General features: G+C 45.4%; 6 protein-coding genes across 21 annotated transcripts in view; 1 reads left to right on the top strand and 5 right to left on the bottom strand.

Moving 5' to 3' along the window:
* Positions 1-2,360: 2,360 nt before the first annotated feature.
* CNPY2 (canopy FGF signaling regulator 2) lies at positions 2,361-6,538 on the bottom strand. The gene is made up of 6 exons (XM_069079651.1): positions 6,383-6,538; positions 6,180-6,299; positions 3,958-4,073; positions 3,202-3,405; positions 2,939-3,035; positions 2,361-2,549 (listed from the first exon to the last, which is right to left on the bottom strand). The coding sequence occupies exons 2-6, from the start codon at positions 6,265-6,267 to the stop codon at positions 2,506-2,508; spliced, it is 549 nt and encodes a 182-aa protein (XP_068935752.1). The 5' UTR covers positions 6,268-6,299; positions 6,383-6,538; the 3' UTR covers positions 2,361-2,505.
* Positions 6,539-7,372: 834 nt separating this feature from the next.
* On the bottom strand, positions 7,373-22,915 carry PAN2 (poly(A) specific ribonuclease subunit PAN2). Of its 5 annotated transcripts, none has more exons than XM_069079314.1 (26): positions 22,751-22,915; positions 22,103-22,289; positions 17,400-17,569; positions 17,129-17,249; positions 16,853-16,930; positions 15,590-15,857; positions 14,865-15,207; positions 14,563-14,659; positions 13,732-13,851; positions 13,361-13,480; positions 12,838-12,966; positions 12,535-12,734; positions 12,296-12,441; positions 12,031-12,137; positions 11,709-11,807; positions 11,517-11,590; positions 11,268-11,409; positions 10,957-11,094; positions 10,782-10,841; positions 10,512-10,602; positions 9,686-9,843; positions 9,441-9,584; positions 9,151-9,330; positions 8,736-8,829; positions 7,909-8,106; positions 7,373-7,662 (listed from the first exon to the last, which is right to left on the bottom strand). In XM_069079314.1, exons 1-26 carry the CDS (start codon positions 22,861-22,863, stop codon positions 7,628-7,630), a joined length of 3,612 nt encoding a protein of 1,203 aa, XP_068935415.1. In that variant the 5' UTR covers positions 22,864-22,915; the 3' UTR covers positions 7,373-7,627. The 5 variants fall into 5 exon arrangements, with proteins under 5 accessions (XP_068935415.1, XP_068935404.1, XP_068935442.1 ...); XM_069079303.1 differs by having other exon boundaries at positions 10,957-11,097; XM_069079341.1 differs by having other exon boundaries at positions 10,957-11,097; positions 22,103-22,279; positions 22,751-22,880.
* Positions 22,916-28,996: 6,081 nt separating this feature from the next.
* Positions 28,997-31,477, top strand: IL23A (interleukin 23 subunit alpha). Its single transcript, XM_069079642.1, has 4 exons — positions 28,997-29,420; positions 30,326-30,427; positions 30,526-30,672; positions 30,799-31,477. Exons 1-4 carry the CDS (start codon positions 29,256-29,258, stop codon positions 30,952-30,954), a joined length of 570 nt encoding a protein of 189 aa, XP_068935743.1. The 5' UTR covers positions 28,997-29,255; the 3' UTR covers positions 30,955-31,477.
* A 400-nt stretch (positions 31,478-31,877) lies between these two features.
* STAT2 (signal transducer and activator of transcription 2) lies at positions 31,878-53,711 on the bottom strand. Of its 2 annotated transcripts, none has more exons than XM_069079461.1 (25): positions 53,542-53,711; positions 45,084-45,238; positions 42,590-42,879; positions 42,281-42,431; positions 41,998-42,096; positions 41,713-41,805; positions 41,536-41,614; positions 41,071-41,156; positions 40,719-40,867; positions 39,752-39,904; positions 39,516-39,608; positions 38,643-38,702; positions 38,468-38,488; positions 38,051-38,144; positions 37,655-37,702; positions 37,487-37,570; positions 37,239-37,337; positions 36,969-37,104; positions 36,360-36,415; positions 36,173-36,264; positions 35,683-35,822; positions 35,267-35,449; positions 34,952-35,009; positions 32,964-33,124; positions 31,878-32,692 (listed from the first exon to the last, which is right to left on the bottom strand). In XM_069079461.1, exons 3-25 carry the CDS (start codon positions 42,718-42,720, stop codon positions 32,544-32,546), a joined length of 2,415 nt encoding a protein of 804 aa, XP_068935562.1. In that variant the 5' UTR covers positions 42,721-42,879; positions 45,084-45,238; positions 53,542-53,711; the 3' UTR covers positions 31,878-32,543. The 2 variants fall into 2 exon arrangements, with proteins under 2 accessions (XP_068935562.1, XP_068935556.1); XM_069079455.1 differs by having other exon boundaries at positions 36,173-36,267; positions 53,542-53,710.
* A 292-nt stretch (positions 53,712-54,003) lies between these two features.
* On the bottom strand, positions 54,004-55,177 carry APOF (apolipoprotein F). Its single transcript, XM_069079581.1, has one exon. It carries the CDS (start codon positions 55,175-55,177, stop codon positions 54,260-54,262), a length of 918 nt encoding a protein of 305 aa, XP_068935682.1. The 3' UTR covers positions 54,004-54,259.
* A 3,672-nt stretch (positions 55,178-58,849) lies between these two features.
* The window catches only part of TIMELESS (timeless circadian regulator), a 28,923-nt gene continuing 19,744 nt past the window's right edge, over positions 58,850-68,028 (bottom strand). For all 11 annotated transcript variants that reach the window (XM_069079369.1, XM_069079378.1, XM_069079388.1 and 8 more), the window contains 15 exons: positions 67,207-67,347; positions 66,977-67,128; positions 66,553-66,650; positions 66,301-66,427; positions 65,999-66,200; positions 65,573-65,718; positions 64,950-65,035; positions 64,101-64,224; positions 63,934-64,016; positions 60,620-60,762; positions 60,281-60,455; positions 60,126-60,194; positions 59,885-60,003; positions 59,610-59,784; positions 58,850-59,213 (listed from right to left, as the gene is read on the bottom strand). In XM_069079369.1, coding sequence (XP_068935470.1) covers positions 59,128-59,213; positions 59,610-59,784; positions 59,885-60,003; positions 60,126-60,194; positions 60,281-60,455; positions 60,620-60,762; positions 63,934-64,016; positions 64,101-64,224; positions 64,950-65,035; positions 65,573-65,718; positions 65,999-66,200; positions 66,301-66,427; positions 66,553-66,650; positions 66,977-67,128; positions 67,207-67,347 — 1,926 coding nt within the window. In that variant the 3' untranslated portion in view covers positions 58,850-59,127. The remainder of the gene's footprint in view (positions 59,214-59,609; positions 59,785-59,884; positions 60,004-60,125; positions 60,195-60,280; positions 60,456-60,619; positions 60,763-63,933; positions 64,017-64,100; positions 64,225-64,949; positions 65,036-65,572; positions 65,719-65,998; positions 66,201-66,300; positions 66,428-66,552; positions 66,651-66,976; positions 67,129-67,206; positions 67,348-68,028) is intronic.

The raw sequence follows: 68,028 nt of genomic DNA on the forward strand, positions 1-68,028 counted from the left end.
CAGAAAGCCTTCCTAACCCTACCCCACACCAAGCAGTATCTTTTGTTTCTGTACAATTTGCACACTTGCCACGCTCTTTCTGTTCCCTGGCTGGAGTGTGGTGACGGAGGTCATGATATTGCAGATGCCATCCATTACTACAAGCCTACTACATCCATTATAGCTTTAGCTGGAGTCTCACGTCTTTTCAGCCACCCTTCTAGGTACTGCTTACCAACTCCCTTCTCTGCTCCCATTCTCCAACTGCCAACCTCCACCTCATCTTCATCTCCCTCTCTGACAGCTCCTCCACCATTTGTTCATACTCAAGCAAGGCTCCTGAGGGAAACACATCCTCCCCTCCAGCCAAGCCTAACCCCTCCACTGTAGCACTGTCTCCACACATTATCTTACAGTTTCACAAATTTTGCTTCTCTGCATATGATGCTCAGGTCTCACCTACTCGAAAAAGCAAAAAAAACTCCTTTACTACCCCCATGAACCACTGTACGGTGTGTGTCTGTGTACTGTCTCTTATCTTTTCGTGTACAATTCAACCCTTTACCTCTACTTCTCGATTCCTCATGCACCATGGTTCCCATCTTCACTGAACTGAAACTGGACTCTCAAAGAATCCTGATGATCTCCTCTAAAACACACCAGCTTCTTCTCAGTCCACATCTTCCTTGATCTGGCCCCATCTTTGACACGTCTGGCCACTTGGTTTATGAAGATACTCCTGTTTGGTTCTTACCTCATTTTCTCACTCCTATAATGTAACCATGTGCCAAAGGCTGAACTTGGCCTTCTCATTTGGTGATCTCATCCACGGCCCCTGCCTCAGCTGTCGTCCGAGAAGACAACATTCCTGGGCCTGACCTCTCCACATTGCAGACTGCCGCACCTGACCCTCAATCTCAGCAGCTCTAATGTCCCATTCCTGCTCTTTACTTTGCTACTGCTTTAATCAACTGAACCATTGTTCTCCCAAAGCTTCACTTTCCTTCCAACCAGTCCAGTGCCATTCTTACCATTCTCACTGGCCCCAACTAGGGGACCTAGGCTAACAGGTTCCTATTGCGTTTCCATGCCTTTCCTCTTTTCCACCTCCCATCTACGCACCAATGCCTACCAAGGTCCACAGTCCTTATATGTTGATTTTCAAGGCACTCCTCAATCTGGTTCCAACCTACCTTTCCAGTGCTATTTCTCACCACCCCCTCAAACACATCCTTACATGCTTCATCCACACCTGATTATCTGCCACCTCACAAACACATTCCATGTTTTTTTACCTTGAAGTCTTTACCGAACCTGTTCTTTATGCCTGGAATGTCCTCCCATCGACTATTCATCTTTATTTACCAATATCCTCTCCATCTTTTATAGCTTAATGCCACATATCCATGTAGCCTCCCCTGATCCCTCTCATAACAAATTCCTAAATTGAGTTCACATATCACTCATGTGCTTACATTTAAACTGTGTGTAACAGTGGTTTATCTTGCCCACTCGATTGGTAGGGCAGAAACCCTCTCTTAAGTGTGTCCATCTCTCTGTGATGCTTCATAGAGTACGCTGCAGATAACGTTTGCGAACTGAAGGAACTTGTGCTAGAGTCTAGTTCTTTCCCATATATTTGTTTTTTACCCTCAATTAGTGTCATAATGGGGCTGAGTGCACTGTACCCAGCTCCATCATGGAGTAAGCATTCAATAAATGACTGAATGAATAAAACCAGTCCCTCACAAGAGGTAGATGGTTCAGAATTCACTGCCATGTTCTGATGGGAGCCAAAACATCTGATCCAGGAATCAGGTTGGTCCTAGATAAGTTAGCTCTGGGTTTTCCAGTGATGTGACCAGTCCGAACTGTCAAGTCCTGCTTTTCCCATGAAAAGCGGCTGTAAATCAGAGCCCACCTGATATCTGAGATCCGGGATTCCAGCCAGAAATAGTTGCCTTTCATGATTATTTACATTTTTAGATATTATTCTTTGGGTACTGGAATCAGCAAGGACATGATAATCATCAAGGCCTACTTGACATTATCGTCTGGCATCTTGAAACTGAACAAAGCTATATTAGAAAACTTAAGTGACCTATAATTACCTTCTTTGTTTCATTACTCTATAAAAAACTTGTTTATGCTGTCAATAAATGGATTACATTAATTAATCTCACCTTGCCCTTGATTATTTTCCACACTTCCAGGGTCTTGCATGTCATTTGAGAGCTGGCATAAGAAACCACTTAGAGTTGGCCCTACGATGTTCATTCTACCCCAACTCCCAAATTCTTTCCCTGTCCCACTTCTGTAGACCCTCCCCCCCCAAGCCCCAGACCTAATACAAGGGAGTAAGACTGGTGGGAAGACACAACTTCATTTGCACCATGGTTTCTTTTTTTTTTTCTCCTTTTTTGGGGTTCATTTTAGTAAAAACATCATATAAAAGGCATTGCAGCCCCTTTCCCCTCCTGGGGGTGATCCATCAGGTCTGTCTGGGTTGAGGGATGCTTCAGTGGGTCACAGCTCATCATGAGATATATGCAGGGCGTGGTCACACAAATCTGCAGGCACAATACACAAAATCTTGCAGACAAATACTACCATTGTGCTGATATACCCCAATGAATACATACTTATGTATATGTATGAATACACACATGTATAAAAATAGAGTAGTTACTAGCATCATGCTGTCGTACGAACCCCCAAACATTCTCTGGAGTACATGTTTATATATTAAGCCTTCCCAAAACCTCACCCCACTCCCACTCTCCATCTCTTTATGCCTCATGGGGACAGGCTACTGAGACCTGGGGGAAACAAATAAGAGGTGGTAGTTGGGAATGGTGGGGAGAGAAGGGTAGAGAGGCAGTTATGAAGCCCAGCTCTCCAAGGGAAGAAGGAAAAAGTGCAGGCTGCAGTCAAGAGTATGGAGGCAGGGAAAGCTTACCTGTACGTTTGCTACAGAGCCGGTCCTTGACATTGTCAGTTTCTCGGGAAAAGAACTCAATGAGCTCATCCTCATATTCTTCTACAATGCTCTCACACTGTAAGCCCAAAGCACATGTCAAAGTGAAGGAAGCTGGCACGGAGGCCTTGGCCCCAACCTCCACAGGAGAAACCAAGGCAACACTCTTAACTCTTTGCCTCAGGCCCTCTGGCAACCCCAGAACACTTGAAACCCCACTGTCCCCTTGGCTTCTCAGCCCTCACCGCAAATTTGAGGCTGGCTCTGATGTCTCCATCAATTCGAATGCCCTCCACATCTGGTTCATCAGCTCTCTTGTCCCGGCTCACTACCCGTATGTAATTCTTCCGATGAGTGGTGGGGTCAGCCTGTTCCCCATATTCCTTCATTTGCTCACAAACCCGTTCCAGTAGTTCTGTCAAGTGGGCTTCTGAGCGGGCATAGGGTACCTAGGAGGGCAATACACAAGAATCCTCAGCCTGCCTCATTTCCCATCACCTCTCATCTCTGTGCATTTATAGAAGTCATTTCCCCAAATTTACGTCCTTCCTTTCCTTCTGGACATAATTTGAAACTAAAACTCATGTGCTCCAGAAAACTTTCCCTGATTAACTAACTGTTTTGTTACCTATATGCCCGAAGTATTGATAGACCAAGTTTACACAATGTTCATTTTTGTTTATTGCTCTAATAAATGGAGATAATTCAGCAAACACCTATTAATCTTCTAGAGTATGTATAATACATTCTTCTGCTCACAGTGGATCCTGATTATCTGCTGGTAGCAAAGACACAGGGTGATCAAGGTCCCCAACCTGGCCATTGGAGATCAACCCTTATCCATCTTCTCCCTTATTAGATATAGCCCAATCTTTCCTGTTACTCTCTGAGTCAGTGTGTCATTACTCCTAATAAGATCAAAGCCCCTTCTGCCAGGCTAGATACCCAGGCCTTGCCCAGAGACGATGGGGCTATTTAATTTTAGAGAAAGTAGGAATTACCTCCACAAATGACTGGCTACCATCAGGGTTGATACGAAAGGAACCCATCTGGATGGTCTTCTTGGGGTCTACTTGGGCAATTTCCCACTCCAATTCATCCACAAGAGCCCTGCAGGCTGGAGGAATGGGAGCAGAGGAGCATAAAGAATTAGCAGTCTTAAAGATCATTTACATCAGGGGTTTTTAACCTGGACTTCATAGACTCCCAAAGGGCCTGTGGAGAGATTTCAGGAGGTCTCTGAACTTGGATGGGAAAAAATATTTTGATAACTGTATTTTGATATGATTGGTTTCCTGTATAATTCTACGTATTAAAAAATATGGTTAACTATATGAACACAACTATAAAACACTTTTCATACAAATAAAGTCAGATTTAAACAACTGGGAAAATATTAATTCCTCATGGGCAGGCCAAGCCAATATAAAATCAGTACCATGTCAATGAAACTATCAAAAAATTATTTTATAGAACTAGAAAAAGTCATAACAGAATTCACCTGGAAGAACAAAAGCTCAAGGATATCAAGGAAATCAATGAAAAAGATATGAAAGAAGGTGATCTAGCCATACCAGATCTCAAACCGTGTATTATAAAGTGGTAATTATCAAAGCAATCAAGTACTGGCTAAGAAAAAGAATGGTGGATCAGTGGAACAGATTAGATACAAATCACATTATAGTAAATGATCATAGTACTCTAGTAAATGATAGACCCAAAGATGCAACTTTTTTGAACAAAAACTCATTATGGGACAAAAAATGTTGGGAAAACTGGAAAGCAGTGACAGAAACTAGGTATAGACCAACTGTATACGAAGATACGGGCAAAATGGGCACGTGGTTTACACAGAAACAAATTAAGAGAGCATAGAATAGTTTATCTGTCAGATTTATGAATAAGGGAAGAATTTAGGATCAAAGAAGAATTGGAAAACATTACAAAATGTAAATGAGATAATCTTGATTACATAAAATTAAAAAGGTTTCGCACAAACAAAACCAATGCAACCAAAATTATAAGGAAAGCAGAAGACCGGAGGAAAATATTTTAATAAGTATCTCTGACAAAGGCCTCATTTCTCAAATATGTAGAGAACTGAGTCAAATTTATAAAAATACAATTCATTCCCCAATTGACAAATGGTCAAAGGAAATGAACAAGCAGTTTTCAGACAAAGAAATCAAAGCTATCTATAGTCATATGAAAAATGACTTGATCACTATTATCACTATTGATCAAATGCAAATTAATATTAAAAACAATATTGATCAAATGCAAATTAAAACAACTCTGAGGTGCCACCTCACACCTATTGGAGTGGTTAATATGAAAAAAAAAAAAAAGGAAAACGGTGGATGTTGAAGGGGATATGATAAAACTAGAACAGTAATGCACTGTTGATGGAGTAGTGAACTGATCCAACCATTCTGGAGAGCAATTTGGAACTATGCTCAAAGGGCTGTTCATACCTTTGATGCAGCAATACCACTGCTAGGCCTATATGGCAAAGACATCAGAAAAAACGAGAAAGGGACCTATTTGTACAAAAATATTTCTAGCAGCTCTTTTTATTTGGTAGCTAAGAACTAGAAATCAAAGGGATGCCCGTCAGTTGGGAAATGGCTAAACATGCTTTGGTATATGATTGTAACGAAATGCTATTGTGGTGTAAGAAATGACAAGCAGGATGATTTCAGAAAAGACTCGAAAGACTTACATGAACTGATGCACAGTGAAGCGAACAGAACCAGGAGAACTTTGTGGACAGTACAATAACACTGTATGATTAAGAACTGTGAATGACTTAGCCATTCTCAGCCCATTCAGTGATTTAAGACAATCCCCAGGGACTAATGACGAAACATATTATCAACCTCCAGATATTGACCGAACACAGAGTGAAGTGATATTTTTCACTTTCTCTCGTTTTTTTCTTTTGAGTCTTCTCGATTAATGTGGAAATGTTTTGCATAATTGCACATGTACAATATCTGACTGCTTACCGTCTTAAGGAGGGGTGAGGGGAGAAAGAAGGGGCAGAATTTGGAACTCAAAACTTTAAATAAAAAATTCTTTAAATCTTTGCAAAAGAAAGAGAACGTGATTCTGATGACGAGGGGGTTGGAAGGCTTCCCCAGCTTGCCAGACGGGTCCGGGCCCCCTGCCCCAGGTCGCCCCCTCCCCTGCCCCTAGGGGTCCCGGCCGCCTGGGCCTTTACCTCCACAGTGCAGGTCCTGGCTCCTCCTTGCCCACGCGCTGCCCAGCAGGGCGGCCAGAAGTAGGGCCAGCCCCCTGCAGCCAGCCATGGTCCGCGCGGCGCCGGGGCAGCTCCGCCGGCCTGCGTGGAAGAAAAGCAGGAGGGCTGAGCAGCGGCCCCGGGCCCCCGCCGCCCGCCCCCCGCCCGGCCCGCGCCGTTCCCACCTCTGCCCCGGGCCCCCACGACAGCCCAGCACCCAGGCGCCGAGCGCTGCAGATCGGGCAGTTCCGGGGCTCTTCGGCGCCGCCGGATTCCGCGCCCGTAGCTTCGCGGCCCGTCCGCCCGCCCGGCGGGGCCCAGCCTCCCGGCGCAAACGGACGCCGCAGCCCCGCGGCTCGCTGCTCAAGCTCGTCGGGTCCAGCGGCGGCAGCGGCAGAAACTAGGACCCCGGCGCCTGGTGGCAGGACCTGCGTGGCAAGGGAAGGAGGCGTGGCCCGGGGGCGGGCGGGGCGGGGCCGAGCAGGTGAAGGGAGGGTCCTAGGTGCAGCGGGAGCGGAGAACTACAACTCCCGACAAGCTTTGCGCCAAAAATGGGAGCTGCCGCCATCTGGTAATCTGCTTCCTGTACACCCCCCTCCCCTCCCCCCAAAAAGGAAGACAGCAAAGGGCCGGGGGCTAGACCAGGTGCTAGCTCTGCCCAGCTCTCTAATCTACATCCGACCGGTCCTGGCAACCCCCACTCCACTCCCAAATTTCAAGACACCAACAATCCGATGAAAGGAGTAAAGAGGGGGCAAGAATAAAGAATTCGCTGCCATTGCCCCATAAAGATGGGCCAGTTACACTCCATCGCTGAGATTTTTGCTTTTATTTTATAAAACATTCCATTGCAGACAAAGCTTAGGAAGAGGGTGCCAGCAGAAGTAACCCCTGCTGAGCTTTATAGCCAAATGGTCACAGGCCTGGGACCCGGAGGCCCTTTGGCAATGCCCTTGTGTTGTTTTGCTCTGGCCCTGAAGCTGTACCTTCTGGCTCCTCCATACCTCCATCACTTGAGTCCAGAGCTACTGACCTGTCTTGTCATTGCCTGGCACTACTGTCCCTAGCCAGCTAGGGACTGAGTGTTCTGTGTTAAGGAATGGTACTGCTGCTTCCTTTCTGGGCCAGTTTCCAGGCTTTGTTCTCCGTGCTGACACAAGGGTAGAAGGGAGCTCAGCTCCTGCATATTTTGTAACATCCTAGCTGCACCAAGGAAATTCCAACAGTTCTAATAATAGCACCATCAGCAGAGTCCCTATAGGTCTGAGTTGGGGCCTGGGGCCTAGGCCCTGTCCCCAGGGCAGTGCTGGAGAGGGGGAGGCAGAAGACTAGCAACTGGAGAAACCACCTCTCCCTGATGCTGCTTCTGTTGTGTAGCCACTGAGCACTCAAGGAGGGGAGACTGGAAGGATGTGGCTGGAAAACCGCAGTCAGAGCGCCAGCACGGTGGAGAAGACAGCTGAATCTGTCAGACACAAAAATGAGAAGATGAACCTTCAAGCAAATGAAGGGGTAGCGCTTGGAATACTTAATGCGGAGAAAATAAGTTTAGAAGGAACAAAGGACATGGTTTGGGCCAGGACAGGGAGGGAAAAACAGGGCTTGTAGGGAATAAACTTTCTGAGGTAGTCGTGAATACATTCACAAGCATACACACAAAAATATACACACCCCAAAACAGAGCCAGCATCTCCCTGATCCCAAATCTTACTCTTGGGGCTTGCCTGGCCATCAGGCTCAGGAACCTTCCAATCCATTTTTCGGCCCTTCTCATAAAGCCCCTTGAGCACTTTGTGGAAGGACTCTGGTTCGCTGCCATTTTTGCTTAACTCCAGATACTTCCGGTAAAGTTGAAGAGCTGTTCGGGCATCCTCAATGCTGTCATGGGTCTCCCCTTGGATCTTGAGATCTAAGGCAGGTAAAGTGGTTTGAGGTCGTAGTAGGAGGGAGAAAGATCACCACTATCAACCCCTCCTTTTCCCTGACATTTCTTTAGAGAAGGAGCAAATCAACACCCCCACAGCAGAGCTGGAGTGGTTCTTGGGCCTCTTCATCATCATTACATGAAGTAGAAGAAAAAACCCTAAGTCAGAGGACCTGGGTTTAAATCCCAACACTGTTATTTATTACCTGTGACTTCAGGCAAATAATTTAACTTTTCTATGCCTGATTCCTTATCTATAAAGTGAGAACTTGATTTTTCTAACATGCTTTTCAGTTTTCAGTCCTCTGCTCCTATTATATGCCACAATTATACTTTATCTTTTTTTTTTTTTTGTCTTTTGGGAGGGGGGAAGGCAGGGCAATTGGGATTAAGTGACTTGCCTAAGGTCACATAGCTAGTAAGTGTTAAGTGCCTGAGGCCCGATTTGAACTCAGGTCCTTCTGAGTCCAGGGCTGGTGCACTTTTCATTTCGCCACCTAGCTGCCCCAACAGTTATACTTTATCACTGCTAACCAAAGTCCTCCTCTCTCCCACCTTCATTCATTTTCCTCCAACAATTTCACCAGGAGGAACAGAGAAACATGGCAACTCACCCAAGAAATACCAAGCAAGGAAGCGCAAGGAGATCATTCGTTTTCGGGGCATGTGGAAGAGGTAGACAGTATCAATGACCTGGTCTTTGGGCACCTAGCAAAGATGAAAGTGGGAAGTTAAGAAACCGAGACACTCAGTTCTCATCTTTAGTACCACAAGGAGGGCCCAAACTCCAGAAACATACCCCATTGTCTCCCCTTGCCTCTATACCCCTCTCTCAGAAACACGTGGGGGCGAGGTGGCACAGTGAGTCAGAGCGCCGGCCCCAGAGTCGGGAGACCCAGGATCGGTCTCAGCCTCAGATACTTAGCGCCCGCACAAAGTAACTGGCTGTGTAACCTTGGGCAAGTTACTTAACCCCAACGGCTTTAAGGAAAAAAAGAAAGAAATGCTCAGGAAAAGTATAGTCCCAACCATGAGATTGATGACCCGGAAGTCCTTCTGCAGTCCATGACCCACAAACTTGACACCGATGTCGATAAGGAAGCGAAGTTTCAAATAGGTAGACTTGAGAGTGGTGAGGTGCTTAGAGGAAATCTTAGCATCAAGGTCTCCAGGCTTTATCCCTGAGTACTGGGTCAAGTAATCCACCACCTAGAAGGGCAAAGAAGAGAAAAGTCATCCCAGGAGAGGAAGGCCCCACAAGATTTTAAGACAGTCAGCACAGATTCCTTCTCTGGCTGAGTTCTCAAGTCTCCCAGTACCTGCTCCTGTGTGGAGATGTAGTCATCAATGAAGGGGACACCTTCGTTTGGCCCTTGGCCCCGGACACAGGTGATTCTAGCCACTGACATCTGGCTTGGTTTGATGGTGGACTTGGTACCATCACTACGCAGCTCTGCCTCCTCCTAGGGAAGTGGGGTAGAGAAGGTGCTTATAGACTTGTCTATCCCTCCTGGATTCCTTAGAGTGCTGCTCCAAGTCCCCATAGATGTGTGGACCCAGTTACCTCATTAAGGGTGACAAATTCCGCATCCAGGCCCACCAGGTCCCCGGCCTGTGGCATCTCACTCAGCATCAGTGGGATGAAGGTAGCATGGGTCTTGCGCTGCTTCCGGGCCAGTGAGGCCTCGGCCAGCAGCACGCTTGCTTCAATAGGGTTCTTGACTGGAGGGCAGAGGGGCAGACAGCCAGGGCAAGGATGGGGAGTGGTGAGGGGAAGGAGGCTCAGGGTGACTGGGGACTCTGAGTCTGCATCGTGGCCCCTCAGTAATCAAAGCACATAAGTAGAGGGAATGAAGCCTGGTGGACAGGCTGATGGAGAGGTCAAGCCAGGGAGTTATCAGGAAATACACAAAGTAGAGGCTGAAGAAGGGGCTGAGGGATGAAATAAGAATTTCAAAGTCAGGGTCCTAGTTCAGTTAGCTCAGGGCCAAAAAGAGAGAAGAAGAAAGCGTATGAGGGTGTTCACAGTTTGTGGACAGATAAGAAGTCAAATACTGAGACTATTCAAAGGAAGTGGAGGTGGTGGGAAAGCAATGGGGCCAAGCAAAAGGAATAGAACAGCTAGATGACTGGTGAAAAGGGAAAATCACTTGGCTCACTGTGGGATAAAGTTATCCGGTAACAATTTGGGCCCAAATTTTTGGATCTACTTCCAAAGTAAAATCTCTGCCCTGGCATTTTTAACCTTAGTTAAGCTGATAAGCAGGAATTTCTACAGTGTCTTCTAACATTAAACACTAATCCCAAAACAAGAAATGTCCTTGATCTCTTAGCTGCCAGAGGGCCCGGTTTAAACTACCCGTATCCTTTGCCCACCCTGTACCACTCACTGCTCAGGTTGTATTTGGTGTTGAGATTCCTCCTGACGTAATATAAGATGGCAGGCACCTTCCAGCTCATGTCAAATTGCACAGCCTCACACTGGAATGGAAGAATCATTTGGTCCAACCCTCTGCCTTTTTCTCAACTCAAGGCATGAATTTTCAGCTTTGCTAAATCTTTGTTGCACAACTAGGAACCCATCCCTCCCTCCTAGGTATGGTTGGGGTTTTTCTAAATGCCTCGAGATGAACACAGGTCGGAGAGATGAGAAGACTAACCTTATCCACAGGTTCAATAAGGAAGTCATTGAAGAGGTACCACTGCTGGTGAGTAACACCCTTTAAAGGAAAAAGGAACAGCACACGTCTGACCACAGTGGGTGCACCCAGGGATGAGGAAAGCTCCACTATGGCCACCATTTAAGGAACCTCCTTCCAATGCCACAGAACTCACCTCTTTGCGCTGGTGGTAGGTCTCCCCAACTTTGATGTGACCCACCAGGCTGCCCCCTGTTCGTGAATCTAGAATGTGGACCACAGTGGCCATAAGGTCATACACATAGACGTTATCTTCCTCTTCCCTGAGTGGGCTCTGCTGTGAAGGGAATGCCCACGTTATTAAGCCAGGCATAAAAGTGGGGATGGAAGGAGAGTTAAGGACAGAGGACATGGTGCAGGAGCTAAGAGAGGTCTCTGAGATGTTGAAGTGTCTCCTTTCCTTTGAGAATCCTTCCCCCTTGCCCCAAGTCTTTCCAGCATAAGTACCTCGTCCCCATCAGTCCAGTTGCTGACATCCAATCCCTTGTTCTTCGTCAGTTTCATCTGAATGGAGTATGGAAGCCAGACATTTTTTAGTTCCTCAATGGAAGTGCACAAAGGCCGCCCTTTTGGACTTCCTAGGTCCTTCCTGCCAGACAAGCAGTCATGGAATGGAGTTAAAATTCTGCCTGAGATAATAAGAGTTATCAATATCTCAGCGTCCCAGTCACCAGTATGTGGTAGGCCGGTACATACCAATCAGCCAGAGCACTCTCTTTGCTTTTAGGGATCTCCCCACCCGCTTTCTTTACTGCCATCTTGAAGGCAAACTAGACAGAAAACAGAAAAGCAGATTCCTCAAAAAGGTGCAGGAATAGGTCCCAGTGTTAGGAAGAAACCAGAAAGTGCCTTGGCATCCCTGATTCCTAGCCCAGCTCCAGATCTCACCTCTGCCTGCAGCTTCCAGAAATCGGCCTCTTTAGAGCTATTGACCTCACAGTTGATAACTAGAACATCTGGGAGACGGCGAATGTTGCGAGTCTGGACCTAGGGAAGGAAACTGGGAGATGAGGCAATCTAAAAGGAGAAAGTTTGGGCCAGGGTAAAACATCAGGGTCTGAACCCCTGCCCTGAGACCTGAGGACAGTACCAAAAAGTGCTACCCTACTTGGTCCTAGAGTGGATGCAATCACCAATGGTGGTGAGGGGGAGGACGTAGTCCAGTCCTGGACAAGACAGGAAGCTAGTCTAAAATCCACGTGCTACTCACTGTAGGCTGGTACTTCTCACAGTTCTCACACCAAGCCTGTGTGTTCTGCTCCAGGCAGATGCTTCTCTTTAACACCTGAGCAAAGTCATAGTTCTTCATACTCTTATCTGAAGAAAAACGAGGCCAGTCACTCTACTTGTTTCCCCAATTCTACAGTCCTCTGGCAATGATTACCAATTGTCTCTCCTACGGTATGCCCTCCCCTGCCCACCAGGTCTGTGAAGTCAGGAAGCAGTCTCCCCAAGCCCCTCGTCCAGGGCTGTACCGTTACTATGGCTCTCGGGATACGAGAGTGTGAAGAGCAGGGTAGAGGACACGCGCACTGTTTCTTTGCCACATCGGCACAGGCTACAGTTCTCCACCTCACAACTGAAGAGCTGCCCAATGACTGAGTCTCCTGATGAACAAAAGCTGTTCGAGGCAAAGAGGAAGCACAAAGCTGTCAGAGAAAGGCAATCCTGTACATCCAGGGGCTGAGGGGAACCCCGTGCTCCTGTCCTGTACCTGCCTCCTGCACCCCTGTAAGCCTGAGGGCCTTCCTGTTCCTGCATGTCTTGATGCAGCTGTGTCAGAATAAAGCGATTCCACCTCTGGATGAGTCTGGCCAGATTGCCCTTGCCAGAAACCTCGTCTGAATCAGCCAGGATTAAGCCTAGGGCTGAGGCCTCAGGGATCGTACGGAATGCCCTCAGGAAGTTACTGCCCTGCAAGAAAAGGAAGAGAATAAGAGGTAATGAAGATGGTTTCTTAATCCTAAGACTGTGCCACAGAGAAGCCTTACGTCTCCACTAGTGGGTGGCCTCTAACCTGGCACGGATCGCCACGAGACAGGTCCAACATGTGGAACAAGAAGCCCAGCTCACAGCCGAGGCAGAACTCCTTCTGGCACAGGTGGTTCTGGATTAGACAGCGGACGGGCTCAAGGAAGTACAAGACCTAGAAGGAAGGGCGGAGTGAGGAAAGGCCAATGAGGAGTACAGAGCAAAACAAGAATCATAGAAGGAGCACACGCAACAGACATCCTAAGGCAGGGGTTCTTAACCTTTCTGTGTGTCCTGGACCTCTATGTCAGTCTGGTGAAGCCTCTGGACTCCTTTTCAGGAACATAATTGAAGGAAATGCTAAATTTCAGTTAGAGGTTAATGAACATAAAGATAAAACTTTTTCCCATCTAAGCTGAGATACTCCCTGAAATCTATCCATGGGCCTCAGGTTAAGAACTCTTGTCTTAGGAAAAGGGGTGGTAAAAGCCAGGGGGAAATGAGTACAGTTGACAGAGCTTCAGAATACAGTAGGAGGCATATTCAGTCAGTGGGTCCTCAGCCCTTACCTGGATCATGCAGTTACAATAGGCATTGGGAATGTGGGGTTCCAGCCCAGCAAACAATGTCTTATTGTAGTGCTTAAAGTCAAAATCCTCTAGCCCTAGCTTTGAGTATTTGATGGTCACCTGAAATGAAGAATAACCTAGGTGAGAGGTGGGGATAAGTAGGCAGTTCTCCTACCCCCAAATAACCTTTACATTTCTTGGAACATCTTCCCTACATTCAGGGGTGGGGGAATCCTACCACTTCTGCCCAGTTAACTAATAAAACAGGTTAACTACTTTGGCCTCTCCCATCCTTTCCTATTATAATACTTCTCTCTGCTTCCCAAGGGATACCAGCACAGGTATCCCTCCCTTTCCCTGACCTTCACTACCTTTCGGTATTTTTTGGAGACCATATAGAGATGTGGCTCCTCTTCCCGTCCTATAGGTGACTCAGGAACCTGGTTGAAGTTGTCAAACTCACTATCCAGCTCCTTGAGGCGGTAAGGGATCTAAAGGAAAGGAAAAGCATGAAGGCAGAAAATCTCTTATCTCTGATCCTGAAATCACCTTCCTCACCCCATATGACCACTTAACCAAATCTTGTCAATCATCCCTAATAACATCTTGTGACTCAGACCCTTCCTTTCTATTTCTACAGTCCTGATTCAGCTCCCAATTGGATTATTCAGTAATTGCCCAACTGGTCCCTTAATGCCAGTTCATCCTCTATCCTGACATCTAAATTAGACCCATCTCCCTAAAACATTGCTTTTAGGGGTGGCTAGGTGGCATAGTGAATAGAGTACTGACTCTGGAGTCCGGAGGACTTGAGTTCAAATCCAGCCTCAGACACTTAACACTTACTAGCTCTGTGACCTTGGGCAAGTCAACCCCAATTGCCCTGCCTTCCCCCGCCAAAAAAAAAAAAAAAAAAAAAGAAACATTGCTTTCATAGTGACTTCCTTACTCTACAGCTGCCTACTACTTAGATGATAAAGTCTAAAACCCCCACCCTGGCACTCAAGGTCTTCCAATTCAATTTTGATAATCTTTGTACACATACATAGTAAGCATTCAAAAAATATGCGGCTTTACTGAAAACAGCAGCTACACGGTTGTTAGAGAAGCAGAACCGAAGGGGAATGAGGCAGCCCAAAGTAAAGAGCTAAAGGAAGCTGGACCAGTTGAGGCCTCCCCCTTTCACCTCCTCTCATACACACCTGGTTACGAAGCCTGGTTCGGGGATTGGGTGCATAGCCAATGAAGCCCACCTTCTTCATGGTGCGCAGAATCTCTGCATCCACTGGTGGTGCCCGCCTACAATGCAGCATGGCTCTGGGGCTTAAGGGGTCATGGGGCCCACAACTGCCCAATTCCCAAGTTCCAGAGGAAGGGGAAAACTGAGGCCAAAGGAAAGGGGGACACTAGCTAATAGATGGGACAGTGACAGAGAAAGAAAGAGAAAATACCAGTGTCTTGGTCCCTCCTTCCACCTGGGCCAGAGGTAAGGGTAAGCAATTACCTGGGAGCAGGAGCAGAATTGGCAGCTGGCCAGTCAGAGAGAAGAGTGTCAGTGGTGAGCGGAACTGGGATGAGAGAGAGAGGCAGTAGGTCCTGGTTCCAGTCCAGGGGTGGCAGTGAGTCAACAAGGCAAGGTAGGGCAAATTCAGTTTCACGGGAGTAGGGGTTAAAAGATGCCTCAGGAGAATCAGCCCAGAGGTGTACACAGCCCTCTGAGTCCCCAAAGGCGAGGGCTTGCTTGCTAGCTGACACATCAAATGTCATCAGCAAAGGCCCCACCGGATTCACATGGAAGATGTCTGCTGGGTTGGCCAGGCCTGTGGGCTCACAAAACTGGCACTGCCCTAGAAAGAGAAAGTGAAGACACTGAGCCCACGTGGAAAATATTGAAGTACCACCCACACCTAGCCATGGACAAAATTTAAAAGGGCTATGTCCTCACTTTAGTAAAGGGGCAGAAATTTCCCCATCTATAGAGAGCTATCCATTAGCAAGCAGCAGCCCGATCTGATCTGCTGGGAGAAACAATACCATCTTTTCCCTCTTCCTGTGTTCTTGGGGAAAGGGGATTATAGCTTCAAGTTAGATCCTACAACCCTGCAGAGAGGTTCCCTCCTTTGTCCCAGGGCCAGGTTTAACTCTGCTATACCCTGTCCTCTCCCCTCTCTACGGCGGCCATCCGGTTCATCCCTCGACAGAAATACCCCTTCCCCTGTCACTGTGCACCTGTCTGGGAGATGATGGCAAGGCGGGAGGTGTAAGTGGGGATGAAGCGCAGGAAGGCAGGATCAACGTGCACTTGTAGTGGTGTAATGGCTCGCATCATTCGCAAATCATAGACCTTGAGGAATCGGTCACAGGCCAAACCACTCAAGCGGCTAGAGAAGCCACAGGCTGCCAGCAGGTTGCCATGCACATCAAAGTCTGACAAACTCCCTGAGAAGGCATCAAATTCATGCTCCACCTTGAAAGTACGAAGATCCCGAAGAGATACCTATGTGAGGAATAATGCAATCACCTGAGTCAGAAAGAACTAGAATGACTAAGGCAGACCTCAAGATCTGGGGAACCAGCTTGAGAAAAGAATAAAAGGAAAAGCTGAGAAAAGAGAGGGACTCAAAGAGACTATTTGACTACTCCTTTGACTCTATGGCACCTGGCATACTAAAAAAAAAAGCAGCCAAAATCTGGGAGAAAATGATCCAGTAAGGCAGTACTAAACAGGAAGAGAGCTGGGCGATCACATGGTTAGATAAAAGCCAGGACTAGAGAGGCTGGGGGAAAACAAACACACTAATGCCTTGCTGAAGTTTGAACTGGTCTAGCCATTCAGGAAACCAATTTGGAATTATGTTCCCAAAGTTACTAAATTGTGCTTTACACCTTTGCTATACCCCAAGGAGACAGAGAAAAGGACCCACAGGTATAAAAATATTGATACATTTCCTTTTATGATGGCAAAGAACATTTCATGAAGGGGGTGCCCATCATCTCAGGAATGGCTGAACAAAATGGCTGGAAAAAATTCCACAAAATGTGGAATTGTGAATATAATGGAATACTATTGTGCCACAGAAATTATGACAGAGATGGTGTCAGAGAAACCAGGAGAAAACTTCTAAGAACTGATACAGAGTGAAGTAAACAGAGTAAGGAGAACAATTTATGTAACCACAACACCGTAAAGACAAACAACCCTGAAAGACTTAAGAACTCTGAACAATGCAACAATCAACCGCAAAGACTGATGATAAGTGATGCTGCCCCACTTGCTGACAGAGTGACAGATTCAGGAAGCAGAATGAGACATACGTCCTTAAATATGGATGACGTGGTAATTTTTTTTTGCCTATGCATGCTGGTCAAAAGAGTTTTGTTTTTCGTTGTTCTTTTTAAATGAGAAGTGGGTGAGGGAAAGAAAAAAACAACCAGAAGTTAGGAGTCAGGCTAGGGGGTGGCCTGGGCACCAAAAAGACAGAGAGCAGGCACCTTGCCGGACGTGTGACCACAGAAGAAGCAGCGACTCGACTGTCTCATGATGGTGATGCCTGGTACCTCCACAGCATACTGGGGAAGGAAGCAGAAGGCAATGTCTAGGGAACAGAATGAGCCCTCCCATCATCCACTCTCTCCCCCAGCAGAGGAGCAGAACCCCCATTTTAGGCAAGGTCCCAGACCAGAAGTTTTTTTCCCTTCCAGGTCTCTGAGTTTGGGAAGAGGAGATCCCAGGTTTCCCCCACAGCTCCTTCTTGCCCAGGCCTGCACCTTCTGTGTTTCCTGGACAGTGTTGAGGTCAATTTCCAGCACATGGTTTTGTAGTCCAGCTACAAGCAGGGTGCTGCTCTCAGTCAGGAGGAGGCTGTGCATGTCCTCACTCTCATCCAGGCTGTGGAGGCAGGGAAAGGGTGAGGGCCTGACACCTTGGATTTCTAGCCCAAAGTCCCCAACCTTGGCCCTGAGCCATTTCACAGTAAATGATGACTAGGGAAAAAGCTTCAGGTTTTCTTTATAGGTTCAGGGCTAGGGAGCCACTTACAGGTAATCAAAGATAATGAGTCCCCCACGGGCCATGTACTTTAAGTTGTTCTTAGTAAGAAAAAGAACACCATTCTCCAGGCTCTGGATCTGCCGAATGTCATCACTGCCATTGACTTGGAAGGATGAATAGCGCTCCAGGGCTGGACCAAAGAATGAAGTGGCATGGCCCTACAAGAAGGAAAAAGGCAAAGAGAGAGACATACATTGAGTCAAAATACAAGACCATTAACAGTCAGCTCCTCCTTCTTCCCTTCACCATAAAGAATACTGCAGCAGAAAAAGGGCCTGGACAGAAAAGCAATAGGTTGCAAACAATTAACAATCATTTATTAAAAGCCCACCTCCAAAAAAGCCCATTCACGAACTAGGCACTGGGGAGACAAAGACAAAAATGAAAGCCTCTGCCCTCAAGGACCTATATGCTGAGTCCACAGCAAGTACAAGCCCAGTTGTCACCCTTCCCGAACACGTCCCTGTGGACTCTGACGGCGTTGACTCTGCAGACTCTGAGTCTGATATCTTGTTGGGCATTCTGGACAACCTGGACCCAGACGTACTCTTCAGGTATGGCAATATGTATACAAACACAATGTCAATTTTTGATAGGGAGAGGACTAGCAGCTTGGGGTAAGTTTTCATATTGAAGGTGATACCTGCGTTGGGTTTTGAAGAAAATGGGGTATTATTCTAAAAGGCAGAGGTGAGGTAGGAGTACAGAGTAAAGAGATGGAGTGATAATGTGGAGAGTAGAGCAAGAAGGCTAGTTTAGCTGACCCATTCTGTGTATGTAAGGGAGGAGAAGGTTATATAACAAGATTGGGAGGGTGGGCTGGGCCACAGGGTGAAGAGCTTTAAAAGTTAAACAGAGTGGCTTATATTTTATTCTAGAGGCAACAAGGAGCCACTGGAGTTTACTGAGTAGGACAGTGACATGATCAAACCTGCACTTTAGGAAAATTACTGTGACAGCTGCTGAGAAGACAGACTGAAAACAGACACCTGAAGCAGAGAAACCAATGAGAAGGCTTTTGCAGTAGTTCAGGTGAAAGGTGATAGAAGCCTAAACTTGGGTGGTGGTGGTCATTTAAATAGAGAACAGAGGGAAAGGAAATATACTATGAAGACAGAAATATGGAAGTAAGAGAGAATGAGGAGTTAAAAGTGATGAGGTGTGAACCTGGGTGATTAGAAGGACAGTGGTACTTTCAACAGACATAGAGAATTTCAGGAGGGGGATGAGTTTTAAGGAAAGATCACAAGTTCTATTTGGGACATGTTGGATTTGAGATGCTTAAAGGACTGCTAGTTAGAAATCACTATTGGTGATTCATGAATGGAGCTCAGAGAGAGAGACTGGATTAGACATACAGATTTGGGAGTCTTCTGAACTGGGATGATAATTAAACCTATGGGAGCTGAGGTCACTAAGTGAGGGTGTACAGACAGAAAAGAGATGAGGGTCTGGTCTAGACAGTGAACCAAAAAAGGATGCTACAGGGATGTCAGATAGGTAGGAGGAAAACTAAGAAAGCAGCAACATGAAAATCCAGAAGTGGGTAGTCAGTAGTGCCAAATGGTGCTCTGATCAAGAAGGATGAGGACTGAGCAAAGGTGAAAAGATTTGGCAATTATGAGATCATTGGTAACAAGAAGGGGGATGGAATAGGGGAAGGAGAAGGGGGAAAGAGAGGGGATAAAGTGGGGGAGGAGAGGGGAAGAGAGAGGGAGGCAAAGAGGAAGAAGGAGAAAACATGGTTTCAGTTAAATGATTAGTTCTTTAGTCAGAGGAGAACCACTACAAAGGACTGAGAAGTGAGTTTGGCCATGAAGGAGGGGAGAGATCTAGGTCTCCGGCTATAGGGTCTCGCACTTGTTTTTTCAAGAAGGGAGAGACAGGGATGTTTTAGGCAATAGGGAAGGAATCAACAGATAACAGTGATGATTCAGAAGCTGTGTGGGGGTAGGGAATTACAAGGGCAATCTGTTAGAGAAAACAGGAAAGACTGGGATCAAGGGCAGATGTAGAGATGCTGGCCTTGAGAAGAACCACTTCTTAATCAGAGACTGGAATAAAGGAAGAGCTTGGGGAATGTCCAAGGGTTTTGAGATGTAGAGAAGAAAACAAGGAGTTCACAACAAGTCTTCTCCCTCCTCCCCCCAGTAAAAGTATGAAATGAGGTCCGCTGCTAAGGGTAAAGCTTGAAAAGAGAAGAGATTTAGATAGTCTCTGTGGGGATGAGCCAGAGAATTAAGAAGCAGCAAAAGGATAGTTTTGTTGAGGCAAGGGCCCAGCTCAGATAACATCAATCTGTAATGGACCTAGTGGGTTCAGGATCATGATTTCTTCCAACTCTGTTTAACAGCAGTTGAAGAGGAGCAAAAGAGGTGGATGGCGGTAGTCATCCAAGACTGAGCTTTGGCCAGGCATGAGCACTAATGATGGTAGGGATCAAGGAATTGTCGAGGGGAAAATTTATAGTTAAACTGGTTAACTGTAGGTTCACTACTGGGAAGAGAGGAAAAGTGTAGCCGAATCAAGGTGACAGCTTGGGAGAGTACTAAGGAATGAAGAAATTAGAGGTACTTGTGCGGAAACAGAGCAAGCTTAAGAAAGTACAGCACAGGGACAATGATGTAATAATAGGAAGTCAGAAAAAGGGAGTAGAGAGTTTTTAATCACTGAAGTGAACCACTTTTGGGTAGTGCCAGATTCAGTGTCATTCTTTCCCTGTATATATGTAACACAAACATATAGGGTGGAGGAAAGGACTTGGTCATAGCAGGCAGTAGACTGCCAGAATCATAAAACATCCTTTCACCTAATAATCCATTATTGGCAATATGACCAAAGAAATTTTTTTTTAAATCTTTTTGCTCAAAGATATTTATGGCAGTATCATTTCTTATTGATAAGAAAAAAAAGGACAAAAACAAAAACTGAAACTAAAGCCTAAAGATTAGGGAATGGAAGAACAAACTGTAATATTAATGTAATGAAACATCACATTAAGAATGACAAGTATTGGGGGCGGCTAGGAGGCGCAGTGAATAGAACACTGGCCCTGAAGTCAGGATGATGTGAGTTCAAATTTGACCTCAAACATTTGAAACATCAGCTGTGTGCCCTTGGGCAAGTCATTTAACTCCTATATAAAAGTTTAAATAAAAATTTAACTGGTTTTGTTATGATTTGGAGCAAATAGCAAACTACTTATTCAAAAAAGAAAGAGCTCTGAACTAGAAAATCAAAAGACATGGGTTCCAGTTCCAACTCTACCACTTACTTATTGGCTGTGTGACCTTAGGCAAAATCACAATTTCTCTGAGTCTCAGTTTCTTCATCTTTAAAATAAGATGACTGAACTAAATCAGGAGTGGGGAAACTGTGGCCCTCTAGGTCCTCAAGTGCAGTCCTCTGATTGAATCCAAACTTCACAGAGCAATTCTCCTTAAAAGTATTTTTTCTGTAAAACTTGGGGCCAAACCCAAGGACCTAGAAAGCCACATGTGGCCTTTAAACTGCAGAGTCCCCTCCCTTGGACTAGATGGTCACTACAGATCCTTCTCCTTCTAAATTCTATGAGTCTACTGGCAATTAGGGTACAAGACCATGTATCAATCAATCAGTCTACTAGCATTTACTATCTTTAGCTAATTATATGAATTGGTTAGAAAAGTGACAAGGAGACTTAAGTCATGGGTTTTATCCAATATTGGCTAGAGTTTTTGTTCTATCCCCTGAAACTCCCATCTTGGAAATTTTTCATCAGTCATAGGGCGATTGGGCAAGAAAGTGGATAGATCAGCATAAATATATTTTTGGAAAAACAAAGTCCAAAGCTCCATTGGTGGCTCAGTAGTTTTATTTTCATATACAAGATCAACACATCATTATTTACTGAGCTTTAAGAATAATATAGAAGTATACTGGGCACTGAAGATACATAAAAATTTTAATTCAACAAATAATTACTATATGGAGGGTACTGTGCTAGGAACTTGGGGAGTTTCAGAAGGTTAGAGTCCCTATCCTAGCCAAATTATCTGATCTCAGAGAGGTTAGAATCTAAAATGATCAAAATGATAAATACACAACATATAGAAATATGTACAAAAGACAGCTTAGACGGCACAGTGGATAGAGCACCCGGCCAAGAGTCAGGAAGACCTGAATTCAAATCTGGCCTGGGACAATTAGAGTCCCAGGGCAAGTCGTTTCCCTGTTTGCCTTAGTTTCCTCATCTGCAAAATGAGCTGGAGAAGGAGATGGCAGACCACTCCAGTATCTCTGCCAAGAAAACCCCAAATAGGATCACAAAGAGACGTGATCGAACAGCAAAAAATACGTATAAAAATCCTATAATTACATAAGTACATATGCTAGAGAGAGAGAAAATAAAAGAAATAAAATTTAAATGGCTGTAAAACTAAACTGGTGGAGTTAGTTGGGGAGTCTGACCAGAATCTGCAGTAGATCTTGGCAGAAAGAAAAAGACCAACTGGAAAAGAATACCAGGTCATTTCCAAACGCTCTGACATCAACTGTCCCCTTTCTGGCTCAAAAGAATTAGTATTCTTTGCCATATTCTCCAACTCTTCGCCCCACCCCCCATGCCCCCATCAATTATAGCTCTCCGAAAGTTCCTGGAACCTCAGATCAGCTAGTGCACTTCAGCGCCCCCGAAGCGGTCGGTGTCTTACCCCATGACTCCCCACCCACAGCATCTCCTCGTGGAGGTCGAAGTGGGAGACGGACACCGGCACGCCCACCTCGGCTACCACACTGTGCAGCTCGGAGTAGACGCCTTCCATGATGTGTACGGACTCGGGGACAGACAGGGCCTCCAGGGCCACTCCCTCGGGGTCCAGCTCCACATTCTGCAGCAGACTAGGGTTCAGGTGGGCATCAAGCACAGGGTCCAGGGTGGGATGCAGGGCTGGCGCATACTCCGTCAGTCCAGGATCCAGGCCCTCAAAGTTCATGACGACAGTCGAAGCAGGCAAGCCCCCCCCCCCTCCCGCCCCGACCCCTTCCACTGGCCTGGTCCCGAACCTTTAGTAGGGCGGCCCCTGAGGGGCCATCCTAGTCTGCGGGGGGAGAGGAAGACGCTGTACGTGGCGGGGAGGAAAGGGGGAGGCAGGTCCGGTTACGGACGCCTGGCCAGAGCCCCCCGTGGGCTTTCCTGGGCACCTGAGTCAGGTAACCCGGGAAATCAGGCAACCTCCATTGCCAAGGGGGTCTTCCACCCTCTCTCTACAGACCCTCACCTCCTACCGTCCCATTTCTTCCCTGTACCTCTGCCCCACACACCGTCTTGCCTTGCCGCCCACACCATCCCACCCCCTTACCTGCCTGGCTTAGCCCTGATGCACCTGGGGTAGGGGGAGGACGTGGGAAAGCGGGGGGGCGGGGGAGGAAAAGCTACCCAGAATCCTCTGGGAGAAAGGGGTACAAGGGACATAAAATTTTCCCAGAGTCTGGGGCCTACTTGTTACCCAGAATCCTCTAGGTGGAAAAACAGGAAGAGGCGGAGATAGAAAAGGCCATACCCATAATTCTCTGGGAAGGGAGTGGGCGGGGGCAAATGATTAGCTCCCGAGAAACCACTAGGGAATACGAAGGGCGGTTTCCCAGAATGCCCTGGGGGCGGGGGAGGGGAGGGGTGGAGCGTCAGGAGCCCGGGAGCTGCGTGGGTTCCCGAGATCCTTGACGCGCTGTCGTCCCCAAGTCTTGAGTGTCAGATGCTTTCGGTCGAGGGGACGAACTAAGATTAGGACAGGGAAAAAGCCAGTTCAAAGAAAATGCCTCCACGGGAAACCCCAAACCTTCCCGGCGCTTCTTGGCCTGCCTAAATAGAAATTCTTCGGACTCGCCCAGGGCCAATCAACGAGTGGCGTTTGGGGACTCGAGCCAATCAGGCCGGACCGGAAGCGCCAGGCTCGGTGAGGGCGGCAGTTGGCGCTACCCAGAGCGTCCCTACAGGGCGCTGCTGGGGACCTCTCGGGTCGTCCTCAAGGGCTGACCATAAATTTGAGCCTTAATTCCCACCCTGGCAGGCAGGAGTGCAAGGGGTGCCGAGGGTTGGGCCTTAGGAAAGCGTGTGGGGGGAAGAGCCCCGAATTTGGTATCAGAAGTTCCGAACCGACCTTTTTGAGCAAATCACATCATCTTTTGCCCTCTCCGTTTATCATCCGCCAGATAGAGGTTGGACTAGATCAAGAGTTCTTAATTCAGGGTCCCGCAAACAACATTTTAAAAAATAACTTTTAATATAATTGGTTTCCTCGTGTGTTAGTCATTTAAAAACATGATTTTGAGAAGTTTCATAGCTTGTCATTCTCACCCCTCAGTTGTGACTCCTAGAATCCAACCTTCCACTGGAGATGTATCCCGACCCTTCTTAATTACAGTGCCTTTTCTCTGTGTACAGCTTATCTGGTATATTTGTTTCCATGTCGTTGGATTGTAAGCACCTGGAGGGCAGGGACCATCTTTTGCCTCTGTATCCTCCGAGCCTAGCATAATATCTGGCACTTTGTAGGCGCCTAATAAATGTTTATTGAATTGTCAATATCAATTGGCATAGAAAGCTAAGAACCTCTGAACTCTGGACTAGATTTTCCCCCGGGCTCCTTTCAGCCCCACATTTAACGATCCTGTGGTTAATGAGCCCTCGTCCACACTGCATCCTACACATCCTGCAGACCTGCACAGTCCATGGCCAGCAGGCGATACGTTATGGAGGACGGAATCCTGTCTTTCCTGCTCCCCCTATTCTCCAGGGCACTCTGTGACCTACTGTTCTTGGATCCCCTGGCCCCAAAACTTCATTAGCATTTCCTGTGGTGTCCAGATACAGGAGAGAAAAAAGGAAGTGGGAGCCAAACCACTGCCCCAGCCCAAGTGACTGCATCCTCCGCATCTCCCTCCCAAGGGACCTCTTTCCTGGAACTCCTGTCTGGCTAATTGCTCCTTCCTCAAAGGCCCTGGAAACATTCCCAGGGGACAGGGTTATGCAGCTGGGAAAATTCCCTCAGCCCCAGAAGCTAAATAACATCTCCTAGAAGATATGGATAGAATAGGGCTTCCTCCCTTTAGGACACCGACTGAGATGTTCCCCAGTTACCCCCACTAAAATAATCCAGTAGATTGAAAGGGAATAGAGAACACCATTTAGAAAAAGGTTCCAGATAAACCCCCCCAAATGCACTTCGCTATTACAATAACTTGAGCATTAAAGTGTTACTACTGTTATTTGTTAACCATTTATTTAGTATTTTATTTTTCCCCAGTTAGACGTAAAAACAATTTTTAACATTCGTTTTTAAAACTTCGAGTTCCAAATTCTCTATTTTCCTCTCTCCGCACCTCCCCCCATTGAGAAGTCAGGCAATTCCATATAGGTTATACATGTGTAGTTGTGCAAAACATTCATAATAGTAATATTGTGAAAGAAAACACACTCAAGAAGAAAAAACTCAATAAAAATAAAATTTTTTAAAAAGTATGCTTCAATCTGTATTCAGACACCAACAGTTCTTTCTCTGGGGATGGATAGCATTTTTCATCATAAGTCCTCCAGAGCTGTCTTGGATCATTGTGTTACTGAGAACAGCTAAGTCATTCACAGCTGATTGTCTTACAATATTACTGTTACTTTGTACACAGCACATTTCACTTTGCATCAATCAGTTCATGCAAGTCTTTCTAGGTTTTTCTGAGAGCATCATTTCTTATAGTACAATAATATTCCATCATAATCACATACCACAGCTTGTTCAGCCATTCCCCAATTGATGGGCATTCCCTCAACTTCTAATTCTTTACCTGCAGGAAAGAGCTGCTATAAATATACATATACATATAGATCCTTTTCCTTTTTGTTTTTTATCTCTTTTGGGATAAAGACCTAGTAGTGAAAATATTGCTAGGTCAAAAGGGTATACATGGTTTTAAAGGGGTATAGTTCCAAATTGCTCTACAGAATGGTTCAATCAGTTCACAACTCCACCAACAGTACTTTAAAGTCTTATTTTTCCTATATCCCCTCTAAATTTGTCATTTACCTTTTTTGTCCTATTAGTCAATCTAATAGGTATGAGGTAGTACCTCAGAATTGCATTTCTCCAGTCAGTAGTGAGTTAGAGTATTTTTTCATATGGCTATATATAGCTTTGATTACTTCATCTGAAAACTGACCTATCTTTTGATCATTTATCAGTTAGAGAATGGCTCTTATTTTTATAAATTTGACTCAGTTCTCTACGTTTGAGAAATGAAAACTTTATCAGAGAAATTTGCTTCAAAGTTTTTTTCCCAGTTACTATTGTAATTATTTCCCTCCATCCTATCCCCCCATTTATTCTATTCTCTTTCTCCTTTCACCCTGTCCCTCCTCAGAAGTATTTTGCTTCTGACTAACCCCTCCCTCAGTCTCTCCCCTCCCTTTTATCCCCCCCTCCTTCCCTTCCTACTTTCCTGTAGAGCAAGATAAATTTCTACACCCAGTTGAGTTTGTATGTTATTCCCTCTTTGAGCCAATTCTGATGACAGTAAGGTTCACTCGCTCCCCCTCACCTCCCCCCTCTTCCCCTCTATTGTAAATATTAGTACAGTTGTTAAAGAGCGCACAGAAACAAGAGATGAAAAAACACCTCTACATACACAGGGGTCCTGACTGAAATTAGTCTCTTCCCAGCTATGGTGACCTGAAGATAGACTGTATCATGGAGTGGATTTAAAATTAGAAAGTTTGGATTGGAAAGGTCCCAAACAGAGAAAACACTGTGGTTTAGAGTCAGTCAATAGTCAACAAACATTGTGTTTATTATCTTCTAGGGACTGTGCTAAGTCCCAGGGATACAAGAAGAGGCAAAGGACAGTTCCTGCCCTTGGGGAGCACAATCTAATGGGTGTTCCCCAAACTCAGAAATACCAAGGTCCCTCAGCCTCTGCCCAGGGGCTACATACAGCTACAACCCTCCCAGCCTCCTGAGTGATCCTGAACCACGTTAAAATAAAACTGGGTAATATTTAACTAAATAAAAATACAATGAAACAGATAATATTACATTTTAAAAACGAAGTATGTGGCCAGGGAGATCCTCATACAGGATTAGTGCCCCCCCCCTTGTAATTTGACACCACTGCTCTAGAAGATTCTAGACAGAGACCATAGATAATCCCCCCAATTTTGAGACTATGTATACTGAAGTTTTAAATTAAGAAAGACAAAGGCTCTCAGAATTAAAGGGACAATTTCCTCCCTCCCACCCTTAGCCAGAGTAGGTCCTGGAATGAGGGAGACTATTCCAATAAACCCCTAGACTAAAATATTATCAGACTTCCCAGTCACCCTTTCAAAGGGTTCAGACAGAGGTCTGGACTCCACAGGGATCCTAAATGATCAAGTCCCTAGTTTTGTCACGTTTTAACCTTAATCTCTAAATGAAGGAAGGGTCAACTGGATTGGGAGCCCTGGGACTGAGTTGGAAAGGCCAGATGAGGGGTGTCCGGGTAATTTGCATAGTGGTCAAGGCCTAACTGACGTCAGGGGACCCTGGCAGCTCCAGGGCGGGTGGAGCCCTGGGAGAAGCTCTTGCCCTAGAATAGTCCCACAGCTGCCCCAGCAATCCTGCTTCCTATCCTGCTCCCACAGTACCAGGAAGTGAAACAAGGCTGCTGAGCCTTGTGCTTGCAATTCATCCTGATGCCTGTCATACCAAGGCAACCCCCATCCCACCCCACTCCCACAGCTAGACTCCTTCCTAACCTTCAAAGTCCCAATCCTAGGGGCTTGTAGACCATACCTCCTAGAGCTAGAAATGGGGAGGAAAAGCCAGGACATTTCATAGCTGTGGAAAGAGCTTCCCTAGAAGAGTCCTTTTCTCATCTCTCTCTCTCTCAAACTGATCTACCCTCTGTGGTTGAGAATGTATCCCACCCAACACAAGGCTGGATCACAGAGTCAATTTGCTTGCTGGATTACTTCTAACTCTATCCTATAATCTTTTTCTTAGTTCTCAGGGGAGGGAAGGGAAGGGAAGAGAAGGGGAAACCCCAAATCCCCATCCTTGAATGATAAGAGTCAGCCTCTTGGGCAGGGCCAGCAGATCATCTCCCACAGCCATGGTGGTCAACCATTGCCTCATTTCATGACGTCCAGAGCTGTTCTGGGCCCTTCAGACTCTTGGCATTGCCTGGGTGTAGCAGGAGGGGCTGGGGCAGCCCCAGCTTCCCACCATGCTCTACCCTCCACCCCCACATCCAACTCTCTGTTGCTTTATGTTGCATCATGGTAGGTGATGAAATCAATAGTCAGGCAGATTTTACACATGGATGCAACTGACTACTGAGCCCTAGTGCACAGGGTATGAATCTCTATAGATATGGGGCGGGCGGTGGGTTGGGGGTGGGAAAGAGTATTTTAGGGTGATCCTGCTCCTTTTGCTGTCAAGTGCTCAGATGTACCTGGCCTTGCCTGTAACTAGTGCCAAGAATTCAGGGCCCTGGCCTGGCAATCCATTTACTGATGGATATATGGTGAGTGGCATCTCCTGGCAGGACACAGGATCCTCTTCACACTAAAGAAAGGAGGAAGAGGTAAGGGAATAAGTATTTATATAGGGCCTACTGTGCCAGACACTATGCTAATCACTTTTTACAATATTATCTCATTTTATCAGTTAGACTCAGATGCAGTTCAGAAGTCAGGAAGGGGTGGATGGGTCTGGGGTTGTCCATGAACCAACCAGGGGCACTATCAGGAAACCTCTTTAAGCCCCCACCTGCCTTAGTTTCTGGTCTGCCAGGGGTCAGAAGGCTAGGAAATAAGTAAGCCTGCATTTTGTCTCCTACCTGAACTAGCCTCACCAATTAGCATTCCTTCTGAACATTACAGAAACTATGGAACCCATTGTAGACCTCAAGAATAAAATGTCCTTAACTACACATACCTCTCTAGGGAAAAACAAACAAGGGACAGCTAGGTGGCCACGTGGATAGAGCACTGCCCCTGGAGCCAGGAGGACCTGAGTTCAAATCCAGCCTTAAACACTTACTAGTTATGTGACCCTGGGCAAGTCACTTAATCCTTATTGTTTCCCCCCCCCAAAAAAAAATCAACAAGTATCTATTTAAAAAAAAAAGTTAACCGGGGGACCTCTCTGGGAGCTCTGGGCTAAGAAAACTGAAACTCCCATCCCAGATAGGGAATCTCAGAATGTCTGGTTCCTGCTTCAAAGAAAGAGGCACAAAGCAGGAGTTGGACCTGGGCTTCACACTGAGCTATCTGCTGTTCAGAATGGGGTGGTTGCTTCTCCATCTCAATTTCCCTTGAGACCAAAGGAGTAAAGTTATGTTTTGAGAGCCTTAGCTTTGGGGACCAAAGAGAACAGAGAGAGGCCTAGCAAGGGGAAGGGCTGTGGCCAAGATTTGCCCCAATGAGACAAGCCTTGCCTTTTCTTCCCTTTCCACAGAGGCTTCAATTCCTGGAGAGCATTACACATGTCCCATTGCTGGTCTCTAGCCACAGTAACCACATGACTTACTTCCCCTGGAACTGGGGCCAGATACCTGGGCTCCCCAAGAAGGTGGCGGTGGTGGGTGTGTGTGTGAGAAAAAAGCAAGAGGGAAATCCCACCTGCTGTGAGTCACCTGCCCAGCATAAAGGGAGGTACAGAGTGGAGAGCTTAAAAAGACACAAGAAGCAACCCAGAGAGGGAGAGAGAGAAGAGAGAGAAAGAGCCAGAGAAATAACAGGGAAAGCAAAGAATAAAACAGAAAGTCAGAACTGGTCACAGATCAGTGTGAGGGAGGCCTGTGTGTTAGCTATAGAACCAGCTTGCCAGGGAGATGAAGTCTGGGCTCAGAGTGGTGCTGCTGTTGCTGCTACTGCTATGGACTGCTGAAGGCCGTGCAGTGCTGGGTGGAAGAAGCGTTGCCTGGGACCGGTGCCAGGAGCTGTCTCGGAATGTTACTGCCTTGGCGTGGGGCATTCTCCCACAGATGGGAAACCTGGTAAGTATCCCCGTTCCTGGTAGAAGGTATAACCTTCTAGAATAGATGAATAACCAGCCACTAGGACAGGAAGAGTAATACATGATGGGTCTTAAGTCAAGGAAAGGTAGAAAGGTTTAGTCTGAAGTCAACACTTACCAGTGGGCTGGGGATCCACTTTAACTCTGCAAATGTTGAAGTATTCATCATATATTGGGTGAATAAGGTATTCTATAAGGGACAGAGATTCACAGACAAAAAAAATAACTCCACCACCTCCCCTCCTCTCTAAACAAAACAAAAAACAGTCCTTAAGGAGTCTAATGGTTGTGGGGAAATAAGATGATATTGTTTGAACCTAGCCCTACGTGGATGAGAAATCAGATCTGTTGTTTAGAGACCAGGTTTGTTTAATGCTTAACTCAGAACCTAACACAGGAACCCAGTCAGATCTGGAGATTGGAGCAAAGAATGTGAGGAGTTAACTCCTGTTATACAGTTCAAGCAGCTCATGTGTCTTAAGCCGGAACTGTCTCCATGCTGGTCATCAATGGGCTACCGTTTCCTTGTTTCTTTGTTTGGATCTTAAGGAGTGGGCCACCCTTTTTTTGGCCCTCCCCTTCTGCCTGATGACTTAATAAACTTTTCTAAATTATTTCAGTTCTGTGTTTTGTTCTCTGCCACATCATAGTTGACTAGGAGATTACATTAGTTGTATAAAGAATGATGCAAGGAGGGAAAGAAAGAGCGCTAGCTAGCAACTATGAATCAGCAAAGTGGAATCAGAGAAGTAAGCCTTGGAGAGAAGAGAAGCTAGGTGGAGATGTTCTGGGGTAAGACTCCAGGGCCAGGCAGGGTCAGGAATGGGGAGGCTCAGCTGGATTCTGAACTTTCTGTGTTGCTTCCCACCTTAACCCCAACTCTAGGAGTTGACAAGAGAGGAAGTCACTGGAGAGACCGTAGATGATGTGCCCCACATCCGATGTGGTGATGGCTGTGACCATCAGAGTCTCAGTGACAACAGCCAGGTACTTGGGAAGAAGCAAAGGAATGGAGGGGACTGTGAAGAGGGCTGGAGTGAAGAAGCACCTCTTATCCCCCTTCTCATCATCTTCCCTCCCTTCAGCTCTGCTTGCAGCAGATCCATCGAGGTCTAATCTTCTATGGTCACTTGCTGAACTCAGACATTTTCACTGGGGAACCTTCTCTACTTCAGGACAGTCCTGTGGAGCAACTCCATTCCTCCCTGCTGGGCCTCAGCCAGCTCCTACAGGTATGCAGGTGGACGATGGGTCGGGGGCTGTGGATTCAGGACAGAGTAAACTGGGGAGCCCTCAGGAGTTATCGATAGACATGGGTGGTTGAGATTTGAGGGTCCGGTTTCTCTGTATCCCAATAGCCCAAGGACCGAGCCTGGAAGAAACAGCAGGTTCCTAGCCCCAGTGAGCCGTGGCAGCGTCTCCTCCTTCGTCCCAAGATCTTACAAAGACTTCGAGCCTTTGCTGCTATTGCTGCACGAGTTTTCACCCATGGGGCAGCCACTCTGAGCCCCTAGGGAATGGACAAATACTACCTCAAACATCAGAGGGCTAACATGGATGAGACAGACCATCACTACGTGGAAAAAACAAGTAATGCCAAGTTGCACACTTCAAATACTGATAAAGTATCCTAAGTGTTGACAAAGTACCAACACTGACAGCAGCCTGAATGGCTAAGCCAGCAGATATTTATTTAGGGAAAATTAAAGTATTTATCCTCACAGGAGAGTTGTGGGGGAGGTATTTATGATATTTATATTAATGTATTAATTTTCTCCAATAAAAACTTATTTATGTACAAATTGTATCTGACTTTTCAGGTGTGAGGGCTAATGTTGGAGAGAAAGGTGGAGGATAAATGGAAAACAATATGTATGTCCCTCCTTCAATTCATCCTCCCAACTTTTAAGTGGGTAGGGAGGGACAAATTAGTTTCCGAGGTCTTTCAGGCTTCAAGATAAATCCCATCATTGCTCTTAGTAATATTACTTACTAGATGTTAACAGAAGGATGTAGATCAAGAAGGAGCATAAAATAATACAGGGTGGGGTTCCTTTGTGGTATGCCTGCAATGGTCTCTACCCTTCCTTTCTCAACCTAAAGTTTAGGGACTGAAAATCACCAAATGAAACGAGCCCGAATCATTAAAAGAATGAATATTGAGTTCAGCTTGGAATCTATAGGGGGTTCTGGGAACATGAGGGTAAATTCCCCTAAAAACCAATGGGATTCTCCCTTAAAGGACACTGAGGCCCCCACTGAAGGGGATTTTATCACTCCAGGGAAGCTGAAATCTTGGGGATAGGGGAAAGGTTAGTGAGTGCTTTCTTCCTTCTGTTTCACTGTTCTTTCCTCCCCCTCCTCAGCCCAGCCCTACCCCTCACCCCGACCCCAACCATTGTCCAGGAATGGGACAGAAGAAAAATGACAAGACAGCTATTAGAGAACATAGTTTATTATAGTGACTTTGCTGTTGTCCAGTCATACTGGTTAACTATCATAATACCAGGACCTTCTTGGCCCCCAGTATTATTTGTCATGAGAGCCTTAGCCAGCTGCCCATCACGAAGAGGTTCCAGCTATCAAAGTGCACATGTGAGACATTGCCAGGGGTAACGAGGGCAAAGGCAGGACAGGAAGGCAGTACAGGAAGCGCACAGAACAGGGTTAGGAGTTCTGGGGTTGAGGTCACACCCATTTGTAAAATGGAACACAGAAGGATTTCACTAGGTAGCTACTGTTAGTGAGAAAAGTGCTTCGTAAACTTCAAGTGACTAGAGAACCAAGTTATTATGGGGTCTATCCACTTGACTCCCACTTTTGGAGAGAGGCTCACAAAGTAAAATGAGGCAGAGGTTCTTATCCCTTACAAGGAAAAACCGGGTACACAGGATTTCACAAAGTGCAAGGAGAGAAAGAAGAGACAATTTGGCTCTGGGCATGGGAGAACAGGGAGCTGTGAAATCCTGTTTCTTCCTTTTCCTAATTCCACCTCCCTCCTCCCAAAACAAATAAACCTCAGGTTCTTAATCTCCACCAGACAGCCATGTCACAATGGAGAGGAATAGAGAGGGAAGAAAGGAAAGAGGGATAAATTTAATTTCTAGTAATTAGGGAGATCAAAAGTCGAGGTGCCATCCATGAAGAAGTGGCTCACGGAGGAGGGGGCCTCATCGTTGGTGGATAGGATGGGTAACAGTGGGTCATCTTTCAGCAGGAGAGCATCATGGGTCAGCTCGTCATTTTTCAGAGCTAGGGAGTGCAGAAAGATGAATCAGTTCAGAGGCCTGGACAGAAAGCTACTTCTTGGAAGCACTGGAAAGGCTGAAAGGGTCACTTTGGGTGGCAAAGGGCTTGAGATGATAGGAGAGGAATGTGCTATACACATGAACTCTTTGCAAATAGCCTTTCTCAGTACAGAGTCAAAAATGTATGCTCTTTCAGCAACAGGCTATGGTATAGTCTAGTTAGATTTTAGCCAGCCTTTGCAGAGCTCATGGACAGTATGTCAGCCCTCACTCACCTTCAAAATCGTTCATATTCAGAGTTATCAGGTCCTGACCTAGGCTCTGCAGATCCAAGGGAAGCTCAGGTTCCTGCTCCAGCTCTGGATGAGGCTCCCGATTCAAGTGCGGTTCTTCCGGCTGCTGTATCCGACATGGTGGATGCATATCATCAACCTCCCTAAACAGAAACAGTAACCGAGAAAGAGACAAAATGACCATGAGGCTCAATGTGGATGAGTGTGTGCGTGCGTGTGTGTGTGCATGAGTGTGTGCGAGTGTATGTATGAGTGTATATATGTGTGTGTCTGCAAGTGTGTGTACAAGTGTATGTGTGTGAGTGTGCACAAGTGTATGCATGTGTGCATAAGTGTGTGCAAGCCTATTTTTGTGTGCAAGTGTGTGTGAGTGTATGTATGAGTGTGCATGTATAACCGTGTATGAGTGTGTGCAATTGTGTGCACAAGTATGTGAATATGTGTGTATGTGAATGTGCAAGTGTGTAAGTGTGTGTGTATGTGAGTGTGTGAGTGTATATGTGTGCGTGAGTGTGAGTATGCAGGTGTGAGTATGTGTACAAGTGTGTGCAAGTGTACATATGTGTGTATGAGTGTGCGAGTATATGTATGTGTGTGAACATGTATGAATGTGCAAGTGTATGTGAGGATGTATTGTGTGTATGCGAGTGTATTTGTGTATGAGTGTGCAAGTGTGTGAATGTATGTGTGCAAGTGTATGAGTGTGTGCATGCGAGTGTGTGCGTATTTGTATGTGAGTGAGCATCTGTATGTGTATATGTGAGTGTGTATGTGTGTGCAGGTGTATGTATATGTGTGTATGTGCAAGTGTATGTATGTGTGCATGTGAGTGTGTGCATGCAAGTGTGTATGTGAATGTGTGTGCAAGCATGTGTATGTGTGCAAGTATATATCTGCATGAGTGTGCGAGTGTATTGTGTGTGCAAATGAGTATGTGTATAAGTGTGTGTATGTGTATGCAAATGAGTATGTGTGCGAGTGTGTGTGCCAGTGTATGTGTGAATATATGAGTGTGCGAGTATATGTGAGTGTGTGTGTGTATGTGAGTGTGTGTGTACTGTCAATCAATCAGTCAATATGCACTTATTAAGTGCTTATAATAGGTCAGGCATTGTTCTAAGTGCAGGATATCAAAGAAAAAGGAAAAAAAAAACCAGTCCCAGCCTTCAAGAAGCTTCTATTCTAAGAGGTATGTAAATCATTAAATATAAGATAAATACTGAGTACTTAGAAGGTAGCCTCACAGAGAAAGACAGCAGCAGTTGGAGGGACCAGGAAAGTCTTCCTGGGGGAGGTGGGGCTTAAGTTGAGCCTTGAAGGAAGCCAAGGAATCTAGGAGTTGGGGGCTGAGGAAAACATTTCAGGTATGGGGGATGGATGAACTCATATGAAGAAGAGGCATTAAAGCAGTATGGCTGGACCAGAGAGTGCATGGAGGAGTACCATGTTAAAAGTCTAGAAAGAAAGGAGAGGGCTAAACTGTGAAGAGCTTTAAATACCAAACAGAGGAGTTCCTATTTGCTCCTAGAGGCAATAGGGAGCCATTGGTAGTTATTGAGGAGGTGACATGATGAGACTTAGGCTTTAGGAAAATCGTATTGGCAACAGTGTGGGGGGCAAGTCTGAGTGAGGAGAGGCTTGAGGCAGGGAGACCAAACAGAAGGCCCCTGCAACAGTCCGGACCAAGGTGAGAAGGGGCCGGACTTAGTACTTATATGAGCAGATACAGGATGATTCCTTTAAGACATTTGTAGAGAAAAATATAAGGAAAAGGGAAAAGACACTGGGTTGAATTTTTCTTGTTCCAAAGATTTCCAAATAGTTCAGTCCTAGGAAAGGAAAGAAGGTTAACAGAGAAGGAGAATAGAGGAGCAAGTGAAGAGCGAGAAGACAAGGAAGAAAGGAAATATTTGAGGAAGACTGAGAGAGCTTGACACAGGCACGGCAGCTTAGGAAAGGTTACATCTCACCTGTTGGACACTACAATGAGTTCTCGGCTTAAGTATTTCCTGTGTTCCGCAAGATCAACTGTGGTAGGAAGAGATATAGCCCATGTGTGATTAAAAGGGAAGAATGATTGAGAAGGTTAATGAACACAAATCAAAGCCTGGGCACCGTCCTTCTGTCCTCAACCCCAAACCACCCAGTCTGGTCACTGACTGGAGGACCCTGCTCAAGTCACACAAGCCTCCCTGGATCAGTGCTCCCATCAAAGAGATGCTGCTGGGGCTGGATTCTACACTCTCTAATAGGACTCCTTGGGCCCTAAGAGTCCATGTTCCTACCTTTTTCACGGTAATAGGGTCCAAAAGCTTCATCCCGGGGTATGCCAGGGTAAAGGAAGCACAGTGGGTTCTCGGGCACATTCTCCTCTGCCAGTAACTGGTAATTACGTATGATCTCTGTAATGGGGACTAACTGCAGAATTTCTTTAGTGTATGGTTCTACCGATCGGAGGATCACCTTGTCTGGAGGTGGGGGAAGAGAGGGAGAAGACGTCAGATGGGATAGGGCCTGAGGGAAAGGACTAGAAGCCTGCCTCTTCTATTTTAGGGCTCTGGCTGCTCTCCCACTCCTCAATCCCAGTCAAATAATCATAATGGTCAGAGCTGAAGTGATCCGAAGTCAAAAGGTCAAATCAAGCAGGGCTCAAAATTTGGTAAGGGAGAGAACTCGGGGAGGATAAGGCTTTCAGTCTTACCGTCATCCTGATGTTCCACCCATGAACAGGTGATGCCCCCCTCTAGGGAGGTCTCACTGAATCGCAGCAGAAAGGTACCTGGCAAATTCTTCTTCAACAACTTCAGGGCCTGGTCACGGGTCACAAAGCCCTTAATGAGCCTGTAATATGGAATGGAAAGAAGGGAGTGGGAAAGAGCCAGCACATGAGCCCCTTTCCTCCTTTCCTATGAGAAACAGCATGAGTGGAAAGAAGGCTGCTTTTGAGAGTTAGAAGAGACGGTCTCTGAGGGACTGGGATCAACTCATTTCACCTCTCTAATCTTTACTATAAAATGAGGGATGCTACCTTTGTATGTCACGGCGCTGCTGTCTTTCTATGCCTATAAAGTCTTCACCACACCATCTCCACTCTCCAGGCTGCAGTTGCAGGGCCCACAGTGCCCACGAAGGGAGCCCCAAACCCACCCCCAGTGCAGTGGGCCACCAAGGCCAGGGTGTCCTTGTTATACCCATCTTTCCAGATCTCCTCCAAGTGGTTATGCACCAGGTCCAGGATCTTGTCCAGCCACGTCCAGAAAGGCATCTTCCCAGGAGGACTGTCCTGCTAAAGGAGAGGAGAGGAAGGCGAAAGACCTCAGAGAATGCGGAAGGACCCCAAAGGATGGAGGGGCTCTGTCGTCAGAGAACACTCATTACCTTGGAGAAGGCAGGCCAGGACAATAACAGCTGTGCCTCTTTCTTATGCTCTTGCCCTGGAGGACAGAAACTCACAGGGGTTTCAAACATTCAAACAAATACTGCTCTGGCAACAACTACATTTTTAAGAGAACACTGACAAGCTAACAGAGGGTAACCAGGACAGTGCTGCAGGTGGAGTGGGACGGCAAGTGGAAAACGTGCCCTATAAAAAGCCACTGAAACATTGGGCAACGGGCACAGAGCCGACTTAGGGACGGGCCTTAGAACTACAACTTCAAGTTTTTGAAGGGGCGTTATGTACAATTAGATTTGCCTTGCAGCAGGTAGAACGAAGACAAGGTCTTCCAAACAGTTAACCACCCAAGAATGGAATGGAACAGGCAGCCAGGAGACTGAAAGTCTTCAAGCCAAAGGCTGGATGGCTGCTTGTTGGGGTACATCATCAGGGTACAAGTTGGACTAGACGATTTCTGTTGTCCCTCACGCCCCTGAGATTCTATGGCTGGGGCTGGGGCAGGGAGGCACACAGGACAGACAAGGGGACAGATGGGCAATATGGGGAGCCAAAGAAGAAGGGAAACCTAGGAGACTGGAAATCATCTGTACCAAACAGCTTTTTCTTCAACATGTTAAGCTGATCTTTGTCAAGGCCTCGGCAAGCACAGGACGAAAACTGCCAGCTGAGGGCTGGGCCCAACACTCTCCATGGGGCCTTGGGGGGACTGGAAAAGAACTGCTGGTCCTAGAGACAGGACAGGAAGGCCAGCCCAGTTCAGAGGCGCCCACGGCACACCCCTCCCTGCCATGATTCATCCTTAAACCTGACCTAGCCCTAACCCTCCCTTGCATTCCGAGAGTCTCCTTCCAATCTCTCACCTGGGGATCAGAGCTGAGCAGATTAAACCAGAGTATGGAGGCCCAAGCATTGGGGAGCTGGTTCATGTTGGAGATGATCACCACAGGAAGACTATTGGTCTAAGAGAAAGATATTGGGGTGGGGGGGACATGGAAGGGAGAGGGTACTCTGTGATGCCAACTAGCAGGAAGCCAAGGGCTTGGTGCTCCATCCCCAAAGAAAGCCCCTCTCTTATCTCATCTCTTCTCTTCCCACCATCTTCCCTTACCTGCAACTCTAGCTTCAGCCCCTGGTAGGAGTATTTCACAGTGAAGTTAATGATGTGAAGTTCTTCAGTCACAACAAGGAGTCCCTGAAGAGTCAAGTTCATGGTCAGCAGTCCTGCTGGCTGCCTGCCAACAGGCCCGTCCCCTTCCTTCCCCTGCCCTGACCTCACCTCGCTGTAGCCCTTCCCAGAGCTGCTTGTTTTCTGCTCCTTCAGTGTCTGTGAACAGAGAGAGAAGAGGAGGGGAAGGGGTTAGAACAGGGTCCCCCCCACCTCTGATATCTGTAGCATTTTATGGTTTGCAAAGAATTTTATAGAGATCATCTCATTTGAGCTTCACAGCAAACCTGAGAGATAGGTTTTATTATCCCGTTTTACAGATGAGGATACAGTTGTAGAAAATTTAAGTGACTTGTCCAGGGTCACCTGGCTAGTAAGTGTCTAAATCTCTTGGGTTCTTTGCCCAGCACTCTGGCCACGACACTATGCTGCCACCCTGGCCCCACATTTCTCCCCTTTATCCATGTTAAAGTGATTACCTCATTCGAGGGTGCTGATTCTACCTACCAGACAGCGGAAGTCCCAGATCAAGCCTTGGCTCTTTCCCTTCTCCGGGGTCAAAGTTTTCTGCTCTGAGGTCAGGATGTTGAACATTCGGAAGCTGCTCCAATCAAAACAATAATAAAACCGACAGCATCAGTGCCTGGCATTTACACAGTCCTTTTTTCAGGTTTACAAAATGCTTTTTTCCTCACAATAACCGAAGCTGGAAGATCAGACGGCATCAAGGACAGTTAAACTTGCTGCGGGGCTCCCATTTCTGAAGTAAAGCTCCAGGAGGGAGGGGAAATACAGGAAATCCAATAAGTGGCCAGGATCTGGCCAAAGCCCAGCCCCCCTCCCGAGTCTCAGGGGATAGGAGACAAAATGATTTTCTTTGGCCCTTGTCACATACCATTCCACCATGAGTCCCCAGGCTCTTACCCTTTCATTTGGGGAGCATTCCTGTGAAACAAGACAAGAGAGTTACTGGAGCAGACCCTAGGACCGGAGCCTCTTCTTGGGAAGAGACAATCTTCCTTCCAGGGCCCAGATTCCCTTTAAGTGCCCTCCACCCAAGCCCTCCTCATACACACATTCCTCCTTGCCTCCGACTCACTTGTCAATGGTGACGTGTACCGTCAGGGGCTCATTCGAATCCTGCAGCCTCACCAAAAGCCTACAGAAGGAAAGGAGAAGACTGGTCAGCTTTGGCCTCTGGGCCTGGTCAGATGCTTGAAAGGTCAGTGGGGAGCAGGAACAGTTTGAAGATAAAGTGGTAAGGAGGGAATTACTTTGGATCTGAATTCTGGCATTACTATTTTCTATCTGTGTTTCTTAGGGCAAATCCTTAAGATTTTTGCAAGGACCCTCATTTCCTCACCTGTAAAATAAGGGAGTTTAACCGGATGACCTCTTAGGAAGCATCCAGCTTTGTATTTATGATCTTTGTATTTATATTCTCAAGCCTGTGCTCTGTTCTCATTATTCCCTATGCTTGGAATGGATTTCATATCCCAGCCTGAGCCCCACCTATTAAAGGGCTTCCTTACTTTTCTTCAAGGCCCATCAGATGGCACCTTCTTGGTGAAGCCCTGCTTCACCCACCCAGGTGAAAGTGCTCTCTCTTCTCACATTTCTCACAGCACTCCACCTGGACCTTTCCTTTCCACACCACTTAGTGTCCCCTTATGTCTGGGAGTTTACTCTTCTCCCCTCTTAGATTATAACCTCCTTGAAGGCAGGTCCCACGTCATATCTATACATATCCTCAGCACCTAGGACAAACTTTGCACATAGTGGTCTCTTAAATATATGTTAAATTGAAACTGAGAGGAAAGGAATGAAGGAGATGAAGGGGAGAGGGAGAATAGAAACTTTTCTTTTTAACCACAAAGTAAGACATCCATTCAACAAAGAGAAAGAGGACTACATGCGAGGTGGGAGGAAGAGGGAGTTATAAGTTGGGAGCGATTGCCACCATGACACTGACCGTGTTTGGACAGAAAACCTATTCCCAGTCTTGAGGACGAGAGGTCGTTTGAGAGGCAGAAGCATCTGGGGCTGAGATTCCACTATGAAGGCACTAAGGGCAGGGGAAGGAAGGGCAGTGTTAAGTGTAGGACACAGAGCAGCTCCCGAGTCTCCCAAGGCCCAAGCTTTCCCTGCTCTTCTTTCCCAAAGGCCTCCTCCTTTCTCCCCAGGACTAGATGCCTTCCACGGTGGTACCTGTGAAGCAGAAGCTGCAGCCATTCTGTGACCCCTTGTAAAGGCTGCTTATTTTTCAGGGGATCATTCTCATAGCTGACCAGGTTACTCAAATCCTCAAGTTCCTTCAATTGTTGCCTTAGCTGGAACAGTATCTTTGCTCCTGCTGTGAACCTGGTGGGGGAGATGGAGAAAGAGGGAATGGATGAGATGACAAGACCCAGGGGGGTCTCTACTTTACTACATCCCTAAACAGCTCTCCTTCAGTTACCCTGAAGATCTAAAAATAAGACTAGTCACAGAAAAGCCACTAGGCTGCGGGTAAATCTATTACTCCTAATAGAAAAGGGGACACAAAGGGGTGAGTTCAAAGGATGTGAAGAAAGTCAGTTCCCTAAGCAAGAAATACCAATGAGAACCTTCTGAAAAACTGATCAAACCCTCCAATAATCAGAGAAATGCACATTTAAGCAACTCTGAGTTATCCAATGATGTCCATTAAATTAACAAGCAGTTAAAGATAGCAAAATTCATCACTGTGTGGGCTATGGTGTGATGCATATGTTGCTGATGATGCAGGCTTCTTGAAAAGAAATATAGCAGTTAAGATTTATAACAATGCTGAACTCGGGTATATCACTATGACTATGCCCTAAGGATGTTATTGATGGGTATTTTCCCAATTTATGCCAAAAAAAACAAATCAAAACAAAAACCTTATAGTTAGTTTATGTTCAACTTAGTAAAACACAAAAACCCTAGAATCAATAATTAGAGAATGAGTTCACAAATTTTTTTATTTAAGTGTATGGAGTACTATTGTGCCATAAAAATAATAAAATATGAACAACAGAACCAAAAATATTCCTAGACGAGACTAGATGAGGCTGCTGGGAGGGACTGGAGTGGGTGGGGAGTTAGGGTCACTTCTGGAAGGTGGGGCTGCCAAGCATCACTAGAGGAAAGGAGGCAGGAAAGGTCATCTTACCAACTCTCTAACTTTTCCAAGCTGAGGTCCAGAGGGGCCCCAATGCAGGCCTTTCGCTGACGATCTTTCCAATCATCTAGTTCCTTTAGCAAGAGTTCAATCAGAGTGGCACATCGGCCCAGTAGTGCTCTGGAGGTATCCAACACTTCCTAAAGTCAAGAAGTGTGTATGTCTTAACCTCAGCCACCAGCCACTGTCCCACCTCCCTTTACGGCCTGCCCAGGTTACAGCAGCATGACCGGGGTCAAGGAGTATAGGCTGCACTCTGCTTCCATCACCAAGCCCCTGTATCCAGACTGCTAGTTCTCCCTCCTAGCTTCCATAACACCCTCTCCCTTCCCTCTCTTCCCACCTTCCTTTTTCGGTCCAGGTCATTGAGTGTTTCCTGCAGGAGTTGTTGCTGCTTGGTATGGTTAGAGTCCATGGAAGATGTCTTCCCTGGACAGCAGAGGCATGAAGAAGGGATCAGAACCAAGGCTCAGGCACTTGTGTTTCTTCCCTGACTTGTCCTGGCCTTGGGAGAGGGCTGACGTCCCAGTAATTTAGGCAAAGTATCAGGCAGGACAGAGGTTTCAGAGGAATAGTGAGGGAAGGCCAAGCCAAGCCCACAGGTCCCCTTTAGTCTCCTTAGTCCTCTAAGAGATCCCTCCAGCATCCTCTCCCCAGACAATTCCCTGGGGGGCTGGCCACCTCTGACATCTCAATCTACTACTAGGTGGTTCCCTGCCATCTCATCCTTCCTATGCTCCCTCCACCCCCCTTCGGGAGCCTCCAAGCAAATGCCCCATCCCTCAGAAGCGCTCGGTCGGCACTCTACCTGGGGGGTTCTGTGTCTTGTACCGAAAAGAGAAGATGTCCTGTAGGTCACTCAGGTAGTAGATGTCCTTAACCAGTTTCTACAGAGTGGGAGTGGTGAACAAAGCTGAGATGAGCAAGGGTCTGATGTAGGAGATCAGTGGGGGGCCCTGCCCACCTCTCTTCTGGCCCCTACTACCTGCATCATGTCTTTCAGCTCCTGGATCCGAGACTCAATCTCCTGTTGCTGCCTTGTCTCCATGGGTACCTCAGAGTCTGTTTCTACATTGTCCTGAAAGAAGGGACTATGAGCACATCTGGCCACAGACTTAGTGCCTGTAGTCCCATTACTACCTAGCATGGTTGAGGGACACGTAATGGATATGCTCTCTCCATGGACAATATGAAAGGCCCTTCTAGTCCCCCCACCCCACTCTCTCCTCACCCAACACAGGTCCATTATAACCAAGAGAACTTTCCTTACCTGCTGGGTCCTCTGAGCCTGGTTCAAGATATTTTTTTCTTCTAGCAGCAGATTATAAATTAGCCAGGCCAACTGGACGGGATTATCCTGGTACAAAGCCTAAATAGGAAAGAGGGGAACACAATGACTCATTCACAGCCTCCCTTAGAGCTTCCTGCCCCAGATGCTCAGCCTGTCTCCTACTGCCATCCTTCAGTGCTTCTTAAAGCCTGGACTTATACCCCACCCCTCGCCCTTTTCTGCTGTGTCCTCTCCAACCCTTCCACACCCCCACGTTCAGGACCTGAATATCCCGGCAGAACTTCCTTAAGTTATGCTGTAGTAGCAGGTCAGAATCCTGACTATAGCCATTAGACTGGGAGCCCAGTTGGTCCAGGAGATGATGGAACAGCAAGTAAGCATGAGATGTGTCAGGACTTGTGACTGCTTGGTACCTAGGCAGCCAAGACAGAGAAGGTTAAAAATCTTTGTAGGAGCCCTGGAGTGGCAGGGACAGGCAGGGGGAGTTCCTGCTATCCTAAGACCTCCCTCATGTCCCATGTGCCTCAAGTTCTGGGAACCCTGGGAGCACATGACCATCCATGAACCTCACCAATTTTGGTCCTCAATCCAAGAAGCTAGGTGCTTCCGTACATCCATAGGCAGGAGACTGTTTGAATAAAGCACATGTAGCCGCTCTTGGAAAGGCCGGTCCAGCCCCTGCAAAACCTCCCACTTGGCCATCCAGGGCTACACACTACAGGCCACAGCAAGAAGAAGAGTATCCAACTATGAATTTTTCCAGGCAGGGGTAGCTTCAGGTACACTGTAAATTTTTATAGTTCAAATGGATCTGGCTCAGACTCAGCGGAATGGTAAGGTCTCTTCTGTCCAAGTATATTCCTGTTATAGAAATAATAATACTATCAGTCCACATCTACATAGTGTTTTATGGTTTACAGAATTTTTTCTTCATAACAATCTTGAGTGGTGGATAGTGAGAGAATGTCCATTTTACAGATGACGTAACAGAGGCTCCAGGAAATAATGTGGTATTGTAGAAAGTACCCTGGACCTGGGGTCAGGGAATCTGAGTTCAAGCTCTTATTATATGACTTAGTAACTATGACCACAGACAAGTTATTTTAGAACTTGGTGCCTTTCGGTTTTCTCATCTGTAAAATCAGTAGGTTGGAAATCAGTGGTATCAAACTAAAATACTAACAGGCCACTAAAATGTTCATAAGGATCTCTGCCAGATGCATATTGTCTTAGAAAGCTACATATTAACATTATCTATGTTCTCCTGTACTTTTATGTTTTATTAAACATTTCCTAAATACATTTTTATCTGGTTCCCACAGCACTCAGGAGTTGAGGAGTTCCAAAGTCCCTGACATTCTGCAATTGGCCCTCTTCACACAACTGGAACCAGAAGCTATGTCTGGAACTAACTCTACATATTCTGAAAGTTCAGAAGTCTTCCTACTTGGCCTCTCTTGGCAGACAACTGGATAATACCACTTTCTAAATAGACCTTAAAACACGGCTTCACTTTTACAACACATCTAACTACAATATATGAGGTCAGCAAGATGGGGGCTCGTTCACTTTATCATGCTTCGGTCCCACCTGTCTGCGATAGTCTCTTGGTCAGGGCATAGCCTTCTGAATTTTTTTTTTTTTAAGCAATTGGGGTTAAGTAACTTGCTCAAGGTTACACGGCCAGTTATTTCTGGGTGTGGTGCTGAGTGTCTGAGCCCGGGATTCGATCTCCAGGTCATCCCGACACTGGAGCCGGTGCTCTTACTCGCTGAGCCACCTGGCTGCCCCTAAGCAATTGGGGTTAAGTAACTTGCTCAAGGTTACACGGCCAGGTGTTTCTGGGTGGGTGCTAAGCGTCTGAGCCCGGATTCGATCTCCAGGTCATCTTGACACTGGAGCCAGTGCTCTTACTTGCTGTGCTACCTGGCCGCCCGCCTTCTGAATTTCTAATTGCTTTAATATTAATACCAATAGGTACCTTGCCTGGTAGTTTAACTGGCACTTCCTCAGGGGAAGTAGTGCTGTAGATGGACAATGCCCTGATCTGGGAGTGAAGACCAGAGTTACAATGTGCTATGTGACCTTGAGTATGCCTCTTAATATAACCTTCCTGAGCCTTATTTCCCTGATTTTTCAATGTGTGATATATATTCCAAGGAGATCAAAGATAGAAGAGAAAAAATAAAGTTTACATAGGAAACAAAATATTCACTTTTTTTTTAGTCGTAGTAAAGACATGAAAACAAAGTGAGTACCTGAATGTAATGGATAATCATTATATCTTAAGAAATGAACATGAGGAATTCAGAGAAACATGACAAGAATTATAGGAACTGATGCAAAGTGGAGTAAGCAGAATCAGAGAAATGATATATACAAGGGGTAAAGAAAAAGAAATGCTAAAATAAAGCCCATACACCAATTAGTTCTGCTTAATTGTTTTACTTTGTTATAGTGAAGGCTCCTGGTGGGGGGTAGAAAGAAAGGCTAGAGAGAACAATGTCTGGAAATGACTGTGATGTAAACATAATAGACATGATGGCTGTCAATCTACTCAATCCTGGGTCACTTTTGTGTACTCAGAACTGAAGGTCTTGGTGCTTTGGGAGGATGACACAGCAAATCCTAGGTGGTCCCTGCCCCTCTCCATCACCTTGCCCCACAAAAGGATGGGCTACATCAGTTTTAAAAAGGAAAGATAACTTCCCCTCTCTTTTTCCATCTGTCCCAAGTCTTGCCAATTCCCTCTCTCCCATACCAAGCAACATGGGAGGCCTGGCCAGAGGACTGGCTAGGCAAACTTGAGCACGAGCTTGGGCTGTCTCTTTTGTTTTATTTCCTTACTAAGTATAGGTGACTGAGCAATGATTTTGAGAAGGATGTTTCCAGCCTCTGAATGGTCTCTTGGTCCCCCTACAGTCTGCAGGCCAGGAGCTCTGGAGGCAGCTACCTGGCAGCAGCTGCAGCCTCTGGGCCTCCCGCCACCTATTCCTTTGAGAGGAGGGGCCAGACCTGGCTCTTCTGTCACCCAGGTCCAACATTGTTCCCCACTGACCTCTTACCTTCTCTTTGGTGTTTATGGATTGAGAAGTCTGGAAACCACCACCACAGCTGCTAGTGATTCACTCTCCTGAAGTCTGCTCCTGCCGTTCTGTGCCTCTGGTCAGTGCCACCCCGGGTCTGGGTCCAAGCGGTTCACGTGGGACAGCTCCCAGCCCTGTGTGATAGACCTCTCCTGTCAGCCTGCCAGGCTGCCTTCAGTGGGAGATTTGCTTCTCTCTGTCACTTGGTGGGTTCTATAGCTCTAAAATTTGTCATATTTTGGAGGTGGTTGGAGCAGGAGCTGAAGCAAGTTCCTGCTTTTACTGCGCCATCTTGGCTCTGCCTGGTGGAAGTCTAAAGAGCTAGAGACAAGGAAACAAAAGAGCCTGACTTGTCCCTTGGAGGTAAGGCACTCCCAGGACTGACATGGACCCATGTGTGCATGGGTCCAAAATAACATAAAGTGTTCATTACCTTTGATCCTCACTACTAGGAGATTACTTACAGCAAGAAAAAGGTTATCTTTACAAGAAAAACTTATAGCACCACTATTTTACTGGAAAAAGTTACAAACAAAACTATTCAACAAATGGGAAATGGCTTAATAAATTGTGGTATGGCAGTGTGATGGAATATTTTTGTACTGTAAAAAGCAAGGAATATGAAGAATTTTAAAAATATGGGAAGACATATGAAATAAAAGAGTGGAAAAAAGCAGATATGTCAGTTTTTGAGGGGCTATGGGAAGACAAGTATACTAATACACTACTGGTGGACCTAGGAATTAGCCCAACTATTAGATATCAATTTCGGACTATCCAAGAAAAATTACTCCATTGTTTATACGCTTTGACCCAATAGTCTTACTATGGAGCATATACCCCAAGAAGATCAAAGATTAAAACAAAAGATCCAATACATGTCAAAATATTCCCAGCAGCACTTTTTAATAGTAACAAAGAATTGGAAACAAAACAGGTGCTCACCAACTAGACAGTGACTGAAGAAAATTGTGGCACAGGGCAGCCAGGTGCTATAGTGGACAGAGTGCTGGGATTTGGAGCCAAGAAGACCTGAGTTTGTTTTTTGTTTTGTTTTTGGAGGGGGAAAGGCAAGGTAATTAGGGTTAAGTGACTTGCCCAAGGTGACACTGCTAGTGTCAAGTATCTGAGGCTGGATTTGAACTCAGGTCCTCCTGACTCCAGGGCCATTGTGCTACCTACCTGCCCCAAAGATCTGACTTTGAATGCCAATTCAGACATTTCTTGGTTGTGTGACCCTGGGCAAGTCACTGAACCACTTTGTGTGTCACTATGTCACTTTCCTGATCCAGTTGGAGTCAATGACCTCTAAGAGCCCCTCTGATGCTAAATCTATGAATATAATGGGACTGCACTGTACAGAAAGAAATGATGAATGAGGAATTCAGATAAACATGGAAAAATTTACATGAACTGCCGACAGGACGGAATAAGCAGAGCCATAAAAACAACACAAAAAGAGGAAGTTGTATTTTGTGTAACTGAAAAATCAAGAACAGTCATAGAATGAAAGAGACTTCCATTCTCTGGCAGAGAGGGAAGGGGACTCCTAGGGCAGAATGCTGTAAACATTGTCAGAGGTGGTCATTTGGGGGAAATATTTTTGCTTAATTATTTTTCTTTGTCATAACATAAATTGTTTACGTAAAAGCAAAAAGCAATAATAAAACATTTTAATGGTAAAAAAGCATATGTGGGAATGTTCTACTGTACTATTCAATTTTTTAAAATCCAACAAATTTCTTTGTTGAAATTTATTAAGCATCAGCTAAATGCAAGGTATTGTGCTAGGTTCTGGAGACTCAAAGACAAAAATAGAAGAGTTCCTGACCTCAACAAGCCTACATTTTACTGGAGCAATGCTACATATATATATATATACACAAGGAAGTATCTACAAAGTGCTGTTCTTAACTCTTTGAGGGAGTATATTTTGGTTTTAGTTTGCATTTTCAGGTTTGTGCTGTTAAAATGAACTTTATCACTAAAAAAGATAAAAAGTCATACAATGGAATGTAATTTAAAAAAATGGGTATAGACTCTGCCTTCAATGAGTTTATAATTTTACATAACGCTTCCCTTGACAGCTTCCTGCTGTGCCACATGTGTGTTTCTCCTATAAGGTCTGCATATTGAAGGTAGAAAAGAGGAAGTGTAGGGCTGAGAAGCCTTTTGGGATTAGAATAAGTGGTGTGAAAGAGGTGACAGGAGATGTGCAACTAAATCACTCTTAAAAGGCACAAAGCAGTGCTCGGTGGCACTTTCTATCTGGGGCACTCTGCATGGCAGTCTGTATTACTGGAGTGGTCACTGGGTCAGACTCATTGAGAACCCTTAGAGAAGGCCCAACCCAATGGAGGAGGCTGAGGTTACCAGCAGCCCAACCTTGGCCATCTCCAGGTATAAAGTGAGAGGCCAAAGAGTGACACTGATGGAGAATACAAGAAAAAGGTTAAAAAAATATTAAACTCAGAAACCAAACAGAGGGGATCCTAAAAGGCAGAAGGAAGAAACTGAGAGGCTGAGAGGAAAAAAGGGTCAAAAGAAGAAGAGAAAAAACCCAAATAAATAAATGAATAGAAAGAGAGATAAGATATTTAAGGAAATTCAAACAACTCAGGATGGGAGAGGTAAAAGGGAGGGAATAGTCTGTGGTAAAAACACTAGCATCAAAATATTCTCAAGTAATAACAAAAAGAGAAAGGGGATAAAAACCAATTAAAATAAATTAATGGAGGAAAATGCAAATGACCCTAAATATGAAGGGGTTAAACAATATCCAGTGGAACAAAAGTTTAACAATCTTGAAAGGACAAAGTCCAATAATTTGTACATATAAGAAGCACATTTAAAAAAAAACATGCAAGGGGCTGCTAGGTGGCACAGTGAATAGAGCAGTGGCCCTGGAGTCAAGAGGATCTGAGTTCAAATCCTCTTCAGACATTTAACACAAAACTAGCCGTGTGACCTTGGGCAAGTCACTTAACCCCCAACTGCCCTGTCTTCTCCCCCTCCAAAAAGCAAAAAAAAAACCAAAACCCCAAAACCATGCAGAATTAAAGAGACATATAAAACATGAATATTAATACAGTAATACCTAGTATTTATGTAGAAGGTATAATGTGCTGAGCACTATGCTAACTGCTTTACAAATGTTATCTTTTTAAAGGCCTCATTTCTAAAATATATAGAGAATTGAGTCAAATCTATAAGAATACATACAAGTCATTCCCCAACTGATAAATGGTCAACGGATATAAACAGGCACAGTTTTCAGAGGAAGAAATTAAAGATATCTATAAGCATATGAAAAAATGCTCTAAATCACTACTGATTAGAAAAATGAAAATCAAAACAACTCTGAGGTACCACATCTCACTAGTCAGATTGGCTAAGATGACAAAACAGGAAAATGACAAATGCTGTAGAGGATGTGGAAAAATTGGAACACTAATACATTGCTGGTGGAGTTGTGAACTGATTCAACCATTCTGGAGAGCAATCTGGAACTATACCCAAAAGGCTATAAATAATTGCATACTCTTTGACCCAGCAATACCACTTCTAGGGTTGTAAACCAAAGAGATCATAGAAGTGGGAGGAAGACCTCTATGTACAAAAATATTTATAGTAGCTCTTTTTGTGGTGGCAAAGGATTGGAAATTAAATTCCCCATCAATTGGGGAATGGCTAAACAAGTTGTGGTATATGAATGTAACAGAATACTATTGTGCTATAAGAAATGAGGAGCAGATGGACTTCATATTTACCTGGAGAGACTTATACAAACTGATGCTGAGTGAGAAGAGTAGAACCAGGAGAAATTTGTATACAATTACAGACAAAATGTATGTGTGATGACCAACTTTGATAGATTGGACTCTTCTCAGCAATGCAAGGTTATAAGACAACTCCAAAAGACTCATGATGGAGAGAGATGTCTACATTCAGAGAAAAAGCTAGAAAAAAACTAGAAAGAACAGAGTTTGAATGCAGATCGAAGCAAACTACCTGTTCTCTTTCTTTTTCTTGTTTGGTTTTGTTTCTTCTTTCCCATTGTTCATTCCACTGGTTACAATCCTTCTATACAACCTCACTAATGTCTAATGTGAAAGTATTTGCAGATCCTACACTTGATTACATGCAGCCATTGGGGGAGGGAAGGGGAAGGAAATTTGAACTCAAGGGATTGTGGAACTGAATGTTGTAAACTATAAGTAAACAAACAAATTAATAAAGAAAAAAACCCTAAATGTTATCTTATTACATCCTCCCAACAACAAGGATGTATATATATATATGTGTGTGTGTGAGGGGAAACTGAATTGCCAGACATTAAGTGACTTGCCCAGAGTGATACAGTGTGCATGTGTCTGAGGCTGGATTTATACCTAGGTCTTCCTGACTCCAAGGACAGTGCTTTATCTACTGTGCCAACAAGCTGCCTTTGCTTCAGATTATTTTTTAAAAAGCAGATGTTGCAATTCTGTTATCAGATAAAACAAAAATAAAAATTCACAATGTCAAAAGAGATTAGAAGTTTACTAGCTATGAAACCCTAGGCAAGTTACTTAATTCTGACTACCTCAAAAAAAAAAAAAAAGAGATTAGTCAAAAAAACTATAATACATTTAAAGGTACCATAATCAATGAATTAATAGGAGTATTTAAGATATATATACCAATATACATCTAAATTCCCAAATGATAAGTTAACTAAATTACAAAAAGGCCTAGATAGATGCACAGGAAGGCATACAAACTGATAAAAAAAAATGAAATGAGTGGAATGATTCCCACAATGTCAATGAAAAGAAAGAGGAAACCAGAACTGAATGCTGGTCAATTATAAAGACCAAGTTTGATTTTAAAAGAGATGCAGAATATAATCTGATCCAACTCAGTCATTTTACAGGTGAAAAAATGTACCTCCCTCCTTCTTTGCCGAGATTGGGAACTATACATGTGTAACATTGTACATACTGTCAAATTCCACTTATATCGGTTAGTTTAGGGGAACTATACTTTTTCTTTACTCTTTCTTTTTTCTTTGTTACAAGGAATGGCCTGCTTTTGTAAGGGGGTAAGAGAAATAAATTCAGAAATAAAAGTTATGCAAATGCCAAAGATAAATTTTTTTTAAAATAAAAGCTAAAATCATTGGAGGGTTACTCATTTTTGTATGGTTGGGCTATAGCAATATCATAAAAATTGATGATACTACTACCTAAATTTATTGTCCTATACCAAACTACCAAGGATATATTTAAAATTAGGTGGTGGTGTAACTTTAATAAATTATATACTGAATTTTTTTAAACTACCCTCCACTACCACCTAATGAGTTTTAGGTAAGAAAGAGAATGGGGTGCCAACACTGGAATATCCTAGGGAAAATGGGATGGGGGGGGAGGGAGGAAATTGGGGAAGACCTGGGGAGGGTGATTAAATCAAAATATAAAGAGGCATGGGGGAGTCGTGGGAAGGGGGGTAGTTGGGTTATGCATCCAAATTCAGAGGGCGTGGGTAAATCTGGGACCCCTGCATTTGCATGTGGGGTTTCAGACTCCAAGGGCTCCTGGAGGCCTGCACACTCCTAAGAACCTACAACCACATTCCCAGGGCTCACACTATGCCCTCCCAAGAAGAAATAATAACCAAATTCATTTGGAGGAGCAAAGACCTGGAATTTCAAGGGAGATAACAAAAAAAAAGGAGACAAGTTAGCATGGCACTTCCAGACTTCAAAGTGTATTATAAAATAGCAATTAGCAAAATTATTGGGTGTTTGTTAAAATATAGCAAAGCAGATCAGTGGAAAAGACTAGTGAAGCAAGAATCAGAGACTATCAAATTCAGTAACATAATGTTTAATGAATTGAGAACATAAAATTCTTGGAAGAACTCTGACCAAAACTCTGGGAAAACTGGTAAGCACTTTGGCAAAAATATAGGCTTAGATCATCATCATCATCATCATCATCAATAACAACAACAACATAATAGCAAACATTTACATAATGCTTTAAGATTGCAAAGAATTTTACATATATGATCTCATTTTAACCTCACAACAAACCTGCAAGGTCGGCATTATTTTACACTGTTTTACAGGTTAAGATTGAGGATTAGGCAGTTTAAGTGATTTGGCTACCAGTTGGCTAGGTTGGCACAGTGAATAGAGTACCCGCCCTGGAGTCAGGAAGACCTGAGTTCAAATACGGCCTCAGACACTTGACGTAAAAAACTAACCATGTGACCTTGGGCAAGTTACTTAGCCCAATTGCCCAACCTTCCCCCTCCAAAAAATAAATAAAAATTTAAAAATAAGTGATTTGGCTAGGGTCACCCAGCTAGTATTTGAGTTCATATTTGAATTCAGGTCTTCCTCACTTCGATTCCAGCACTCCATTCACTGTACCACCTAGCTGCCTGTTTTCTATATGCCACAATGAATCACAAACACATACTTGAAAAACATAAAAATCATATTGCTAAAATTTGGAGGAAAAAAGGATAGAGAATCTTTTACAACTATGACTAAAGGGAAAATTTTTAAATGAGATAAAGGGACAATCACAAAAGATGAAACATAATTTTGATTACATGAAATTGAAAAGCTGTTGCATAAATGAAATCAGTGCAGCTAGGATAAGATGGGAAACTGTTGCTTGGGGAAAACAATATTTGAATCACACAGAAACATGAAGACAATATATACTATGACTAAAAAAATAAAAGGATAATTAAAAAACCGAAATGCTGTGTAATTATAATGACCGAGCTTGGCCTATGAAAAGAACTGAGAAAATCGAGCCCTATCCCTTTATTGAAGAGGTGGGGTACTATGGTGCCAGAATACTGTACAAGTTCTGTGCTGACTGGCTTTGCTGAACTGTTTTTAATCTTGGTCATAAAAGGAGTTTCAATAGATAGGGGAAGGGAAACTGTGATATAAACACAAAGAGGAAGTATAACACAGGAACAGACTTACCTAAAAGATCAATCAGGTGCATTGGGAATACTTGGTTGAAGACTGAGAGCCCAGAAATACTCAGATCTTAGGAGTTTTAAGTCTATCTTTCTATCTACCCAACCACCCATATATTTACATGTAAACACACAAAAATATACATACATGCATATACACACTGCATGTACATGCATATGTGTGCCTTATGCACACACCTAAACCACACAAGTACATGTGTATATGTGAACTGTGTACATATATTTAATATATAAATACCTATACAAATACATAATATACACATGTGTATGCACATGTGTAGATACATACAGATATGTCTGTATTATATTTACATATTATTCATATATTATATTTACATATATAAATGTATCTATTTCCCCCCATATAGTAAATGAGAGTACTTTCCTTTGGAGTCAGAAGTTGGAAAGGAGATAAGCATTTTAGTGGGAAAGGGGACACAAGCTGATCGAGAAATTTGTGAAAATACCTGGACTGAACAGAGAGGAATCCAACTAGGGTACTGGAAGAAGGCTGACTGTACATTCCCAGGGATCTAGGTTAGATGCCTAAGTTAGTGAATGTGTTACCCCTGCTGGCTACCGGTTCATGCTGAGCCTGCATTGTGGATACCTAGAAATTTTTGTTGAATACTTCCTATGTGCAAAGTGCTGGAGACCAAATGTTTACCCGCCTCTCTTTCTTCCTTCTGTGACTTGATGCATCAGCAAAGAGAAAAAACTGATCTGCTGCTAAAAGCCTGCTGGGGGAGGGGCCGGGAAGAACGGGCACAACCCTCCACCGCTCGGTTTAATTGTGAGGACCAGAAGTGGCAGATTAAGTCATGCCCAGAGTGGATCACCCTTACGTCTGGCTCTAAACAGCAACAACTCCCGCCCGTTACTTTAATAAATTATATACTGCATTTTTTAAACCACCCTCCACCACCACCTGAGTTTTATGTAAGAAGGAGAATGGGGTCTTGCCCTACTAGAAAGTAGGGGGGGTGATGAGGGAAGATATAAGAGAGAACAGACTGGGGGAAGGGGTATTCAGTAGGCTTGCTATTTTGGGGTGGGGGGGTAGGGGAAAGATGGAGAGAAAAATTGTAACTCAAAATCTTGTGAAAATCAATGTTGAAAACAAAAAATAAATAAATTTAAAATGAAAAAAAAAAAAAGAAAGAGAATGGGGAGCCAAGCCTGGAATATCTTAGGGAAAAAGGGATGGGGGGGGAGGAGGAAATTGGGGAGGGCGACGAAATCACAATATAAAGGGGCACGGGGGAGTCGTGGGGAGGGGGTAGTCGGGTTATGCATCCAAAGTCAGGGGGCGTGGGTAAATCTGGGAGCTCTGCGCTCGCAGGTGGGCTCTCAGACTCCAGGGGCTCCTGGAGAACCTACGACCGCAGGCCCGCGGCCCACGCTTCGCCCACCCAAAGGGGCTTACCTGGCTGGAGTCGATCTGCCCTGCTAGTCGCTCAGATGCCCAGCACTAGCCCGCCTGCTCGACCCTAAACACTGGAAGCCCCGCCTCCTCACTACCAGGCTCCTCCCGCTGCCTGGCTATTCCGGCCCCGCACACCCCTCCCTCCGGCCACTTTCTCGAGGCACTGCACTCTCTGCGAGCCTCGGTGGGCTCTTCCAAGCCTTTCTAAAGAGGCCAAGCCCCGCCCCTCCCCAAAAGGGCGGGGCGTGAGAGGAAAGCCCCGCCTTCCGCCTGCAGCAATTGGACTGAAGGCCCAGACAAACTCCATCTACTTTCCGCGGCGGGAGGCAGTTCCAATAGAGGAATAGCCCAATGAAGAGGCGGAGATTGAGCCTGGGAGGGGGCTGGTTTCCGGGAATTGAGGCCGAGCTGCTGGAGAAAAGGAGCAGAGGTGAAACTAGCAGGGCTTGTCAGTCAATTCCTTGGGAGTGAGTTCCCACGCGACGCGGTAGTTGGCTAGGCAGACCGTCCGGAGACTCTTGTTCATGAGTTCAAACCAGGCCTTGGACGTTTAATGCAGCAGTCATTTATTAAGCGCAGACATAGATGCAAAGAACAGTCTAGAGGCATTTATTAAGCACTTGCCCGTAATGATACGGACGAAGCTCTCTGGCCCTTCCTTTCATGCCCCCCTCCCCCAGCCCCAATGCCAGCTTGTAGGTAGCCTCTGGTTTCTCTGCTATCCCCAGACCTTGAATGAACCCCAGTTCCACAGGGAGGTGGCTTCTGTCACCTCGTCGGTCATATGGCTGCTCCTGACCATGGTTGGAGTCACGCCGTGGCCTCTCTTCCAGCTGCTGTCCATTTCTGTGGTCCTCCAGTCCTGCCAGCTTTGATCTGTGCCTGGGAGTGGGCTTTCTGACTCATCCTTATTACTGTAATAATATTCTATCAGTCTCTGAACCCCAGATTTAACCACTGGCTTAAGTGCCAAGCCGGCCACTAGCCCTCCAGGCCCCCCCATTGTCCCCATCAGTCCAACAAGGAAATCAGAGCCTAGGTCCAGCGCCCCTTCCCGTGCTCGCTCCCAGGCCTGAGCTGTGCAATTCTGGGCCGCATAATAGAAAGCTGTGCCAAGGTTATAGTAACTTCCCACTTGTGGTACGAATTGCATTATGCCGTGCACTTGCTGTTCCTTCTCATAGACACAGTCTGCGTTGGAGAGGGACCGAGGGGCCCTTCCCGACCTCTCGGTTCTCCTGCCCAGGAACTGCAGAATGGAGAACAGGACCCAGTTCGACTTCCTTTCTGTTCTGTTCACTGGTAGGTCTTGGAGCTGTTGGATGAGAGTCTCTGTGGCTTTCACCCCGCCCAATCTATAGAGCTTCTGTCGAAGGGCGTGGGCATCAGTTGGACAGCCACCCTGCTCCAGGGTTATGTACAATGCCAGGCTAATCAGGTACCTAGGCAAAGGGTCTAGGCGGTTGAAATGGGGAAGAGACTCAGGTGTCAGGTTCCAACAGGAAAGGGGGGTGAGAGTGGGCAGCTGGGACTCCAGGGAGGAGGGAGGGAGGGATAGGGTCTTTGGCTGGGATCCAACTGGGAAGGCAGCTACTGGGTATAGCAGGAAGCCACATAGAAGCACCATTACAGGCATTTTGGAGGGTAGTGGATACAGCCTTGCTGGATAGGAATATAAAGGAGACACAAGGCTATTTCTCTTTTGCTAAAATGTAAAAAGATTCAGATCCCAATCAGAGAAAAATTCTACCCATATTACAACCTCCACCTCAATAACTTGGTACCAACCATCAAGATTGGAATTTTTGGACTGATTATTCAAGAATTTGTGCTCTACTTCCCCTGCCACCCCTGGTCTCTTCATCATTGACTTTGACTGTGAAAAGCTAGAGAATCATTTCTCATCGAACAAAAAAGACAGAAGGAAACCCACCTGGTCAAGAGCGACACTTCGTCCTCCTTTGTAGGTCTCACTGCCTTGTGACTCTCCTATTGTGGACTTCTCCACATGCCCCTCCTCCTATTCTATCCCAAAGATTGGCAAGAGATGTGGACACTGTAAATATTTGTACATCTTGCACCAGATCAGACCTTGTCCCCTTGTCATGTAGGAAAGTGAACAGCACCATCCAAAGTTAGAGGTTTTCAGTTCAAATCTTGTTCCTTAACTAAGCCCTATGACACTCAACAATTCATTTAACTTCCATGAACCTGTTTGTTCTTCAGTATAGTAGGGACAACAGCTAGGTGATGCAGTGGGTACAGCATTAGAGTTGGGGACACCATGATTCAAATCCAGCCTCAGACTGTGTGACTCTGGGCAAGCCATTTAACCTATTTCCTCAACTTTAAAATGGTATGCACCATAGTGATAGCACCTACCTCTCAAGATAATTGTGAAGATCAAGTGAGATGATGTTTTCAAATGGGATATTTGTAAAGTCCTTAACACTGAACCTGGCACATGGTAGTTGCTATAATAATAGGAATTATTGTTGTTATTTCCACTGAAGACCAAAAGGAATATGTATAAAGTGCCATATAAAGGTAAGCTGTTATTATCATGCCTTCATCCTCATTAGGAAAAAAGTGGTTTACTTAACAGTTCCTCTTCCTTGCTACTCATACCCCCATATTCCTGCTCAGGTTCTGAGAAGTCCAGGGAATGGATATTGTGGAAGATAAAAGATTAGTTTGAGATTCTCCAAATTTACCCAGGCTGGTCCTGTCAAGACAATTACTGGTGCCATATTTGCAGTCTTTCTCATGTAGCAAACCTGTTACAGCTTTCATTGTATTCATATAACCTTTAAGGACCTAGGTCCTTATCCAATTGGATTCAGTCAAAGGGCTGAACTGGAGGACCTAGCAGGTCACAAGTGGCCTTGAGGCTGCAGTTCCCCACCCCTGACCTACAGTCTCCTCATCCATGAAACTATGAAGCATTATAGGATATTAGTAAAGACTACATACATAATACATGCTCAGTATTTGCTTAATGACTGAATGGAGTACTGGCAGAAAGAAGGGTCTGGAAGCTACAGGGAGAGAGGCCAAGACAGAACTGGTCAGGTATTTGTCCTTAAATCAACAGCCTGTAAGTTTCAGTGAACCCAGGATGTTTCTTTCCCCACTCTAGAACCTCTTGGATCATTTAATTCAAGCTAGTCAATTAAAAAATCTACATTTATTAAGCACCTATCACAACCACTAAACTAGGTCTTACTGAACATAAAATAACATGACTTTTTACTCCTCTTTAATTTTAAAATTAATGTAAGCTTTATTTGCTCATCAAAACTTTAGGAAGATTGGTTGGATTGGTCTTCATGCAAAGCATTTGCAAGCTATTTAGAGCCTCTGTCCCCTCACCCCCAAAAGGGTTAGTTATTCCATAGCCTATATTTCATCCAAGAAAACAGGTGAACTGTGTTCTTCACCAATACTGTCAGCTGCAAGTCTTGGGGCGGGGTGTTAGGGAATGCTTGGCCAGGACTTTTTGATGAGCTTGGCACTTATGATAGCCTTTAATTCGGGAGGTTTTAGCTGATACTGCATGACACTTCAAGCTTCGAATGAAAACTGAGTGGTATGGAGGACAAAAGCTTGGAAATGGGTCTTAGATTCTATGGGAACGGAACCAGGACAAACTCATGCCTGCTGTGAGGCTTGATAGATCACCCACTCAGGCTCATAGGTATATTCCCTCTGGAGTGACATGTGGGCAATGAATAATCCCCAGCTCAGCTGAAATTTGCCCAAGGGTCTTACTAAGCCTTGCCAAAACTTGGAACCCAAGAATGAAGGTCTCAATGGTTTCCTTTCCTTATTCTATAGAATCCAAGCTACAGTGAAAAGCATTCAACTGTGCTAACAACCTCTTCCCTAGCCACACCCCATGACACTTTGGGTCTGACCCAGGGTCCAAGTTGGGAAATTCAAGTAAGAGGTCCTAGAAAGATTGGGGTTGGCCAGAGAATGTGGTCAAGGAGTAAGGATTCTGGGAAGATGGCGAAGGTCAGAAAATCCCAAGCTCTTCAGATTTCCCCCACAAATGAGAAAAGGAAAGACTTGGACTTATGAAGGAAGAAGTTATCTACCCTCAGAGAAAAAGGACAAATAAACATAGGATGGTCTTACATAGATGCATATGAATGTATGTCTATATATGAGTACGGTTATAGATATCGAAATATTAAGTACATGTATGTAAGAATATATGTATATATATTTTTTGTGTGTATATGTTTATATGCATGTGCATATACATACATAGGTATGTGTGTATGTGTGTATCCAAACTAAATTGTAGCCTTCTGGGACAGTGGGGATGGGGACTTGGAGTAAGGGGGGGAAGAACAAAGTAAAAAGTGCACAGCAGAGAACGAAAGAAAACTGACAAGGAAGCAAAGAAAAGAGATAGCTCTCAACACAATATTTAGTGCCTAGTATATAGGCTTTCTTAAAATGGAAAATTTATTGCTGTATATTTTGACTCCTCTCTTATGTTCTGCTGTGTACATGGCAGTGCTTTTTTTTCCTTTTCTTATTTTGCACTTAAGTTTCAATATTTAAGTTTGTAATACGTTTCTTCTTTTCCTACTGTGTATTGAAGTTTAAAATAAATGAAAAAACAAGCCGAAGTGTGGTCAACATATTCTTAGAAAGTAAGAGAAGGGGGGGTCAGTCTCTATTCTGGCTTTCCTTGTAGTGATAATCACTTGGTACAGTAAGCTGAATTTGGGTCATGGCAATGGCAGGTGCAGTCCTTCTGGAGAGAAATAAAAGGGAGGGGATGGGTAAGGGAATGGAAAGATGCTGAGAGTGCTGCCAGGTCCTAACTAGGGACTGTTCTTAGCCCATCTCGTGTAGGACTTGAACCTAAGACTTGTCCCACTCACTGTACCAGCCCTGAGGGTCTGTCAGGAAATCTCACTTGTCTCTGGGAAAAAAAATAAAGCCTGAGAAATGAGCCTCTCTTACATATGGGTACTTATACATATGCTCGACTGCCTAGTTTTCTGTGCTCCTAGCACCTAGAATAGCTAAAGTCAGTAGGAAGTGGGAAGCAGATAGGTTTAAGAGGTCAAAAAAGATAGGGTCTATCTCCTCTGTAGGCTGGACTCTGACCTCTTTGTCTTTGTTGACATAGTCACAAAAACCTCTCCTTCTCTGTCACTATGCCCTGTAACGTCATTCCCCTCCTGCCAACAGCCATGGTGAGCACCATTGCACTCAGGGTACAAGAAGCAGAAAGACTGTCACTTCAGATGAGGTATATGTGGAAAACTGGGCAAAAGGGAAAACGTTTTGAGATTCAAGCCAATAGAGGCAGGTTTTTATTTGCTGCTTTAATTTCATAACAAAACACAAAACATGAAGCACCTGTGAGTTGCCCCCTCAGCCCCACCCAAAAGCTCCAAAGGTCAAGGACAAGGCAGGTAACCAAGGGCCAGAGAAGGGCAGGGCCGGATACTCTGGGAAGCTGGAACAAAGTCCACTTAAAGGAAAACTCCAGGGAGGAAATGCCCACTGCCCCTTTTGTCAGGCTGGAGCAGCCTCGAATGTCACACCAAAGTCAGCTCCTTAGTCATCTTCATCCTCAATCAGATACCTTCTCCTCTTGTGGACCCTCGTAGGCTCAGGGGAGCCTGGCTCAGAACCTATGAGATCTGAAGGGAGGGGAAATGGTCAGGATCTTAGGAGAGGGGTGACAGACAGAAGAACAGGAGGCAGGCCAGACACTCACGCACAATGTGATGAGAAACAGAACAGGAGGGAGGTGTTACCTAAGATACACACACAGACAGTGCAATGGAGAGAAAGGACAGGGGTAAAGGATCACACACAGACAGACAGGCGGACACACCCCTGCCTTTGTTTTTGCTTTCTTTTGTTTCTTGTTCCTCATCACTGTCTAGGAGTTGTTGCTTCTGGGGCCCAGAACTTGATGGCTCCTTACTAGCCTCTCCCTCTGAAATGGCCCAGTGAGGCACACCAGTAAGGGACCAAGGACCTGCCTGCTGCTTCAGTGCCCCCAGCCAGTCCCCTAATCCCAGTCCCGTTACCTGCTGACTCTAGATCCATCTTCCGTTTTTTGGCTGCCACGGGGGACCCCGGGGCACTGGGCCCCTGCTCTGGGCAGTCTGCAGACTGTGGCTCAGACCCTGCCTGACCCAAAGAAGCTGCTGCCCTTCGCAGCAATGCAGGGCTCAGCTTTGCTGGAACTCGCCAGAAAGATTCCTAAGTGGTCAGAGAAGTCAAGATCGATGGTCTTAATGGGAAGAAGGACAAGAAAAGCACCAGTCCCCACTCGGGTCCTTCACCAAGTCAAGGTACTCACCTGTTCTGAGGCTGGAGGCCGAATCCCCAGCTTTCTTAACAGCCTCTGGAAGTCCTGGTTCTCCATTGCTTCCTCATTTTCCTCTGTCAGAGGCACCAAGGGCACTGCCTGGGAGCAGCCTAGGAACAGAAAGAACAGACCTAGATGAGGGAGAAAGGTTGTCTCCTCCAAGCCTTGACTCAGGTCCCCAGAAGGCTTCCATGCCCTATTCCTCAAATATCCCCCAACTTTTCCTACTCACCATCTTCTTCCCGGTCATCAGCTATTCGAATCAGGCAGTTCTGGAGCCAGAGGATGGGGGCAGAGAAATCTGAGGAGGTAAAGGGCAAACGATGTGCTAGTGGCCCTCCACCACAGTCTCTCTAACCCCAAGCCCTTGCCCCTCAGTCGCATCACCTTCCTCCTGAAGGATCTGCCTAAGGCTTTGGGGTATGTGGACTGAGGTGCCTTGGGTCGCTTCTGCCCCTGGGCCCTCTTCATCCTCTTCGACATCTTCCTCTAGCAGCTGATCCTCCTCATCTTCCTCTGGGTCCTCTTGGTCAGGGTCCATCAGAGGATCCTTTCCATTAAGCTGGAAAGAAGCAGGCAGAAGCTGGGTTAGAACATGGAGAAAGCTGGAGAATCCTGAGTGGGACCTTCCGATTCTTGCCCACTTCACTAGAGGACATGGGAACAGCCAAGAAGCAACGAGAGGAAAAGGGCTCAGTGTGGAAGCAGCGCCAAGACGCTGCTTACAAGACTGGAAGTCACAGGCTTCCTCCGGCGCTTCTTGTACAACTCCCGTCGATCTGCAACCAGCCCCAGGGACAGAAGTTTCTCCACTATCCGGACCCGTGAGCGCTTAGCCGTGATGTTCTTCATGATGTGCCCCAGGATATCTGCAGAAAGGAACAGATAGGATGGAGGTCCAGAGGCAGGTGATGGAGAACAAGAGACCAGAGAATTGTAGGAGGAGGCTGACAACCCACTACTTCCCAAAATGCAGGATGTGAGCTCTTGCTGCTACTGAATAATCCTATGATCTATGTCTATCACAATTCTCACACTAACTGTTCCAAACCTTTTCCCTCCTCAAAAGACCACCTGCACCTCCACCACACACGCTTAGACCAGCTGATTTACCCCACTACTTCACAGAGAAGGGGGGTAAGCCATCGAAGGAGGACCCCCCCACCCCCAATGCTCCTACTCCGTTCTTTGCCTTTTCCCAGTCTCATCACCTCTCTTCCTTCCCTCTGGCATGTGCACCCCCTGATGAGGCCAATTCCTCTTCTCTACCTGCGGGCCTCAGCCCACGCCCTCTAGCTTCTTCCAGTACCCTGCCCCTCCACTCTAAAGTCTTCTGTAGCACAGGCTTCTCTGTCCCTCACCATGTGCCTTTTCCTTAACTCCCGTCACCTGCTTTCTCCTTCCACTACTATACTTCTTTCTCAGACATCACGAATGACTTCCTCGTCACCAAACCCAAATGGCCTTTTTCATCCTTGATCTTTTCTGACCTTTCTTCGGCATCAGACACTGACGACTACCCTTTCTCCTTCCAGATCTCTCCTTTTTGAATGTAAGAGACATAAATTTTCTGATTTTTCTTTCATATTCTCTTCTCTGCTCATCTTCTTCTGTTCCTCATGGTTTTTCCCTTGGCCCTGTTTTCTGCTCTCTCTGCATTCTTTCCCTTGTAATTTCATTAATTCCCATGGCTTCAACTACTCGTGTGCAGATTGCTCACAGAACTACGTATCCAACTCTTGACCTCTTCTCCAGTCTAGAGATGACCAATTCTAACTAACTCCAAGCATCCCTCTACCTCCATGTTCCAATGGATACTGCAAATTCTATCAATCCCAAAATAAGCTTTCCTTCCCAAATTTTTCCTCTAAACTCCTCCTTCTGACATCTCTATTTCTACCAGGAGTATTTACCCAATCTCCCACATCTGAAAATTTGGTGTTTTCTTTAGCTCTTTCCTTCTCCTCATTTCTCATATCCAATGATTATCAAATTCTACAACTCCTATGTCCCCCCAGTCTTCTCTTTCTGTCCACATATCCCTTTTCTTATTGCCAAGAACTCAACACAAGCCTCCATTACTACCCATCTCGATTCCTGAAATAGACTCTTCGAGGATTCTTCTCTAGTCTCCTCCATCTTCAATCCATCCTTCATCCTGCTACTAGACTTCCTAATGTGTATATCTTGGGGGAGGGGGGATTTTAAAAGCACCTACTATGTGCCAGGCCCTGTGCTAAGCACTTTTTACAAATAGTATCTCATTGATCCTCAGAACAAGCCTGCCAGGTAGGTGCTGTTCTTAGCCCCATTTTACAATTGAGGAAACTGAGGAAAACAGAGGTTGATGAACTTGTCCAGGTTCACATAGCCAGTATGTGCCAGAGGCTTGATGTGAACTAAGGTCTTCCTGACTCTAGGTCCAGTGATTTATCCACTATCTGGTCATATCACCCCTCTATTCCAAAAAGGTTCATAGCTCCCCATTGCCTCAATAAAGTTCAATCTCCTTGACCTGCTGTTCAAGGCCCTCCACAATCTAGTACTACCCTACTTTATGGCTTAACCCCATGCTATTCACCAGATACCAAAACAGATTACTCTCTATTTCCCATACATGACTTGCATTTTTTGTTCATGTTGTTCTACACACTTTGTATGTATTCACTCATTGGTTTTCTACCTATCCTTTAAAACCCAAATCAAATGCCCCCTCTTCCATGAAGCCCTTCCTGATTCCCTTTAAGTAATAGGCAACTTGGCCTACTAGAAAGAACATGGAACCTGGAGTCAGGAAGAATAAGATGCAAATTCCATATTAGGAATTTCATGAGAACCTCACTCAACCTCAATTTTCCCATCCAAAAAATATGGATAATCACAGCACCTACCTCCCAAGGTTATTGCAAAGATCAAAAGAAATAATAGATGGAAAGCATTCTGCCAACCTTACAATGCTATATATGTGTTAGCAATTATGATGATGACTAATAACTTTTCCTTCACACTTCATGAAGAATGCTATTTTCAACCAATTTTATTACAGTTACGTGCAAATATATTCTCTTACTAGACTAAGCCCTTTGAGGACAGGGTTGGGCTTTAGCTAAGCTTTATTTCTCCCCCAACAGTTAGAACAGTAGGCTGAACGTGGTAGGCATGGATTAAAATTTAATGAAATTGATTATCTTACTTTTCTATTTGTATTCCCAGAACTTGTACATCGTCAGTGCTTAATAAATGTTGGATTTTTTAATTTGTTTATCCAAATGACAGAAGGGAAGATTTCATGTTTTATTCGTAGTATTCAAAGTTGGAATCAATCTTTATGTCTAATAATTAAGTAATAGCTGAATAAACTGTGACATGTTGATATAGTTGAATAGGGTTCATATGTTTATAGCTAAAAGAGGCCTTAGAGATTATTTAGTCCAAGACTTTCTTTTTATAGATTAGAACAATGACTTGCCCAAGGTCTCACAGGAAGAAAAGAGCAGAGTAGAGACTGTCACTCCAAAGCCATTCTTTCATGAAGGCTACTGAGACATTATAAGTGGTAAAGATAGGGGTGGCTAGGTGGCACAGTGAGAAAAGCACCAGCCCCGGAGTCAGGAGGGCCCGAGTTCGGTTCCAGCCTCAGACACTTAACACCCACACAAAAAGACTAGCCATGTAACCTTGGGCAAGTTACTTAACCCCAATTGCCCTTCAAAAGGCAAAAAAAAAAAAGTGGTAAAGATGATAAATATAAATATAGAAATACTTATTATAGAAATAGAAGAAAGTAGAATTATAAGAACATATGCATCGGAGTAAAATGGAGTTTTCAAGGTACAAAGATGGAAGGAGATCAAGAGGACACAGTGTAGATAATGAATGTTCTCTTGAAAATGTAATTCATTCAGATGATATAGTTTTGTTGCTTATTACAACTGTATTGGTTGAGATAATTAGCTTATAATACTTTTTTAAGGAGTAAGTGGAAGGAATCAGATTGTGTGGCTCCCCCTCCAAAGACCCTTCCCCAGCCCCCAGCTCACCATCGGAACCCTGGAACTCTTCAAAGAGTCGCTGCAATTCTAACTCCTGATCTTCTGTCCACAAAACCAAGTTTGTTCCCTTCCTGTTTGGAGAAAAATCAAGATCAGTGGAGGAAATAAGCACCAGAGAAAGGAAAGAAAATCCCTAATTCACCAAGGATGCCTGCCTTTGTCTTTGGAAATCCTTGACGCTGTCAGCCAGTCCAAGTCGAACCAACTGGTGGATGACTTGTTTTCGAGTACGAGTTGTAGTGTTCAGGCGTGCCAAAATGGCATCTATCACATCCTCACCTGGGGAGAAAGGAGGAACAGGTGGGTAAAGGGAGGTCTAGAGCTCATTGGCCTCTATTCCAAGCCCTTCTGGGTTCAAAGCCTTATCAAGAACATATATTTCACTGGATCATAGACTTACAACTGGAAAAGAATGTAGAGGTCAACTAGTTAAGCTCCTTTCTTTGCCAACTGAAACAGTGAAGTCAAGCAAGTTGCCCAAAGTTAGGAGGTGCTGAGTGGCAGGACTATGTTTCAAAGCTGGGTCTTTTGACTCTATAAGCGAGCATTCTTTCCACTAGGCCAAGCTGCCTCAGGACTTCCCAAAGCACATCACTCTGACCATGTCACTCTCTTGCTCAATAAACTCCAATGGTTCCCTTTTACCTCTAGGGATCAAATACACAATCTGCTCTTTGGTATTTACAGCTCTTTCCAAGCTACCTTTCCAGACTCATTATCCGTTACTGCCTCTCATGTATTCAATGGTCTATCCAAACCAGACTTCTTGCTAAATTTTACACATATCCTTGTACGGTCCTGGAATTCACTTTGTTCTCATCATCACCTCTTAGAAAGGCTACTTTGATTTTTGTACACACACACACACACACACACACACACACACACACACACACCCTCTCTCTTCCTATTGTTTCATTTTTGTCTTTGTATGCCCAGTGACTGGCATTTGGTACATACTCTAAAGATGCTGGCTGCCTGACATACCCACGCTCTCACATTACCTTCTATGTCTTTGTGGGCCAGATACAGCTCCTGTAGCTGTTTCTCCTCCTCTGGGTTCCACTTGAGAGGTTTTTGTTTAGAAGACCTAAAAGAGGTTGGGAGAGGAAGGAATGAAATTGCTTGTCTCAGTGGGAGGAGCAAAAGGCATGGAGGTCCCTTACCAGACCCAGAAAGGAGAAGATCTTTAAGTGTAAATGAAAATGGGCCAAATAAGACTTGAGGGGAGTGGGCATGGGTCTGCATGCCTTCCTTCTTCTCCCTAGATGCAGTTAAGAATATAAGCAGCATTTTTCTATGTCATGCCCACATCAGAAGCTGGGGGGTATTTCAGGTTGAGGGCAAATGGATCAAGAGAACACTGGGGAAAAGAGGGCAAGGAAAACCATGAGAAAAAAGCAGTCCAGCCAAGACGGTTCTGGGGCCAAGGGACTACAGGCTTTGTCCTGCATTTTCACTGTGACAGTCACATTCACATGAATTCTTGAGGTTTCTCCAAATTATCTTGAGGTCAGGTGGCATTACTGTCTACCTAGGAGAGCCCAGCTTCCCCCTCTAGAACAGCCTCTTGAAGCTTCCCTGAACTCTCTGTCCTCCCTCAACAATCTCCCCTGCCTACACTTACTCAGCATCCAGAGAACCATAGCCCTCAGTCATCTCCCGCACAACAGCTGTGTTCTTCCAGAAAAGAAGTTCCACAAAAGCCTTGTGGTTGACTTCAGTCAATGCAAAGAACTTGGCCAGCACATATCTGGCAAAAGTGACCAATTCCTGGGGAAGAGAGGAATTAGGGCAGGAAAGGATCGGGTTACTTGTTGTAAGGTCCCCCCAGACCTCACCTCACTACACTCCTGGCCCTCTCCTACGGGAAACTCTTTCCCTTAACTTCTTAGATGTCTCTCCCCACCCAGCCCATGTCCCTTCATTCCTCATGTCCCTCCAGTTCTCCACATCCTTTCATTCTCCTTTTTGTCCCCTGACGTCTCCATCCCTCTGTCTTTCACCTAGTCTAGGGCTGCCTCCATTTCCACCCCCTTCAGTTTCCCCTCACTTTATAGGCTCCAGAAGCGGGGTCATTAAAGAGCCGATTGAAGAGACAGAAGAGGGAGATCTGGAAGAGCAAGGCCTCCATCTTGAGATCATGGGCCAGTCGGTGTAGCATCTTAACCACACAGTGATTGGTGTGGGGGCTGTTCTTCTGGTAGCTCTGCAGTAATAGTACATAGGCTTTGACAACAGCTGAGCATGCAAATCTATAGTGAAGTGCAAAGAAGGAGAAAGGGGATTTCAGAAGTCAGGTACTCTCCTTGCACCCACAGAGACAACTTCCCCCATCTCCCATTTCTCTCTCACCGTCTCAGGTAGTCTAGAAAGTTAAACTCCTTCTCTAAAACCTGGACAGCTTGCACCTCTTCTTCTTCCTCTTCTTCCTCTTCTCCTTCTTCTTCCTCTCCACCTTGTCCTTCAGGTTCCTGCTGGCCTATAAACAGTGAGGGGAAACAGCAGGGGGTAATGTGAGGAGTCACCGGCTCTTAACAGACACTTTTTCATCCATTCATTCCCTCTGTACCTAGATAAGAGGACATGGAGAAGCCAGATACTCACGAGGAAGTGGGGCAGAGAAGATCTGTCTCAGCAGCTCAATTTCTTCATCTAAGGAAAAATCTGGGGAGCCAAATATATCCCCTTCTGGCCATACCTCTCTGGAAAACAAGAGGAAAGATACAGATTCTGTTTAGGCTAGATATGGCATCTGGAAGGATTTAGCATTAATACAATTACTCCATCTGTTGGCCATGAAAGCAGTAAGGCCAAAGTACCTTTAAGAATTAAAATAAAAACATGAGGGGCCCCTGTACTCAGGACCCAGCTTCAGAGAATCTGACTTGGTTTCCAGCCTGCAGCAGACCAGAAAAGACTAATAAAGCTACCACCACTATGGCTGTGAGAGTGTCTCTCTACGGAGGTCTCACAAAAGATGAAGCATCCGCACTGCAGGCCCAGGAAGATAAAGAGGCAGAGCTCTAACCTGGCCGACCGAAGGAGGGTCAGAGCCTCAGGGGCCTGCCCAGCCAGGAGACTGTCTTGGATTCGCACCATAGCTTCTGTCCGCTGTTCTTCCACTGGTACCTCTGAAGCCGCATCGAAGGGGACCACAGAGTCCAGAGTCAGCTCAGAATTCTGGGGAAGGACAGGCTTGTGAAAGCCAGGACAAGGCTTTCTGGCCCCACCGTCCTGACAGTCCCTGTAGACACCCACCTGGGCACAGAGCTTCAGCTGCTCGGCAAGGGCTGGCCACACGCTCTCTGGATCCTCTGGGGCATGGGGAACGTGGCCAGCAGAGGCTGCAGACTGAGTGTGTGCCTTCTTCTTCTTCTTCTTCCTTCTCCTTCTTTTGTTCTGTTGAGGAGCATAAAGGTGGTGTTGGAGGTGGAAGTATTACCTCTATCACAGGTGGCAGGACACCCAGGGTGGCCAATCCTCTCCGCTCATGGCAGTGACTGAAATTCTCTTCTTATCATCAGCCCCCTGTCCCTCTGTGGGGTCAGGAGCTTCATGCACCAAAACAGCCTTCTCATCAGCAGATCCACAGTATTGCACACAAATGGGACATCATATGTACTAGCTGCCTGGAGTTCATATTAAATAGCGGAAGCAGGGTGTAGAGGATAGCTTGCTGGACTGGAGTCAGGAAGACCAGATTTCAAATCTCATTTCTGATACTTATTAGCTATGTGATCCTGGGCAAGTCACATAACCTGAGATTCAGTTTCCTCATGAGAATAATAATAGTACCTACCTTAATTGGGTTGATATGAGAAGTAAATCAAATACTTATGCAAAGTGCTTTGCAAACTGAAAGTGCTACATAAATTTTGTTTATTTATTATAATATCAAGAGATAACGTGGCACAGTGGACTGATGGTCAGCCTTGGAGTCAGAAAGACCTGGGTTCAAGTCTCACCTCTGCTACATAATCATGCTGCTTGTGTGACCCTGGGCAAGTCGTGTTCCTCTCTGGACAGCTCTACAACTAAGTTGTAAGAAGGGTACCAATCTGAACGAGCGAAGGGCTTCTC

The sequence above is a fragment of the Petaurus breviceps genome, unplaced genomic scaffold (assembly GCF_028583685.1).
Source record: "Petaurus breviceps papuanus isolate PSGF00001 unplaced genomic scaffold, PetGlider_PUasm1.0 154, whole genome shotgun sequence".
In the NCBI taxonomy this organism is placed as follows: domain Eukaryota; kingdom Metazoa; phylum Chordata; class Mammalia; order Diprotodontia; family Petauridae; genus Petaurus; species Petaurus breviceps.

What these genes read in the sequence shown, in the direction of transcription:
- STAT2 (XM_069079455.1), bottom strand. Translation starts at nt 42,720, where the DNA reads ATGGCCAAGTGGGAGGTTTTGCAGGGGCTGGACCGGCCTTTCCAAGAG. An exon ending in AGGCTCAGAGGACCCAGCAG is followed by an intron (nt 41,806 to 41,997) that starts GTAAGGAAAGTT and finishes CCCTTCTTTCAG; the next exon opens with GACAATGTAGAAACAGACTC. An exon ending in CTGCAGCTTCTGCTTCACAG is followed by an intron (nt 39,609 to 39,751) that starts GTACCACCGTGG and finishes CCCTGCCCTTAG; the next exon opens with TGCCTTCATAGTGGAATCTC.
- IL23A (XM_069079642.1), top strand. Translation starts at nt 29,256, where the DNA reads ATGAAGTCTGGGCTCAGAGTGGTGCTGCTGTTGCTGCTACTGCTATGG. An exon ending in GTCTCAGTGACAACAGCCAG is followed by an intron (nt 30,428 to 30,525) that starts GTACTTGGGAAG and finishes CCCTCCCTTCAG; the next exon opens with CTCTGCTTGCAGCAGATCCA. An exon ending in GCCTCAGCCAGCTCCTACAG is followed by an intron (nt 30,673 to 30,798) that starts GTATGCAGGTGG and finishes GTATCCCAATAG; the next exon opens with CCCAAGGACCGAGCCTGGAA.
- PAN2 (XM_069079303.1), bottom strand. Translation starts at nt 22,863, where the DNA reads ATGTCCCTTGTACCCCTTTCTCCCAGAGGATTCTGGGTAGCTTTTCCT. An exon ending in ACTGGACTGATGGGGACGAG is followed by an intron (nt 11,098 to 11,267) that starts GTACTTATGCTG and finishes TTCCCTTCACAG; the next exon opens with CAGAGCCCACTCAGGGAAGA. An exon ending in CACCAAATACAACCTGAGCA is followed by an intron (nt 9,844 to 10,511) that starts GTGAGTGGTACA and finishes TCTGCCCTCCAG; the next exon opens with TCAAGAACCCTATTGAAGCA.
- APOF (XM_069079581.1), bottom strand. Translation starts at nt 55,177, where the DNA reads ATGCCTGTAATGGTGCTTCTATGTGGCTTCCTGCTATACCCAGTAGCT.
- CNPY2 (XM_069079651.1), bottom strand. Translation starts at nt 6,267, where the DNA reads ATGGCTGGCTGCAGGGGGCTGGCCCTACTTCTGGCCGCCCTGCTGGGC. An exon ending in GTAGCCAGTCATTTGTGGAG is followed by an intron (nt 3,406 to 3,957) that starts GTAATTCCTACT and finishes TTGCCCTCCTAG; the next exon opens with GTACCCTATGCCCGCTCAGA. An exon ending in GAGCCAGCCTCAAATTTGCG is followed by an intron (nt 3,036 to 3,201) that starts GTGAGGGCTGAG and finishes TTGGGCTTACAG; the next exon opens with TGTGAGAGCATTGTAGAAGA.